The 72,089-nt window shown below is 43.4% G+C and overlaps 1 long non-coding RNA gene across 4 annotated transcripts; it reads left to right on the top strand.

Moving 5' to 3' along the window:
• The first annotated feature begins 27,683 nt into the window (after nt 1-27,683).
• On the top strand, nt 27,684-42,746 carry LOC131591507 (uncharacterized). Of its 4 annotated transcripts, none has more exons than XR_009280405.1 (5): nt 27,684-27,826; nt 29,252-29,356; nt 35,299-35,405; nt 36,028-40,155; nt 40,613-42,746. It is a non-coding gene; the product is annotated as an uncharacterized LOC131591507 (long non-coding RNA). The 4 variants fall into 4 exon arrangements; XR_009280404.1 differs by having other exon boundaries at nt 40,531-42,746; XR_009280403.1 differs by lacking the exon at nt 40,613-42,746 and having other exon boundaries at nt 29,283-29,356; nt 35,312-35,405; nt 36,028-40,405.
• Nucleotides 42,747-72,089: the final 29,343 nt, after the last annotated feature.

Here is a 72,089-nt window from a genome sequence, read left to right as displayed (position 1 = left end):
AGTTCCCACGGTCCGGGGGGCGGGCCCGGGACCGAGCAGGGAGATGAGGTTGCCTCACCACATTCCAAAGGCAGGTGTGGTTGTGCTAATGCAATCTGCCCTGATGGCCCCGGGGGATGCCTCAGGGGATGGAAGGGTGAATCCTCTCAGCCTGCTACCCCTGTATAGCCACATCGTGCCCCTGGGGGATGGGGGAATGCGAGCCTTCCCATTACCCGGGCAGGACAAGCCTCTCCCCCCTGCCGGTTCAATACAACTCCCGGGAATGGGGAACAAAATGATTGGGACTCAGCTTTTTTCCCCACTGCTGCTCCAGTAACTTTTACTGGAACAAGACCACAGAATCGGCATTACAAGCCGTTCTCATACCAAGACAAAAAGGAAATTTGCAAAGTACAAAGAGAATTTGGTCGTAATAGTGAAATATTTAAAAGCATTGTTAAAACAACATTAACCTCAAATGATTTAGTTCCTACAGATATTAAAGATCTTTTTAGGTGTTTGCTTACACCATCTGAATTTGATTTATGGGAAAACACATGGAAACGATTTCTAAAAAACATACTGGTGGAATTATTAAAAACTAATAACCAAAATGCAGATTTATTAAATAATCCTATTACTTTAGAGCATTTATGTGGTGAAGGAGTATGGGAAAAACCTGAGGACCAAACTAGGGCATTGCCAAAAGCTGTGATAGATAAAATCACTACAGCTGCAGAAAAGGCTTTTACCCAGCTCCCTACAGCTGACAGTAAGGGCAGTTATATTAATGTAAAACAAATGCCTTCAGAAGGATTCCTGCAATTCTTAGACCGATTAAGAGAACAAGTCTCCCGGCAGGCAGAAAACCCTGTGGTACAGGCAGAGTTAGTCAAGGAACTTGCTCAGAGAAATGCTAATGAATCTTGCCGTAGAATTATTCTAGGCTTGCCTATGGATCCCCCTCCAACCCTTGCACAGATGTCAGCAGCCTGTACAAGGAAAGCAGAGATGTTTTCGCAGGAAAAGAGACCTCCCTGGACCACCCCAAGACCTGTTTCTGCGGTTTCATCTGAGACAAGGAGTGAACAGATGACGTCTGACCAGCAACAGCGAATTTGTTTTCACTGCAGAAAACCGGGACATTTTGCTAAAAACTGTCCTTTAAAACAACAGAAACACAGGTCCTGTAGAATACGGTAGAATAGCTAGTGTCCGACCTTTTGTAATTGACTACAAGTGCCCCTTGTGGGGGAGAGATACCATGTCGCAGTGGGGGGTGAAATTAACAATTCCTGAGACACCTCAGGATTTTTGATAGAGGCCACTGTAGAGCGTCCAGTCCAAAAATTATCTTGGCTAGATAATGATCCAATTTGGGTGAACCAGTGGCCTCTCAGCAAACAAAAACTTGGGGCGCTAGAAAAATTAGTGGAAGAAGAATTGGCTAAAGGACACATAGTAGAAACAACCAGCCCTTGGAATTCCCCGGTGTTTGTAATAAAAAAGCCAGGGAAAGATAAATGGTGCCTCCTTCAAGATTTGAGAGAAATAAACAAAAGAATACAAGACATGGGATCTCTCCAACCAGGAAAGCCATCCCCAACCATGCTACCAGAAGATTGGCTACTAGCAGTAGTAGATATTAAAGATTGCTTTTTTCAAATTCCCCTGCATCCAGAGGATGCACCAAGGTTTGCCTTTTCCATTCCTACAATTAACAGGGAAGCTCCAATGAAATGGTACCACTGGACAGTATTACCTCAGGGGATGAAAGCCAGCCCCTTCATCTGCCAGTGGTATGTGGGGTCATTGCTGTCCTCAGTGCGTGCTGAAAAGAGAGATGCCATCATTTTGCATTACATGGACGATATTTTAATATGCTGTCCCAATAACAACATACTGAAAGATACCCTTGACCTAGTGGTTAAAGTTTTAAACTCTGCTGGATTCCAGTTGCAGGAAGACAAAGTTCAAAGGATGCCACCTTGGAAATACCTGGGCCTGGAAATTACTGGACGGACTGTTGTTCCACAAAAATTGGAAATTATTGGTAATCCTAAAACTCTAGCAGATCTTCATTCTCTATGCGGGTCACTAAACTGGGTCAGACCATGGCTAGGTCTCACAAATGAGGACCTGAGTCCCCTACTCAATTTATTGAAAGGGGAGAGAGAGTTACTGTCTCCCAGGGAGCTGACTCCAGAAGCAAAAACTGTAATTGAAAAGGCACAAAGGGCCTTGACAGAAAGACAGGCACACCGCTTCAAACCTGAGCTGCCTTTTAAATTTATTGTCCTGGGGAAGTTGCCACACCTACATGGGTTAATATTCCAATGGGCCGAGGGGCAGAGAGATGCACTCTTAATCATAGAGTGGGTCTTCCTCTCCCATCAAAGACCCAAAACTATCACCAAGCCACAAGAGCTGATGGCTCAGCTGATTCAAAAGGCCAGGGTAAGACTGCGGGAACTGGCAGGTTGCGACTTTATGTGTATTCACCTCCCAGTCAGGCTCTCTGGAGAAGGCAAAAACTCCCCTGAGAGACTGACCAAAGAGATGTTTGAGCATCTACTGCAGAGCAATGCTAACCTCCAGTTAGCTCTGGACAGCTATAGTGGGCAAATTTCAGTTCATGCACCATCACACAAATTGTTTCATGAGGAATTCCATCTCATTCCTCGTGAGAAAAGGAGCCGAAGGCCACTCAAAGCTCTCACAGTGTTCACTGATGCATCTGGGACATCCCACAAGTCGATGATGACTTGGAGAAATCCACAGACTCAGCATTGGGGAGCTGATGTTGAGTTTGTAGAGGGGTCACCCCAGATAGCTGAACTAGCTGCAGTCGTGAGAGCCTTTGAGAAGTTTTCAGAACCAATTAATTTGGTTACTGACTCAGCCTACGTAGCAGGAGTGGTGTCCAGAGTGGAAGAGGCAGTTCTCAAGGACATTGAGAACGAACATCTCTTTAGATTGCTTTCAAAACTGATTTACTTGGTCTCGAATAGAGAACAACCTTTCTATGTAATGCATATAAGGGCGCACACCCCGTTGCCAGGTGAAATCGCTGAGGGAAACCGGGAGGCTGATTCCCTTGCTGCCCCAGCCGAAAAGGTATGTCTCCCTGATGTGTTTCAGCAGGCAAAAATAAGTCACCAGCAATACCATCAAAATGTGCCAGGACTGATTCGTCAGTTCCAGCTGACACGGGATCAGGCTAAAGCCATCGTGGCTACCTGTCCCAATTGTCAGCTCCAGGCAGTGCCATCATTAGGCATCGGGGTTAATCCCCGATGCCTTAAGAGCTGTGAAGTGTGGCAAACAGATATCACTCACATTCCCAGTTTTGGTCGCCTTAAGTATGTACATGTGAGTATTGATACATACTCAGGAGCGGTGTATGCCTCTGCTCACGCAGGAGAAAAGTCTGTGCATGCTAAACAACATTTAGTACAGGCCTTTTCTGTATTGGGAATCCCTAAAGAAATTAAAACAGATAATGGCCCAGCATATAAATCCAAGGAGTTCCTGGAATTTGTCCAGCAGCGGGGAGTGGAACATAAAACTGGCATCCCCCACTCCCCCACAGGTCAGGCTGCAATCGAGCGTACACACCAGATGCTCAAACAAGTCCTAGCCAGGCAAGGTAGCGAGGCTGTGTGGATGTCTCCCCAACAGAAACTCTGTAAAGCTCTGTTTACCATTAACTTCCTAAACTGCTCATTTGAAAACATGAATCCTCCTGTAACTCGGCATTTTAACCGTGGTGATCAGTTTAAATTGTCACAACATCCACCGGTGTTAATCAGAGACCCTGAAACTTGGCAAACCAAGGGTCCCTATGAACTTGTCACCTGGGGGCGTGGTTATGCGTGTGTATCCACCCCCACAGGCCCCCGATGGATTCCTCAGAAATGGGTAAAACCTTTTGTTCCAAAGAATCCAGCACCAGCAAGAAGAGAAGAGAAGCAAGCGGCTGTTGCTTCCAAGAGAAGACGCCGCTGAAGAGAGCAAGAAGAAACCTCTCTAGCCTCTGACCTGCATACTGTAACTGTGAATATGTTTTAAAAATGTCTGTTTCCTTTTTTTTAGAAATAACCTACCTCTTACTCAAATCCATGATGAGCCTTAACCCTGCTGTCATCCTGCTCGCACTGAGCAGCCTGACAGCGGCCTGGATCGTCCCACAGCCACGCCAGAACATCTGGGTGACCCTGGCACAAACACTCCAACAGGAAAACATATGTCTGTCGACTGCAGCAGCAAAAAATCCTATGTCTACTTGCCTCGTAGGGATTCCTTTGCAGCATGATGAATTCACACACAGCTTTAGTACACTGACTCCCGAAGCAGATAAAACACTACACAGCCCTCATGTAGAAGCAGAGTTAAGAAACTCAGTAGAAGAGTGGCTACCCCATTTTCCTAAGGCAACCCAGGAACCCCAGGAGTTAGAGCTACTGGGTTCCTCCCCAGCATCCTACTGTGTGCACTTTAGGGTCAGTCCTCCAACTCATAAAGAAACATTCCACCATATAGTACAACATCGGGAAGAGTTCACAGCAAAAAGGTGGTGCCGTGTACTAAGCTACATCAAAGTGCACTCCTCAGCTCATACACAACCCAAAAGCCTCCCCAAAGGACTGTTCCTCATTTGTGGGGACCGTGCATGGGCAGGAATTCCATCCCGTCTTCTCGGAGGGCCGTGTACCATAGGGCGTCTATCACTGTTAGCGCCCAATCAAACATTAATTGGCGAGTGGACCCATAAAAACAATTTGACCAAAAAAATTCAAAAGAGAAGTGCTACAAAATTAGATGAAAATTGTGACTCAGAGATTTTCCATTGGTCAAAATCAAAAAGAATTGCCGCATCCATTTTCCTTCCTTGGGTGGCTGCAGCCAAAGCCCTAGGTGAATTGGGACACCTAGAGTGCTGGGTGGTAAAACAAGCGAATTTAACATCTAATGCCATAAGTGCCCTCCTAGAAGATGAAGAAATTACCAGGCAGGCGACACTTCAAAACCGTGCTGCAATAGACTTTCTCCTATTGCTCCACGGGCACGAGTGCCAGGAGTTCGAGGGTCTCTGCTGCATGGATCTGACATCGAAAGCTCCTAACATCCACGCCACGCTCCGAGAGATGAAAAGCATGATCGGACAAGTCAAGCAAGAAGCAGATGACTGGTTTAATGGACTGTTTAAAAACTGGGGACTCTCGGGGTGGTGGGCTTCAGTAGTGAAAACCATTCTGTCACTGCTAGTCATTGTTTTGCTAACAGTGTTAGTGTTTGGAGTGCTGAGCAAAATACTGTACAGAAGCATAGTTAAGCTAGTCTCAGCTACCTCAGATGTCAACCATATAGAGTTGGCAGACCGGAGTAACCCTTACCAGTTTGCAAATGGGGATTGGTGGGCCACTTCAGGTCAGTAAGACGTATAAACTCGTTACCTTTCATTTGATTACATATATCAAAGTAGGGGCAGATGTGGTGGTGCATATTTCTGGGAGTTACCTAGTTTCTGTGTGGACCTTCTAAGCAGCTGTGACGTGTTTTTCCCCTCCCCTCCCTGTCCCTGAAACGTTATCCCATTAGTTGGTGTTATATGTCCCCTCGCCCCTCTCCCGAGGTTTGAAAAAGCCCAGGAAGGAGAAACCCGGCCTCTTTTTCCCCTGGAATCCAGCCAGAATAAACATCCTCCGTTACTCCGGGGGGAGAAGCAGCACCTTTTGGTCTTTTTCTTGGTCTCAAAGGACCTCCCTGAACCCCTCCATCGACAGAGCTAGCTTGGATTACTTCGAGGGGCTAAGGAAGGATCTCTTCAGGGTGACAGGGAGATCGCAGCAATTGACTCTGTTGGAAGCCGAGGTGAGCCTGACTGGGAAGGAGTGGCAGAAACATCCCATTGTGACTGGCCCAGAGGCCCCGTGTATTCTGGGCATAGACTTCCTTTGGAATGGCTATTACAAAGACCCAAAGGGACTCAGATGGGCTTTTGGAATAGCTGCTGTGGAGGCAGAGGACATTAAGCAATTGAACACCTTGCCTGGACTATCAGATAACCGATCTGTAGTAGGACTCCTGAAGGTGGAGGAGCAACGAGTACCAATTGCCACCTCGATGGTGCACCTCCGGCAGTATCGGACAAATCGAGATGCTGTGATCCCCATCCACAAGATGATCCGTGAGCTGGAAAGCCAAGGGGTGGTCGACAAAACCCATTTACCCTTCAACAGTCTCATTTGGCCTGTGTGCAAGTCTGACAGAGAATGGAGATTTGCGGTGGCTGTGCCAGTTCCTTTGGTCTGACCTGGGATGCCACAACTTTCCTAGAGAGAGTGGTTCCACAAGACACAGCCTCTGGGGGGTCTCTGGCGATCCCTGGCCACTGGATAACCTCAACAAGGGGCAGCCTGTGGCTGCAAGTGATTTCAGCTCAGTGAATTCAGCTCTGCTTGCTAGGTTATCCTGGGCTGACTTGGAGATAGAGAGACAGGAGCATTGTGTGGCAATTCCACAGAGACAGCCTTTATTGTTCAGCAGCTCTGCGAAGGGTAGCCAGGGATGGTGGCTCCCTTCTGAACTGGGCAAAAGCTGGGGTTTTTATGGGGGAAAGCCATGGTGGTACTGCGGGGAAAACCAATTGGCTACAAAGGATCAGCATAGGCACCAAAGCATGGTGGGATAGCTCACCATGAGAAGAGAGGATGGTCCCATCTAAGGGGTATCTCTCCAGGAGAGAGTTGAGGTAAGCTTATCACAGCTCCCTCGGGGCACATTCCTCCAAGGGAAACCCTTGGCAGGCTCACCTACTGCCATGAAGATTGATGGTGGACTACCGTGCCTTGAATGAAGTGACTGAATCATTAAAAACCGATATGACCATGGACAAAGACCCTCTAACTAATTAAAGATAGAAAATGGTATGTTTATTCACCAGTGGGCAGCATGGCGTCCTCCCCAAAAAGCATGACTGCCTCAAACAAGGTTCTCTTCCCTCTATTTCTCAAAATCTTACATACAATACATATGCATAACCTCAGCACCTCCCATCCACATTCAGTATTAAAATGAGGTTATTAGTCCTTCACGCATGCGCAATTCTTCTCTTGATTTGGGTCGGTGGTCTCAAATTGGGTCAGTGGTCTTGAGAGATGAAGTCAGGAAGATCTTCATCAGGTCTCTGTGACCCTCTGGCACGATCCAAGGTGTTGGAGTCTGAGATACAGAGTGTGTGCCCTTGTTTCTGATACTTAACTCTAAGATCCAGAAAAACACTGAATTTCATATAACATGAAATTCATGAGCATGTTTTCATGGTGATAAATGAAAACAACTGTTAAAGTTAGATTGAAAAGGCTAAAAGTGTGTGTAGATTAGAGAGTTTTCTTAAGTCACTGGGTGAAAAAGTTAGTTTAGAGTTTAAGTTAGTTTAGAAAGCAGAAGGCAAGATGGAGGATTTAGAATGTTGTTTCTTTTCCTTCTTTCTTCTTCATGTTCTTCTCTTAGAGGTTTTTGGGTAATAGTAAGTGATTGGTTAGAAAATGCTGCAGTGCAGCACACAGGTGAAGGGTCATTGGGTCATTAAGAAAAATAATATACGTGTCTATTGTTAATTGGATAAGAATAAGTATAAAGATAAAAGAACTGCGTAGTTTGGGGCCATTTTGTGCTTTCAAACACAAAGTGAACCACAAGGCCATTCTGTAACATCAAGAAGAAAATTAGTCAGATTGCAGTGAATTAATCTTGTGCAGCCAGTCTGGAGAGACCTGCCAAGTTTTGTAATGACCTTCTAATAAACACGAGAAACAAGATTCTAATGTGCTCGAGAGTTTTCTTCAAACCTAGAGAACTGAGATAAGCGGGACTCCCCACGAAGAAGGATCCCAAAGGAGCTCAGCTCAGAGGAGACTGAGAAATCCAGGAGTAGAAAGAAAAAGTACAGAAGAAAAGCAACAGAATCAGAGAAAGAGAAAAAAGAAACGAAAAATAATTTTTTAAGAAAAAATTACACAAGGCCTCCTGCTTGGTGATTGATTGGTATAGAGTCCAGGTGCTGACTATTGTTTTCACTGGTTTCAAACTGTTCTTATAACGGTTCATTTACACCACTTTCTTTTATAAACAATCTCATAATAGCAAACAATATAATAATTAGCTCTGGCTTAAGTATCTAATAATCATTAACTTACCATTTGCATATCTGACTTACATCTTGATCATTATAAATTGTTTCTAACCCTTAGCTAAATCTTAACCCTTCAAAAATCATGATTCAACTCCAGCATTGAATGCTGCTGTGCCGGACATGCTGGAACTCCAGTACAAGATGGAGTCCACAGCAGCAAAGTGGTATGCCACTATTGACATTGCTAACGTGTTTTTCTCCATTCCCCTGGCAGCAGAATGCAGGCCTCAGTTTGCATTCACCTGGAGGGGCGTGCAGTACACTTGGAACCAACTTCCCCAGGGGTGGAAACACAGCCCCACCATCTGCCATAGACTGATCCAGGCTGCCCTGGAAAAGGGTGAAGCTCCAAAACATCTGCAGTACATCAATGACATCAGCGTGTGGGGGAACATGGCAATGGAAGTATTTGAGAAAGGAGAGAGGATCATCCAGATTCTGCTGGAAGCCAGCTTCACCATCAAGAACAAAGTCAAAGTGTTGCCATTTGATTCAATAAACTGTATTATTAAGATAGTAGCAAACGTTAACAGTTAGCATTAGTTGACATTAGTAGTAGTTATGCTAAGGCTTGGTAGGCCGCATGTAACCTGCAGATGAACTGTATAGCAGATGTTGCAATGTAAGCAGTGTAACTAGGAGATAATCTAAGGAATGTACCTGTTGGCAGAATTTAAAGGTTAAAGAGATAATCGTACCAAGTAGTGAAAGTTTGTGATGATGAAGAAATCATGTAGAAAATATATAAAAACCCTGTGATTTTTCTGTGAAATGGGGCTCTGTCTTTGGACGCTAGTCCACAGGCTCCCGGGCCCTCAATAAAGCACCGCATAAACGACTTCGGTTGTTTGTGTTTTCTTCGGATCGGGCAACAAAAGGACCTGCTCAAGAGATCCAGTTCCTGGGGGTAAAGTGGCAAGACGGACGGCATCAGATTCCTACTGAGGTCATCAATGAGATCACCGCGATGTCTCCACTAACCAGCAAGAAGGAAACGCAAGCCTTCCTAGGAGCCATAGGTTTTTGGAGGATGCACATTCCCTAGTACAGCCAGATCGTGAGCCCTCTCTACCTGGTTACCTGCAAGAAGAACAATTTCCAGTGGGGCCCTGAAGAGCAACAAGCCTTTGCCCAGATCAAGCAGGAGATCGCTCATGCAGTAGCTCTTGGCCCAGTCAGGACAGGACCAGATGTGAAGAATGTGCTCTACTCTGCAGCCGGGAACAATGGTCTGTCCCAGAGCCTTTGGCAGAAAGTGCCTGGGTGTTGGGGAAGGTGAAACAGGGAAACCTTATAAATGTGATTGTTTGGCAGAAGATTCTAAAAATATGAAGGCTAGAATCGAAGTAGCAATGAAAGCCTGCTTTGAGTCATAGGATACTGAGTACTGGTTAACCAAAGAACAATAGCTTAGCCAGCTAGAGGAGAATCCCTGTTGATAAAACAATGTCCTTCTGCTGATAGAGAATGCAAAGGTCAAGAAGCAAGGAAAGAACTTGTAAGGTTCTGTAGAATCTAAAATGCAACACTGTATGTTAATATAGGGAAGCGCATAGGCTGTATGTAAATTCTTTAGTGGGTGTGTCTCATGGTGATTGGTTACTAAGAATTAGAATATTCATGATAGAAAAAGATATATTGGATTGTAACAAGAACTTCGCTCTCTTAACTCTTATCTCTTACCTCTTACCTCTTAGCCCTTACCTCTTACCCCTTTACCCCTCTGCCCCACTCCTAACTCTCAGCCCCCTCTCCCTGCTCCTACCCGTCTCGTCTTCCCTGCTCTCTCCCTCTGCTTTTTCCCTCTTTCCCTCTGTTGCTCTTACTCCCTCCCTCCCCCTTCCAACCTCTCCTCCCCTGCTCTATCTGTGCTCTCTCCCCTCCCCCGGACCACGTGGACGCCGAGGCTGGTGGCGGACACGGGTCCCCCATCCTTTTACCCTTATAATAAATTGCTTATACTTGAACAGCTTGACCCTGGAGAAGTCTCTCACCGCAAGCGAGCGTTTTTACACTCCAATACCTGGGGAGACTCGAGGCCAACCACTGGGATTCTGGAGACGTAGTTACAGAGGGTCCAAAGCCAACCACACTCCCACAGAAAAAGAAATTTTAGCAGCCTATGAAAGAGTCCAAGCTGCCTCAGAGGTGATTGGCACAGAAGCACAACTCCTCCTGGCACCCCGACTGCCAGTGCTGGGGTGAATGTTCAAAGCAAAGGTTCCCTCTACCCACCATGCCACCGACGCTACATGGAGCAAGTGGATCGCCCTCATCACACAGCACACCTGTATTGGAAAGCCAAATCGCCCTGGGATTTTGGAAATAATTACAAACTGGTTAGAAGGTGAAAATTTCGGTCTCACTGATGAAGAGGAGCAGGAACAAGTGACAAGGGCTGAAAAAACTCCACCATACAACCAACTGCCAGCAGAAGAAACATGTTATGCTCTGTTCACTGATGGTTCCTGTTGCATCGTAGGGATGAACCGGAAGTGGAAAGCAGTTGTATGGAGCCCCACACGACAGGTCGCAGAGGCCACTGAAGGAAAAGATAGATCAAGCCAACTTGCTGAACTCAAAGCTGTTCAACTGGCCCTGGACATTGCTGAAAGAGAGAAGTGACCAAAGCTCTACCTCTACACTTATTTGTGGATGGTAGCCAATGCCCTGTGGGGATGGCTGGAGAAGTGGAAAAAGGCCAATTGGCAGCATAGAAGAAGACCAATCTGGGCTTCTGATGAGTGGAAAGACATTGCCACTCAGGTAGAGAAGTTACCTGTGAAAGTCCGTCATGTCCCCAAGCGTAGGGTTAATGAGGAGCATCGAAATAATGAACAGGTGGATCAGGCTACAGAAGTATAGGTGTCAAAGATAGACTTAGATTGGCAACACAGGGGAGAGTTATTCCTAGCTTGATGGGCCCATGATGCCTCAGGTCATCAGGGTAGAGATGCCACCTATAAGTGGGCACGAGACCGAGGGGTGGATTTAACCATGGACAGTATTTCTCAGGTTATCCATGACTGTGAGACGTGTGCCACGATCAAGCAGGCCAAGCGGTTGAAGCCCCTCTGGTATGGTGGGTGGTGGTCCAAATATAAGTATGGGGATGCCTGGCAGACTGATTACATCACACTGCCTCAAACCTGTCAAGGCAAGCGCTATGTGCTCACAATAGTAGAAGCCACCACGGGATGGTTGGAAACCTACCCTGTGCCTCACGCCACTGCCCAGAACACCATCCTGGGCCTTGAAAAGTGTTATAGATACATATTATATTGTTGGCTTTTTGCAAATATTAAAATTAATGTTATGTGTATAAGAATGGGAAATTTTGTTGTATTAATATAGTTTTCTTTATTTCTGTTATTGATGAAACTTAGAAATAATAGTATAATACATATATGTTAGGCTATGGCATAGTATTAAAATAAAAACTGCTTTTGTTTGTATCACCCAAAGACTGAGAAGGAAAAAAAAATAGGTAGAGAACTCCTGCATTTTTAAACTATCCTATCCAGATGAAGACAGCAGTGACCAGAACTCTGGGGGGAGGAATTTATTGCATTTCTGGTATCAGGGAATGTAAATCTTGATGGCGCCAAGAGGATTCATCTATTGGGAAGGGGGCAAGAGAAAACTAAACAGAAGAATGCTGCGGCGGCGGAAAGCCCGGAGCACCGCGACTTCTCCAGAAGCAGCCTTGAGAAAGGCTGGCCCGAAGCGCATGTGAGCAGCTTCGAGCAGTCGAGTGATTCCAGATCAGCTCAGTAATAGTATAGTGATTTCAGCTCAGCTCAGCTCAGCTCAGCTCGGCAGCGGCGGCAGCAGGCAACACAGGAAGCAGGGACGAGACAGCTGGTCCAGCGTTCCACCGAGGCACAAGCCTTTATTCAGGCAAAGCTTCGGCAAAGGGTGCCGGTAACAGCGAATCTCCCGAACAGAGGAAAACCCGGGATATTTATGGGGAAGGAGAGGGGCGGGGGGAAGCCCGAGATACCTGTATCGGGGTGGGACAGCAGGGGGGAACACCAATGGGGCACAACAGTTTAACATAACTAACTCAAAGACCCCTGGGAGCGACATTGTGTCGCTCTTACAGAGAAGTATCTCCTCTCCAGGGGAGGGCCAGTATCTCGGTCCCAGCGGGCTCCTCCGTACCCACAGAAGAACACCAAAGATCCTAAGAAGAATGCATGAATATGTATGAGAATTTATGGATATGTAGTAGGATTCTGTTTTTAAGGGACAATCCTTTGTTAGTAGTGATGTGCAGAATAAAGGGACTCTATAACTAGCAGAGTAGTTATAAGAGCAGGTATGAATTTATTCAGCGCTGAGGTGCATGGGGATATCTCCTCCAAAAAGCATGCACACCTTTTTGATTGGGTTTACCCTTTTTATCCTTTACAGACCAAGTTTACATGATAAGCCTAATACATATTAATTTCCTAACCCTGCCTGTCTTCATATTACAATTAGCCCCGTGCCCCTTTCAGTTCTTTGGCCGCTTTTTTTTTTTTTTTTTTTTTGGGACTTCAAATCCGTTTCTTCTGGCTTAGGGTCCGAGGAATCTCCTTTATCCTGTGGTGCCTTTGTCTTTGCATCTTGTTTTTGTATTCCAGCTCCTTATCTCATCTTGCAGTCTGACTCTTTTTCCTGTTCTTGTGGATTAGGGTGTCAGGGTCTGGTTTTTGTCAGACACCCCTTTTAGTCAAGCATTTCTTTCTAATTCTTAATTTCTCTGTTTCAGTAGTGTGTGCCCTCTTGACTGAATGCAGAGACACCCGGCTGTATCTGTATACTTTATTTTTTTCTCCTAATTGTTTTTTTATTACACTTTTAAATTCTATAAAAATTATGTGAACCTTGTTTTTCACAAAAAGCAGGTCCTTTGGAGGCATGGTACCCCTGAGAAGATTGAATCAAACACCGGGACTCATTTCAAGAACAGCCTTATTAACACCTGGGCTAGGGACCATGGCATTGAGTGGGTGTACCATATTTCATATCATGCAGCAGCTGCTGGAAAAGTTGAGTGATGCAACAGAGTGCTGAAAACCACCTCAAAAGCACTGGGTCGGGGGACTTTCAAAAATTGGGAGCTGCATTTAGCAAAGGCCACCTGGTTAGGTAACACCAGAGGCTCCACTAATTGAGCAGACCCTGCCCAATCTGAACTCTTGCAAACAACAGATGGAGGTAAAGTTCCTGTGGTACACATGAAAAGTATGCTAGGAAAAACTGTTTGGATTAATTTGGCTTCGAGCAAAGACAAACCTATCTGTGGGGTTATTTTTGCTCAGGGACCATGTTGCATCTGGTGGATGACAAAAGAATGGAGAGATATGATGCATACCTCAAGGGGACCTTGTTTTGGGGTAAACCATCCATCATACAGTGCTGGTATCTAGATCTAGATGTATGTATGCATACAATTAGGGTAATGCATGTATGCATATATGTCGGAGAAGGGAGACGCAGACACCAGGTGGTCGTCAAGCAAATCTCGTTTATTGATCCTTATACTCGTGTTTAAATACATGATTTAATTAGCTCATACATATTGCAAAAGTATAGCTCATCATTGGTTATTTTGCTATCTACGTTACTACGAAACATAGCTATCTGCCTTTGCATTCTTGCGATTACCAGACCGTCCCTGTTCCTTCTTTTTCGTTCTGTTTACCACATTCTTGTTCTCCTCCCCACATCTCAAGGGCAATCCGGCCTTGAGACTATCTCTGCACTAGTTATGTTTTATCTCTAGCAAGTTTGTACAGTCATGGCCTTTCTCGCCTAACCATTTTGCCACAAAAGTCTCCACACATAGTTATAGGTGTGGATATGTGTGTTTGCATTTGAAATGTATTAATTTAGGCATTAATAAAATAGTATGGGATAAGGGGTCGAATGTCTTGGGAATGGTTTTCACCCTGTATCTTTTTTTTGGTTTTTGTATTTGTTTTGTTTCCAGAAAGGGTCACACACACACTCTCCCCCCCAGCTCCAGGAGTATCACAATGGGTGAGAGCTGCCTAGGATTCCTGTGAGACTTGAGGGCAAGGGGCGGGTTCTTCCTTCCAGTGAGGCAATCATCTCAATGGCCACTTGGAGCGGTGTTTCTGGCTATAGATACTGTTGTGTTGTGCTTTTTTCCCGTTTCTTTTTTTCCTTCTCTTTTCTTTCAGTACTGTGACTGGAGCTTACTGGCTTGCTTCTCTGCTCCTTTGCTTGCTTGGGAGCCCAGAGCCAGCATGTGCTGCACTGGGAACCCACTGTCCCCACGCTGGGGCTAACCCCTCTGCACAGCCTGACCCCAGGACCAGCCACTGACGGTGAGCTATCCAGGGGAGTGACTGCCCACCCAGCCCTGCTGTTCTCTGCTGCTGCTTCAGGGATTTTTGCTACACTTTAACCCAACACCTGGACACCCCGCGGCTTCTGGCACATACCGGAGTTTCTGCTACATTTTGTTTGCCACCCCTGGTGTGCCTGCCTCTGCCATTCCAGCTTGCTGCTTGCAAGGTTTCATGCTGCAGTCCATTCTGTTTCCCAAGTGGAACTGAGACTGGCTGTTTCCCATGAGTTTGCAAAGGAAAGCCCCCTCTCTCTCTCTCGCCGGCTGGTCTGCCATTACCATGTGAAGAGTGACAGCCGAGGACATGCCACAGTGCCCCCTGCACCCATGGAGAATCATTGCACCTGCCCTGCCCAGCTGGGAACCAACAGCGCCCCTGCCAGTTGTGACCATAACTAGACCTATGGGGAAAGCACTTGACAGCTGAGAGAAGGCTGTTATTTGGTTTCTGGTTTTCTTCTTGGTGCTGTTTGTTTGCCTTGTTATATATATATTTATTCTAGTAAAGAACTGTTATTCCTTTTCCCATACCTTTGCCTGAAAGCCCCATAATTTCAAAGTTATAATAATTTGGAGGGGAGGAGGTCACATTTTCTATTCCAAGGGAGGTTCCCACCCTCCTTGGCAGATACCTGTCTTTCAAATTAAGACGATAATATGGAGGGTACACGGTGTAGGCCGTAGACAGTAAGCCTTAGCTTTTGCCTGGATCCATAGTCATCTCACACAAGCCAACAAAGGAAACCCTGTGGTTGATGTCTACTATAGGCCACCTGATCAAGGAGAGAAGGTCAACAAAGCATTCTTATTTAAACCACTGGAAGCATCCTGCTCACAGGCAAAAAGTAAAGTCAAGACCCTGAAATTTAGGACAGTTAATTTTCAGGTCTTTAAAGAACCAGTGGATGGCACCCTGTAGGGAACTGCCCTCAGGGATGATACAGGAGCAAAAGGGAGCTGGCAGTTCTTGAGGAGTGTTTTTCTTAGAGCAAAATAACTCTCAATTGCCATGCATAAGAAATCAGGCAGGAGAGGTAGGACACCAGCATGCATAAGTAAGGGCCTTCTCTTCTGGTTGAGCTGGAGCACAAGGAGGAAACACACAGGCAGCAAAAGAAGGGACATGCATTTTGGGAAGAATCTAGAGATGCCACCCAGGTGTGTAGGGATGAGATAAGGAAAGCTAAGTGTCCTGGGGTGACTTTATGATGCTTGTATTCCCAATCGCCCTGTTTATGGTACATATTAAGTTCTGCACCTTTAAGACTGGCTCTGAGAGCAAAGGGGGGAAAAAGAAGCGTGCAGTTTGTGTTGAGAAAAAACACTCACTCCCCTGCATCCTGCTCCTGGACTGTGTTGTCTGCAGCACAGACAGCGGGACAGATCTCTCTTTAGATTTTACTTAGTTTTTAGCTAGCTGAGGCAGAGAAGTTCCCTGGACTTTTTTTTTTTTCTTTTTTCTTGGATCTGTTCAAACCTGCTCTGGACTGAAAAAAACAGCCAAACCCCGGGAGCTCATGCCTGTGACGCACCTGGGCCTGGGCCTTGGCACTTTCCAGCACTAGAGGGACTGATAAGAGAGGTTTTATTGTTTAATATGAGAGGAATGATAGGTTTGTCTTTACAAACAAGCTGTGGGTCAGTTGATAAGGTGTACTATCAGTGAGAGACGACAGAAACAATGGGATGGATTCCAGCAGAAGATCAAAGGGGCACTAAAAGAACACTATGAATTCTATAAAAGTTAAGAAGAGATTATGCATGTGGGGGGGGGGGGGAAGGTATCACCGCCGGTATCAGGCGTTCCGGGAAGCCTGTACCTCTCAAGTACCTCAGCCTATGGGGAAAGAGAGAAGGGACAAGCGGCCAGGAATTAGGATAAAAAGGAGGCTGCGCCCTCCAAAAATTTGAGAGACCCCAGGGGAATGCCCCATGGCCTCTCCCTTTATTCGAATAAAGAAAAAGGACTCCTCTGTCTCCTTTTTGGACATAAACCTCTGGCGTTTGTGGATTTAATTTTCCTGACAATTTTTGGGGGCTCGTCCGGGATATTTCCACCGTCCGGGGCGGCAGGCAGTGAGCGGAGCTGAAGGCGCGCCTCACCCAGTTTCGGTGATCAGTTCCCCTTGGTGGCGGCCGGCACCGGGCGATCGATTGGGTTCCCGAGACTGTCCAGGAGACAGACGAGTGGCGGACCAGGGGGGTCCGTGAAGAGTCCACAGGGAAGGACCACTGAAAATCTCACCGGTGAGTAAAATGGGATCTTCGGGGAGTGTGGGGGTCCAAGCAAGGCTGGTACCCTGGCTGGAACCAGCACGGGCGGCTATCCTCAGCCGCGCGGTCCATATCCCACTGCATCAATGTGATGGATGGCAAATATGGCGATTTATTGCAGGGAAACTTAACATTTTATAGCCTGGGTTCACTGTGCTACTCCCATCTGCTTACATCACACTTAGGTGCTATTGGCTAATTGCAGGGGGGCCCTGCTATCCTAATAGAGAGGGGTGGGTTTCTAACTTTCTCGTTACATCCCGAGTTCTTCCGCAGCGCAAGGCCTTAACTACAACAGGGGAGCAAGCCTGGGAGGGCACCCAGGGAGGGTAGCACAGGCAAGCCTGGGAAGGCACCCATGGAGGGTAGCACAGGCTAAACAGGGCACCCATGGAGGGTTGCAAGGGTACAGCCGGGAAAGGGTCTCGGCAAAAGGGATGACGATCCCACAATACCCCCGGAGAGTCCCTTGGGGAGAATGCTGAGATCTTGGGACAGATTATGCATTCACACAGAAGTAACTATAGAGATGATGGTGAAATATTGTTATTATGTATGGCCAGAGTATAAGTTGCCAAATGGACTTATATGGCCACCTTAGAAAACAGAATTCATTTGTGTTGAGTTCTGTGAAGGTGTCTAGAGGAGAGCTGGAAAAGATGGATTGAAAGAGAATGTGGATTAATGTGGTTTGTACGGGCAGCAGGAGATGGATGGATTGTGTTAGTGTGCTGGAACAGAATTGGTTAATGAAGAGTGTGGAGAGATGTGGTTGAAGCAGGAACCAGGAGTGGAGGAGCGGGACCAGGAGCACTGGCTGGGGGCCTGTGAGGCTGCTGGGACTCAGCACTGGGCAGTGCCTGACCCCACCGGCCCCGGGCAGGGGCAGCAGCAGCTGCCGGCCCTTTGAGGCTGCGGGACGCCCTGGCCGCCTGTGGTGCTGCCGGCCGTGCCCACCGGGAACACTGGAGTGGGGAGGAGCTGTTTGGACAATGTGGCAGGACAGGAACTGGCTCTGGTATTTGGTGTGTGGTAAATAGAGTGAGCACAAGGAGGAAAGGCGAAGGTGATGGCCTTTTTCAGGCCAAAGAGGGAAAAACCGCAAGGTCCAAGGGGTCCCCCGGGACAGAGAGGACGGGATCAGGCACAAGGAAGTAGCAGAAGCTTTCTCTCCCCAGCAGGGGAGACCCAAGCCAAACAGCGGCTGGGAAAAGATCAGTGTGCTGTCTTCAGGGCGTAAGACACTGAAAACGGCAATGTCTGCAAAAAAGCCAAAAACAGCTGGATTGTCGAGAAAGTCCAGAAGATAAGATAAATGGATTGTTAAGAGTGTCAAAGGCTCTCATTATATCCACCAACCTAGAGCCGTTGTCAACTTTTAAAGTGAGTCTGGATCGAGGAGAGGTGTGTGTCTTAGTAAAAACAAAGACCTCTCGATTCACCTTAATTTTTATCCCCGAGGGGGAAAATTGTCTAAAGAATTTTTTTGATCGTTCAAAAGAGTTGTGAGAATTGTGGTTTCTTCTGTGTGCTCAGAAGTTTGAACACATCTTTCTCTGAAAGAATTGTAAAAATTGTAGTAAATTAATTTGAAGATTTAATTAATTTGTCTACATGAAGTTTTGTGCGGAATGGCTCCAGTTTGGAGGGGACCACACCCCTCTGCTTTTTGTATGTTTTGTTGTAAAAAGCCAGAATTGGCAAATTTCAGTTATGAAGCCAATGCGGCAAGTCATACCTTGTGGGGAACACGCCCACCACTCTGTAGTTTGTTGTAGCCTTAAAGCAAATTCTGTAGCTACAACCTTGTGAAAATAGTGTCCTATGGAAGGCCTGGGTATTTGTCATGCACTTCCTCTGTGGAAGTTATGGGAAAACTTTAAAGGAAAGTATCTTGTTTCTTTCCTTAATAAAAGTTTTAAATGTTAAAGGTTATAAAATGTTATAAATATTAAAGTTTCCTTAATAGAAGTTAATTTGTTAGTCACCTCCATACACCTAGGATGGACTTGATGCAAAAAATTGAGATGGAGAGTAGTTAGTTACTAAAAAATAGAGAAATGTAATGTAATTAGCTTGAAGCAGTAGCATTACTTGCTGCTGAACTAAATCATGTTTATACAAAGTCACCTGTTTTGTTTAAGCAAACTTCACAAAAGAAAAATGTTAAGAGAGTTTGCTCCACCCTCAGAAGTTAAGTTGTTGCAGTATGTGGATGATTTGCTGTTATCAAGAGAACAGGAGGAGAAGTCATGCAAAAGAAATTTTAGTTCAAGAGCATGGGAGAACACAGAGACCTGTTGACTATTTTCCTAAAATGTTAGACCTGGTAGCCAGAGGCTGGCCCCATTGTTTGCAAAACTGTGCAGCCACAGCTCTGATGGTGGCTAGGGCTCGAAAGCTGACAAGGGGGGGTTACCTGATTGTTAAAGTTTCACACCAGATTAAAGCTTTGTTAACTGAGAGAGCCTCTAAGTGGATGACCAGCTCTCGGTTGTTACAATATGAGATGTGTCTATTAGAACAGGAGGATTTAGAATTTAAAAGCAAGGAAGGTTTTAACCCAGCCTCCTGTTTGAATGGCCCCGAGGAGGAGAGCCAAGGCAAAGTCCATGATTGTATTCAAGTAATAGATCTGCAGACTAGGGCAAGGAATGATTTGTGAGACATTCCATGGCCTGAAGGAGAAAACGTGTTTATTGATGGGTCTTCAAGGGTAATAGAAGGAAGACGGTTTACAGGGTACTCTGTTGTGAATGAAAAGCAATTAAAAGAAGGGGGGAGGTTACCGCCCACCTGGTCAGCTCAGACAGCCGAGCTCTATGCACTCGTGAGAGCCTGTGAGTTATACCGAGACAAGACAGTAAATGTTTTTACTGATTCTAAATATGCGTATGGTGTGATACATGCATTTGAGAAACTGTGGGAAGAGAGAGGTTTATTAACCTGCAGAGGAAATACGTTAGCTCATAAGAACTTAATTTCCCGCCTATTGGAGGTGGTGAATTTACCAAAAAAAGGTAGCAATAATACACATCAAAGAACACCAGGCAGGGTGCTCGGAAGAGGCAATAGGAAACAGACTAGATGATGAAGAAGTTCGAAAAGCTGCACTGTTGCCAGAAATCTCTAAGTTACTTCCCTTGCTCCCAGTAATTGCCCCCTTGCCAGAGAAACTGTCTTTTCCACCAGAAAAACTTTAGTTAAAAAGAGTGGGGCAGAAGAAAGAAGGGGTAATTGGTTTACAAGGGATGGTAAGCAGTGAATACCGAAAGCTTTAGCCTTACAACTGCTAAAACAGCTCCACGAAGGGAGTCATTGGGGCTCCCGAGGGATAGCAGAAACCTTCCTCAAGATGTATGTTGCTGTGGGTCTTTTTGTTCTAGCAAAACGAGCTGTTGATGGTTGTTTAATTTGTGCTAAGACAAATAACAAAGCTACAAAGAAACTGGCCAGGGGTGGAAGGCCTTGGGCCCTACGTCCCTTCCAAAGATGCCAGGTAGATTTTACTGAGATGCCCCGGGTGGGGAAATTTAAATATCTTTTGGTAACAATATGTCAATTAACAGGATGGCCAGAAGCCTTCCCTGCTGTTTCAGCAACCACAGGGTCAGTTATTAAAGTATTCTTGGAACAAATAATTCCAAGATATGGGATGGTAGAAGCAATAGACTCAGAAAGAGGAACTCATTTTACTGGAAAAATTCTTAAAGGAGTAATGACTGCTTTAGGGATACAATGGAACCTCCACACTCCCTGGCATCCCCAAAGCTCAGGCCAAGTTGAAAGGATGAATGGAGACATAAAAAAACATCTTCTGAAGCTAGTGATAGAAACCAAAATGCCATGGCTGCGGCTCTTACCACTGGCTTTAGCAAGAATAAGAGCCAGACCCAAGGAAGATATTCAACTATCTCCCTTTGAATTGATGTTTGGAATTCCTTATCCTTGTAATTCTCAGCCTGGGGCGGGGGTAGAGATAAGTGATGTATATCTAAAACAGTATGTGGCTCCGATACTGTCTCTTGTGAAATCTCTTCAACAGGAAGCTCAGCTGACACAGACCCTGCCTTTGGACTTTGCTGTGCATAATATCCAGCCAGGAGACTGGATCCTAGTTAAGGAGTGGAAAGAAGCACCCCTAGTGGCTAAGTGGCATGGACCTTTCCAGGTGTTGCTGACTACAGAAACAGCCGTCAAGACAGCTGAACACGGGTGGACACATCACACTCGGGTCAAGGTCTCTAAAGCTCCAGAGATTTGGACATCTCAGCTGGAGGAGAAGGATGGGAAGCCGCGACTGACACTCCGCTGGAGTGGACTGGAGCAGTAGCTGGTGCATCGACATCGGGGGAAGCCCTGAGTGCCTACCCACAGACTGACTGCTGAAATAGTCTGTATGGGCATCCCTACTCTCAGATCTCCAGACACTAGGAGCCAATCCAGGCTGTCACTGCTTTCTTTATGCTAAACTGTTTCTGTGCTTTCACTTGCCACAGGTAGTGTAGAAGACAACGTGAAATTGAAAATTAGAAATTAGATTGTAACACTATTAGAATGTTTCTCTTAATAATTTTACCTTTATATTTTCAGTTAAGTTGGAGTCTAAAGTGGGAAAATAATTTTTTTACTTTAGGAGAACAAGTAGCAAAGACCTTTAACCTTAAGAACTGTTGGGTCTGCGGGGGGCCGGGGGGATCTGAAAGCTGGCCATGGGTGGCCAGCCCAGTCGAGCCTAAATGGTGGGTTAGCACGCTGAGTGAAGTCCATAATGAAACAGGATTTTGGGACAAAGAAGGAAGTCCATGGCAGCTTCATTCTTCTGAAAGAGGCATTTATTGCCTAAACAGAACAGGGAGCACATATGTGGGAAAGAGCGTTTGTGACTGGACTTTATCTTTGGGTTTAGATTGTTGGACCCCCAACTGCCCTCCTTATGACTGTTCCAGATATCAAGGCAGATGGAATCAAACACATGTTAAGCTCACTAATGGTAGCTGGGTAAGGTGTTCCTTCCATAATTACCAAAAAGATTTTGAAGGCTGTAAAGCAGTGGGGAAGGATAAGTTTTTTGACCCTTTATTTTTAAGCTGCCCCCGAGATAATTCCACAAGTCCGACACATGTTGTCCGAGACTCTCAGTGGAAATGGCAACACCGGAATGGAACTCGAACCCTTTTCAGTAAGTTCTGGTCCAGATCTAATAAAACAGATCTGGGATGTGATTGCAAGTGGAAACCTCATGTAGGAGCTTGGAAATGTAAATATTGTGATTCTTATGGCGAGGCAACTATTGTTGGTGGACCACTAGGCCCTGGAAGCAAGCTGTATTTTGACCCACCAGTTGATGATGAGAATTGGAAAGGTCCCTTTGCTAATGGGACCTGGGCTCTAAAGGGTCATTATTGGATTTGTGGCCAAAATGCTTACCGCAAGCTACCCCCAAACTGGTCAGGAATATGTTATGTAGGGTATATCAGACCATTGTTCTTTCTGCTACCACAAGTTCAGGGAAATCAGTTAGGAATCAAAGTATATGATGATCTAATTAGAGAAAAGCGGTCCATTGATACATCCCTGGTTGGAAAGAGCACCCAAAAGTGGGGAAAAGATGAATGGCCACCTGAACGAATCATACAACACTATGGACCAGCTACCTGGAACCCAAATGAATTAATATCAGGTGCCAGAGAACCCATTTATAATCTAAATCAGATAATTAGGTTGCAAGCTGTCTTTGAAATAATAATCAACCAGACAGCTACAGCTCTTGACCTTCTTGCTGACCAGTCTACTCAGATGAGAAATGCAATATTTCAACATCGGATGGTATTAGACTACTTATTAGCAGAAGAAGGGGGGGTGTGTGGAAAATTTAATGACTCAAACTGCTGTTTGCAAATAGATGACAATGGAAAAGTAGTGAAACAAATAACAAAAGGAATAAGAAAGTTAGCCCATGTACCGGTCCAAACATGGAAAAGATGGAAATGGGACATGTTTTCATAGTTACCTGGTGGCCTATGGGTCAAACAAATGCTTTTTTTCCTCTTATGTGTTGTAACAACTCTAATCTTTTTACCATGCATGATCCCTTGCTTCATACAACTCATTCAACATGTGATCAAAGAAATGCAGGTAGTAGCAGTGCCTACTGACCCAGAGATGGCTACAAAAGGGCACAGAGTGATGCCCCTGCAAATAATTGCAAAGCCAAAAAAAGACCCAAGAACAAGAAATTAAGTCAATGATAACTAAAGTTTGTAAAGACAATTATTAACAAAAATTAAAAGAGGAGGGATTGAGAGGAATGATAGGTTTGTCTTTACAAACAAGCTGTGGGTCAGTTGATAAGGTGTACTATCAGTGAGAGACGACAGAAACAATGGGATGGATTCCAGCAGAAGATCAAAGGGGCACTAAAAGAACACTATGAATTCTATAAAAGTTAAGAAGAGATTATGCATGTGGGGGGGGGGGGGGGGGGGGGAAGGTATCACCGCCGGTATCAGGCGTTCCGGGAAGCCTGTACCTCTCAAGTACCTCAGCCTATGGGGAAAGAGAGAAGGGACAAGCGGCCGGGAATTAGGATAAAAAGGAGGCTGCGCCCTCCAAAAATTTGAGAGACCCCAGGGGAATGCCCCATGGCCTCTCCCTTTATTCGAATAAAGAAAAAGGACTCCTCTGTCTCCTTTTTGGACATAAACCTCTGGCGTTTGTGGATTTAATTTTCCTGACAAATATTATTCAATTTCTGTTAAATAAACAGTTTTTTCCACTTTTCTCCAAGGAAATATTCTTTCCCAAATGTCCTGGTTTAGGGCAAATTTGGGAGAAAACCTCCAATGCCCCCCCCGCCCCGGGAAGCAAACCCACGTGGCCCCTTTCTCCCACCCCCCAACCGGTTCGGGAAGAGATTTCTCTGAGAGAAGTGGAAAAAACCTGTTTATTTCACAGGCACAGCACTACCCAGCACAAGAATTAACAATACCAAATTACAAAACCTCTCGCCGCTCTGAAGAGATGACAAATTCAGAGGGTCTCTCTCCTGTGGGTGTTCACTGTTATCAATCCCTCTGGCGCTGGATAATGCCGCTGCCCAGGCTAGGTTCCCGGTGCTCCCCTGAGTCCCCAGTCCAGAGCAGGTTCGATCCGTTCCAAGGAAAGGGAAAGAAAACAGTCCAGGAAGACCTCTCTGCTTCGGCTACTTGGAAAGCCAAAGCGATCTCTCGTCTGTTTGTGTTGTAGTCAAAACCCCGTCCCGGGATGCGGGGGGAGCAAGTACAGTCTCTGATAACAGACTCGGTGCTTCTTCTCCACTCACTTTTACTCTTAAATTAAGTTTTAAGGATACAAAACCTATTTCTGGGCTAGGTGGACAAATGGGGATACAATTTAACATCACAATCACCCCAGGACACCGAACCAGTTGGGGGAGAGGCCACTTGAATTTGATTTTCTGGCGGGACCCCCATTTGGAGGTTTTCTCACAAATTTGCCCTAAACCAGGACACTAAGGCACAGCTGGGGCTGAATTTGGCAAGGGATGTGAAGAATCATAAGATGGGCATCCAGAGGTTTGGTCAGAAAAGGAAGACTAAAGAAAGTGACTCCCATCCCTCTCACTTCCCTTGTTGATAAATAAGTCAGGACATCTAGTAACAAGCAACATGGAGAAAGCTGTTTTACTTGGCAAATTATTTTCTCCAATTTTCACTGGCAATCATTCTTCCCATAATCTCTCCAGACTGTTGTGGTTTTAAAGCAGTAACTAAAAAATTATTTACTTCTTGATGTGAGATATGGATTAGAACAAGAGCAAAACAAGCTTAAAACTTAAAAGGAATAAAGAAAGTTTATTGACAAACTACAAGAATAAGAACACCAGAATAAACTTCCAGAAAAACCTTTTATCCCCCACTACTCATCATTCCCTTGTTCACATGACAATATAGAGACAAAAAACTTTGGAACTTTGGTGTTTAAAACAGTCCCAATTCCTGCTAGAGTCATTTCATCAGTCTTTGTAGAGAAACAGAAGTCTTCTTCTGCTAATCTATGGAGTTTCTCACGAGAAAACTATTTCTGTTATAGTTTTCTATTTCTCTGATGCCAGCTGCCCGGAAATCTGCTATCAGTTCACTCTTCTCATTTCACATCACTCTGAGGTGTGTATGGGCCATGAGTCTAGGGATATAATTTTTTAAGGATGAGTTATTCAAAGTCAAAAGTCCTCTTCATCTGTCTCTGTGAGCTTCGCTGGAAAACAGTTTTCTCATTGCCCTCAAGGCCTCAAATCTTCGCTTCACTCTGTTTGAGCACCTCACTGTATCACAATTACTCTACTTTTTGCTCAAAATCTACACTTTGAACACTCCATTCTTCTCAATATACTCTGTCATGAATTAAAGGAGTTTTTTTCAGAACACTATTGTCCATCTCCATAGTTTTAACAGAAAAGTATTTCAGCTTATAAAGCATCTTCTTATTCTCTCTTCTCCATCTAAAACTTAACTCTTTTCTTCACCGTCTTCTTCATGTTGATTGTCTCTCTCTCTGTCTCTCTGGGAAAAAGGAGTAATCTGTACGTTTTATCCAGGTAGCAAAATAATTAAAGTCTTGGAAAAGCTGCAGATGTTCATAGTGTCAGGTTTCAGTCCAGCAGCAGAAACTACAAACTAAGCCAAGCTGGCTGGCTCCATTTCTCCCCCCCCCCACCCTCTGCAGCCTTGTCAGGCCTGGAGGGGTGGGGAAAGGCCGAGACAGAGCCTTGTTACCTTTTCAGAAGCTGGAAATCAAAAAGAGAGCAAGAGAACTCTGGCTTTACATCTTAAGGTGGTGTTCACAAGTTGATCTCACTTTTCAATGGTCAAAACTGCTGTCAATTCTTAGAAATGACCGATAATTGGTCAGAAGAAAAGACTCTCATCAGCCACCAGCAGCTTCAACTTCCTTAGCTCTCAAAACTATCTTAAAGGTAAAGTCACCCCATGACACAGACCCTGAACCTCAAGGCAGGGACTTGGAGAAAAATGTCCCTCCTATAATAGGAAACTATCTGTTTTGAAACCACCTGAGGAACCTGTATGTATAAATGTCCTGAATCTGGGGAAAAACAACCCCATGCACCAGTATATGCAGGAGGTCCATCAGGTGGAAAGCAGCTTTGCTAAATAGGGCAATGTGGTATTGCCACAAAGGCAGACAAGGATATCCTTAGCCCAATAAAGAGGAAAGCAAGATTTATATATGTTACAAGACAGTTGTGTAGACCACTCAAAGTGCTCACTGTCCCCGGGGGTGCAGGGAACCACAGACCACCCTTGGGGGCATTTCCTATTTTTCTAAAAGACAGCTTAGCATACATCTGAGAGGGTGAAAGGAAGAAATTAAGAATTAAAAAAAAAATAAAATGCTTAACTAAAAGGGGTGTCTGACAAAAACCAGACCCTGACACCCTAATCCACAAGAACAGGAAAAAGAGTCAGACTGCAAGATGAGATAAGGAGCTGGAATACAAAAACAAGATGCAAAGACAAAGGCACCACAGGATAAAGGAGATTCCTCGGACCCTAAGCCAGAAGAAACGGATTTGAAGTCCCAAAAAAAAAAAAAAAAAAAAAGCGGCCAAAGGACTGAAAGGGGCACGGGGCTAATTGTAATATGAAGACAGGCAGGGTTAGGAAATTAATATGTATTAGGCTTATCATGTAAACTTGGTCTGTAAAGGATAAAAAGGGTAAACCCAATCAAAAAGGTGTGCATGCTTTTTGGAGGAGATATCCCCATGCACCTCAGCGCTGAATAAATTCATACCTGCTCTTATAACTACTCTGCGAGTTATAGGGTTCCTTTTATTCCGCACTTCAAGGGATGACAGGTTTGTCTTTACAAACAAGCTGTGGGTCTGCTGATAAGATGAAACTAACACTGAGAGATAACAGAAACAATGGGATGGATTCCATTGAAGGATGAAAGGGGCACTGAGGAAGCACCACGAATTCCACAAGAGTTAAGAATTAAGAACGGATTATGCATGGGGGAGGGGGCGGGAGGTATTCCGGGTATCAGGCATTCCAGGAAGTCTGTACCTCTCAAGTACCTCAGCCTATGGGGAAAGAGAGAAGGGACAAGCGGCCGGGAATTAGGATAAAAAGGAGGCTGCGCCCTCCAAAAATTTGAGAGACCCCAGGGGAATGCCCCATGGACTATCCCTTTATTCGAATAAAGTAAAAGGACTCCTCTGTCTCCTTTTTGGACATAAACCTCTGGTGTTTGTGGATTAATTTTCCTGACACATCTGATTTTAAGTCCTGAAGACAGTGGTGCCAAACGCAAGCTCTGTATTGTATTTTCTTCCAGGAGTTGTGCAGCATAGAAATGTCTGCAACGGAAGTGGGGCTTTCAGCAAACAATAGAGAGCAACTTCTGTTGGTTCTGCGAAATGTCCTGAAAAGTTAGGGTCAGGCCTGCCCTGCCCAAAGCAGTCATTTGACTGGAGGGAACAGCACCAAAAAGGCACAGGCACCTTTGGGGTGGGCTTATAAGAAATAACAAAAAATAGTACTTGTAGCTACTGCAGCCTCTTCTGCGACCTCATAGCCCGCTCTTAGGATCGCAGCACTACACGGGGCAGAGCACTACACGGGGCAGATCCCTCCGCGGGCCAAGGTCGGATCCCTCCGCGCCCCGAGGGCACGCAAACTCCCTGAGCCCCGGTAAGCACCAGCTCGACGAGGGCGGACCGGCTAAGGGGGCGGAGACAAATTAAAACGACAGACGAGACAGCCAATCGAGATGAGGGATCGGCCGGCGGCGATTTGTCGGCCCAATGGGAGCCGCGGAGGGCCTGTCCGAGTAGAGGAAGTGCGGGGACGGCACTGGGCGTTGTCTTTGCCTGATGAGAGTATTGTAGTGTTGGGTTGTCCGGTCTAGTGGCGCCATTATTGTCTTCCTAAAGATCATCGGCAAAGCACTTCCCCGGTACCATTAGCGACGAGGACGAGGAGGTAGCCGCGGCTTTGCTCTGTCCGCGGTTCTTCTTCCCTTTCCCCTCCTCCCTCTCCCTGAGCCCAGGACACCCGGTGCGCGCTACCCGGGCGCGCGTCAGGGCGTGCGGCGGTGCTGCTGCTGCTGCTGCTGCTGCTGCTGCTGCGGGTGGGTGCAGGGACGCGGGACGGACGGGGCCTCTCTGGGTTGTGGCGCTCTCTACTGCACCATCCCCTAAGCTTGTTCTGTGCCGCACCCCCACCCCTCCGGCTGCCGCGGGCGTACTGGGTTGCTGGTGTTGTCCGGACTCGCCTCGCATCCCACCCCCACTGTGTCGTGCGCGCGCGTAGAGAAGGACCTCCGACAGTAGCGTACTTGGTGTCAGCCGCAGACGTTTTCTGCATGATATATCTTTGGCACTGCGAGTCGTGCAGTCTGTTACCTCATATAGGATGATAGTTTTGAAAGTTTATTTTAGGCACACTCAGTCTCCTCGGGGATTCCTTGTGTGTGTGTGAACAGTGAATATCTGAGTAATGACCGTAATGAGTTTGGTTTGCTTAGGAAAAATGCAGGTCTCGATGTGTCTCGTAATAGTATCAAAAAGGTTTCACAGCTCTGCTGTGTTGGGCTTTGGTTCTGAACCCTAAACTGGACTAGGCAAGGAATATCAGGTTTTTCTGGTTTCTCTTTTTAAGAAAACAATTGAGAAACGGGTCATCCTGCAGGCTTCAAAAGTTTCCCAGATCTTGTTTCTGTGGGGAAGTGGGACCGTGATAACGGCATGCTTGCAAAGTTCACGGGTGCTGGTGCTGGCAACGAGAGTGAGCTGCTCAGACTGGGGGGGGGGGGGGGGGGAACAATGCAGCCGTTGCCTACACGATGTTAACTTTAAGTTAGTATCTCATATAATTTAGTTATTAAAATGCTGAAGGTTAACAGGGATGCCTTCTGCTTTTGAAGGTAGGGTTTGCATGTAATATAGAACAGACTCATCCTATGCACTTGCAGGTTTCCTGTCATTATGCGTTTGTTCGATACTTGAGCTCCCTGTCCTGTGGGAAATAAATGACTACTGCTCTTCCACGTCACTAAACTCTTTGCTGATTCAGTTAAGTCATTTGTATCTTGCCTCTACGAGAACCACATCCAATAGAAAAACTTCTTAGGGTTAAAACATACTGGAGGTTGCTAATCAAAAGTAGTGGCTCATCTCTTGCCTCCATCATCTTGTATGCTGAATCCCATTTCTGGAATGGGCTCTGTAAATATATTGTATTTTGAGTATAGAAATCATTACTATCACACAAGAAAAATCAGTGTTTGGGCTTGTATTTAGGGTATCTGGTAATCTGCTTCTCTAGTTCAGTGGGGCAGGTTGATTTGCTTAAGCTGTTACCTTTCTCTGAAACCGGTTATGTTTCAACTGTTTACTCTTCCTCCAGTGACTCATGTTCCATGATCTTTCACCCCAAGCTGGGATGCTTTTCCTAGTCATGCCTAAGGAGCCAGTTACTGGGTTGTCTGAAGCAGAAGATTCTGGTGAATCTGTAAGTATTCTGGAAGCTTTCTTTATGCTAAACTGTACCTCTAGTTAGTTCCTCATTACCTAGACTCTTTCTCATCTCCCCTTTCCTTCTTGATAGGACACAATAGTGTACTTTGTTTTGTAGTGCTATAATCTTTTGCCTCTAGCTTGTAATGAAGTTGAGCTTTTTGACTAAAAGCTGTAATATAAAGCAGTGCTGGTCTCTGGGTATTTATTTCTGGTGCAAAATGCAGTGTTTTTTTGGAGTATGGTCTGTTGCCTATTGTCATGGTTTAGAGTAATAGTACTACTTCTAATGGGGAAGAGGGCTTGGGGTTTTTGGCTGGTCAAGGGTAAGGAAGGACAAAGCTGGTTGACAAGTGCTGGATGCTTTGCTTTTAGCTATGAAAGTCAAATTCAAAGACTTTGTAAACCCATGCAAAAGGCATCCTAAAGTTTATTTTCTACCAGGATTGCTTATGTTGCTTGAAGACACAACAGGGGCTTTAACCTGGAGACAAAGTCAGCTTCTGTCTGTTTTGTAGCTTGTTGCTGTCTGTCTTAAAAAAAATTGCCTAGCTTTTTTTTCCCCCTATAGTGTGTATAACTGGTCTTTGTAGCTTTGCTTGGAAAGTGTCGGTTGCAGGCAGTTGGACAGACATTAATTTGAAGTACAAGAGTTGAATTGCTAGGAATTTGTTAGATGCTTTCTCTGGGTGGTTCTCTGCTCACTCCTTCCCTTCCTGTCCTCTCCCCTACTTGTGTGTTCCTTTTTTCTTTCTATTTTATCTATTTATGAGTTTGTACTTCCTTCTCCAGCTTCTTGGGCATGTAATGATTGTTGGCGAGATGTGTGTTGCTCACCTGGGCCTCACCAATGGATTCCGGATGGTTGTGGATGAAGGGCCCAAGGGTGGGCAGCCTGTCTATCGCATACATCTACCCGTTCTGGGTGGCTGTCAGTTGGGCTGGCCGCCTGGCTAAGATTTTGGCACCACAGGAGTTGCTGCACGTGTACAAATTGCTACTGAATGGATTTCGTCTATTGCCCGTCAATCTAGCCGCTGTCGATGTTTAATTCTTTGTGCCATGTGTCTGTGGAAGGTAATAAAAGCTTTGAGCAGCAGTTGCACAATAAAGATTTGTCATGGGGATATCATCTCCGTCTTGCGAGTCTTACTGAGGGGAAGTAGTTCTGCAAGTTCAAATGGTGTCTCCCCAGAATGCAAGTATGTGGAATGTTTCAGCCTGTTAACAGCAGTCCACTGATAGTGATTTGCCTCTTCATTTGAAGCTTGTTGCTGGAAGTGCTTAGCAGTCTCTTAGGTCTGGTAGGAAGCAGTCTTAGGTCTTTGGCAGTTTTGGCAGTACATTTTACCTTTCATCCTACATTGCCAAAAATTTCCTTCAAACTGGAGAGCCAAGGGTTATGAAACCGTGTTTCATTGGAGGATCATAGAGCAGCCCATGTGTGAAGGGACCTCAAAAGATCATCTGGTGCAGACTTTTGTTGAAAAGGGATCCTAGATGAGATTATCTAGCACTCTTTCCAATAGTATCTTGAAAACTTCAGTGATGGGGACTGGTGCAACCTCTGCCCATTGTCCCTTGTCTTCTCTATGTGTCTCTGTGTGAAGAGTCTACATCTTCTGTAGCTTCCCTTGAAGTACTGGAATACTGTGATGAGGTTCCCCCTAAGCCTAGGCAGATTCCTAACAGTTTGCAACTAATTCCTTTGTCTTTGCTAGTCTTCATGCAGCCTCTCGTTTCTTTTAGATGTTCCTCCACAGATTTCCAATTGTGCCAGTTTTCCCAAGCACAGTTATCTGGCAACTTAGGACTTGGACTTCTTCCCTGCTTCTGTAAGTAGTCAGTGCTATTGCTTGCCATCCTGCTGACTAAACCAACTTGTTGAGAATGAGCATTTTAGGTCGCTTAAAGAATTGCTGGCAAAGGTATTGGCAAAAGCAGGTTTAATATAAAGGTGAAAGCGTAGCAAAGTTCCTTGGCAAGGTTTACTCTACTACTTACCAGATGGTTAAAGCACTCAGAGAGAAAGCAAACTAAAATCTAAAATCAATCTAAAACTAAAATCAACTCCAAAATTGTCTATGTTGAGGCTTGGTGGAGGGGATGGGAGGGTATGGATAAAAAGGAATAAGGAAGACCCTTTGGTTGAGTCTTCTCCGTGTTGCTTCTCGTGAAGAAGAGAGCCTCTGACCTCCTTGTAGCTGCCTTTTGAGAGCCAGAATATTGTCATGATGTTCTTCCTGAGCCATCTCTTTTCTAAGGGGGAAAAGACCCAACTCTTACAGCCTTTCCTCATATTCTCCAGCCTTTTGATCATCTTCCTTGCCCTCCTTGGGGCCTTCTCCCATCTGTCTGCATCTTTTTGTTGAATTCTGGGGACCAGAACTGGATACAGTGCTCCAGGTTCTGCCTGCAGGCATGGCCTCTGTGAGAAGAGGCCAGGGTCTACCCTATGCTGGACACAGCTACTTTCTGCCAGGTAGGCACCAGACTCCTCGAGGGCCAAAGCTGAGCAACTCAGCAAAGTTGGTGGCACCCCTGTGTAAGCATATTTAAGAAAGAGCAAAATGCTGTCTGAGGCAGGTATTTCCCTGTTGCCCTTAGATCTGGAAGGTGGCTTTGTCCTGAAGTAACTTTTTCTCCCTGTTTTTTCCCCCTGTTCTGTTGATGAAGGGCAGTGAGAGAACAGCTGGTTGCGCCCCTGGCAGCCAGCCAAGATCTGGCATCAGAAAGCCTAAAAGGCAGGTTCCTCCATGTAGAAGGAGGTTGGTGGTTTAGAAACTGATAGTGACCAGGGTAGGAACAGAACATTTTGGAAGAAGCATATTCCATCAATATCTGTGGATCCAGTCACTTTGAGAGGGGGAAGATTCAATGGAAAATGCCTTCCTTCTGAGCAATAAGAGGTTCTTGTAAGAGAATGAGTTTGGTCTCTATTTTTTCTCACTTGGTAATACAAGTGGCAAAGATCTGGAACTCCTGCATTACAAGGGATGCCACTTAACAGAGCCTGTTGGGTGCTCTGTGTGTGTGTTGGATACCCAGGCCCAGCTATAAAGAGGTCATGGCAGAAATGTGAGGTTGGTCTGGCTAAACTTGATTAAGACTGGGTCTTACATTAGGCAATGCCTTGATGTGAAGGGTAAAAGGATAAGTCAGGCTGGTGATGTTCCTGAGCCTTTTGTTTGGAAGGATTGGGACTGAATGTTGATTTGAGTGAAGGGCAGGTACAAATCTGTCTTCTATAACTGCAATTTCAGCAGCAAAGGACATCCAAAGCTGAGTATCAGGCCCCCAAATAATGCTGTTGCGGGTGTGGCTGAGATGAAGTTCATTACCCCACAGCAGTTCTCAGTGCTGTGCTTTGCATTGGTAGAAAGGTGTTGATAACACACCAGTGTTTTGGCTACTGCTTAGCAGTGTTGGCACAGCATCAGTGCTCTCTCCAGCAATTCCACCCCATCATCAGTAGGCTGGGGCTGGCAAGGTCTTGGAAGGAGATGCAACCAGGACAACTGACCCAAATTGGTCTGAGGGATTTTTTGTACTGTATGACATCAGCTGAGATATAAAAGCTAAGTACAGGAGGAGGAAGGGGAGGCATTTTTTATTTACAATGTTTGCTTTCTGTAGCAACTGCTATGCTTGCTGAAGGAAGCCCTGCTTTCCCAGCAAGTGGTCAGACAGCGCTTGCTGATGGGAACTAGACAATAATTTATTTTTTTTTCCACGTCTGCTTGTTTGCACACAAACTTTCAGTTTTGCTTTAGTAAACTGCCTTATCTCAACCTGTGAGTTGTTTTCCATCTTATTTTCTCTCTCCTGTCCAGCTGAGAAGGGGGAGTGATAAAATTGCTCAATAGGTACCTGGCATCCAGCCAAGGTCAACCCACCACAGATGTTTTTGATGCCATCCAGGTTTTGCAGGAGAAGAGTCAGAGATCACTTTGAAAGATCTGATGAAATAGCTGGTTTATTGAATTCCTGTCCTACTTGTTGAGCATTTGGCTGGACCAAATTTTATATAGTTCAAACAGGAGAAGCACATCTGTGACACCAGCTTTCCTCTAGCAGTTTCTCCAGAGCTCTGAAGGCAATACTCAAGGGCATGGAGGTCCAGGGGGTGTCCTCCTCAGTTCTGCCACTGAGAGGAAAGGGCAAGAGGAGGAGGGTGCTGATAATGTGCATCAATAATTGGCTGCAGAGCTGGTGCTGGCAACAGGGTTTTGGGTTCTATGAGCATGGGACCCTGTTTGTGGATCAACATCTGTTTGGGAGAGAGGGGCTCCTCCTCACTAAGCAAGGCAAAGGTATTTTTTGCCAGAAGGATATCTGACCTCATTAGGAGGGGTTTAAGAATGAGGGCAAGGGCAGGGAGACAGCGAGAGTAACCAGCTGCCCTGTGAGGGAGTGACAGACCGCATCAATGAGCAAAAGGGCAGGGTGAGAGCTCTAGTACCTTGAAGTCCCCCTTAGCACCCAAAGGCAGCAATGTCATAGCTGCAAGCATACCCAGCAGGAAGATCTCCTTAGACTTAACTGTGTTAAGAGGAGCTTGACAGGCAACATGGTGTAAGGCCCAAAAAAATGTTGTTGACAAGATTCTTAAAAGGCCTTATGGTTTTTCATGGACTCTGAGTTAGATGCATGGCAGAAATACCAACAAAATATTCTCAAGAGGTCAAAACAACAAAAATCTTTACTAGTGTCAGGAAAATTAATCTAGAAACACCAGAGGTTTATGTCCAAAAAGGAGACAGAGGAGTCCTTTTACTTTATTTGAATAAAGGGAGAGTCCATGGGGTATTCCCCTGGGGTCTCTCAATTTTGGAGGGCGCAGCCTCCTTTTTATCCTAATTCCCGGCCGCTTGTCCCTTCTCTCTTTCCGCATAGGCTGAGGTACTTGAGAGGTACAGACTTCCTGGAATGCCTGATACCTGGGATACCTTCTCCCCCCAATGCATAATCCTTTCTTAATTTCTAACTCTTGGGGAATTCATGGTGCTCTTTCAGTGCCTCTTTCATCTTTCAGTGGAATCTATCCTATTGTTTCTGTTGTCTCAGTGATAGTTGCATCTTATCAGCAGACACACTGCTTGTTTGTAAAGACAAACCCGTCTTCCCTCTCACTAGCAACTTCAGACAATCAGAGAACTTTGGAAAAATTTAAAGCAACATTCAGTCAACATAAAACATTTCACAAAGCATTAACTTAGCCCATTTAACTTAGAAAACTCCAAGCCCATCTGATTTTAAGTTAGTCAATACTCTGAGAACAGGGAATTAGAAGAAGATAAAGAGAAAAATATAAAAAAGAACAAATATAGCTACCACTCCTGGTTCCTATGGTGTCGCTGGTTGTTTGGAAACATACCCTGTAAATCATGCCACTGCTTGAAATACTATCTTAAGCCTTGAGAGGCACATTTTTTTTTGCAACATGGTACTCCAGAAAGAATGGAATCAGACATTGGGAATCATTTTCTAAATAACTTTATAAACTCTTAGGCAAAGAAACATGCCATGAGTGGATATATCACATTCCCTATCACCAACAAGCCTCTGGGAAGATTGAGAGGTTTAATGGACTGCTGAAGACTATGTTAAGAGCATTAGGCAATGGGGCATGGAAGCATTAGGATGCAAATTTAGCAGAAGGCACTTATCTGTTAAACACTGGAGGATCTGCTAAGTACCTTGGTCCTCCCCAAACAAAACCCATACATAATGTGGGAGGAGATAAGGTCCCAGTAAGGGAAGTGTCATGGGAAGTCATTGTGGATTTCTCCTCCCACTGGAAAGGCAAAGCCATTCCTTGGATTGTCTTTACCCTTGGACCTAGGTGTACTTGATGGGTAATGCAGAAGGATGGAGGGACCTGGTGTGTGCCTCAAGGAGATTTAACTTTGGGGGAAAAATAATCTGTGGTGTAAGTTGTATGTTGCAGGAATGACATGAACTGATGAAGACTGAATTTTGCAAGGAGCAACAAGAGTGTGATGATGACCTGAACCGGGCCAGCGTCAATGCCCAATGATCAGGTATACTGCTTATCCTGTCCTGACCACCTATCCTGATGGAATGGAGCCAAAGTCATGGGTCTGGAGGGGTGAAGGATGCCCATGAAATTGGAAAATAATAATCTATTTGTGAAAGGACGGGTGGATAGTAGTTAATTAAAATGTATGTTTGGTATAGAGATGGGTTAAGGATGTAATTTAAGTTGTATGTGTGGGTAAGAAGGGATTGCTGTAATGAGAAATAAATCCAATGGAACAGTTGGAAGATATATAAATTATGTGGGATCTGAGCATGATGCAAATGGTATGGAATAAGGGGTGGAGATTGTATTGAGTCTGACTGAACTGGAGTTCATTTCCTCATAGCACCCTCAATGCTGTGGTTTGCATTGGTAGCTGGACGAGTATTGATAATACCAGTGTTTTGGCTACTACTGACTCTTTAATATTCCCCTCCCCCATCAAGGGTCTGGGAGTGGGCAAGATCCTGGAAAGGGGACACAACTAGGCCAGCTGACCTAAAGTAACCAAAGGGATATTCCATACCATACAATGTCAGCTCAGATATAAAAGCTAAGCAAGTGAGGAAGAACAGTAGGCATTCATTATTCTACAATTTTGTCCTTTCCATATCAACCACTAGATGTGCTGAAGCCTTGCTTCCTGGGAAGTGGCTGGACATTGCTCACCAATGGGAAGTAGAGATTTTTTTTTTCCTGTTTGCTTATGCGCATGCAAACTTTTGTGCTTTTTTTCTTGCTTTAGTATACTGTTTTATCTCAACCTACTAGTTATTTTCCATCCTATTTTTCTCTCCTGTCTTGCTGGGGAGTGATAGGATGGCTTGCTGGGTACCTGGTTTCTAGCCAAGGTCAAGCCACTATGTACACTCCTTGTCAGAAAATATAAGCTTTAAGGATAGGCCAGTTTTCAATATTTAGGCTTCCTTTCCTTTTGGAGTCCATAACCTTAGAGGTTCAGGTATTGTCATAACCGAAAAAATATATGTCCCAGACAACCACACTTATTACTCCCACCATCCAGGTTTCAGAGGCATTCCCAAGACCCATACCCAGGGACAGAGGAAGAAGTCAGTGGGCACCATGGGATGATTACATTCAGTAAAAATTCTACGACATGATAGTCTAGATTGCCTCAGCGGTGGGGGTCAAAGATATGCCAAACACAAGTTATTCCAAACTCCTCAGCATATTGTTTCACTCAGGGTCCTGGGTTCAGACCAAATGCCTTTCCTACTTTACCAAACCCTTCATTGGTTCTCAAATTTGAAATCTTTCTTCTCTTTTGTGAGCTTAACAACTTATGCCGCCTTCATCCACAGCTTGAGAACTTTCGAGCTGCCACTTCAGCTCCTCTGACAGCCCATTTTCTCCCTCCTTCCAGGGGCCACCAACAGTTTGACAGCCCTTTCTTCTGTATAATTGGGCTTTACAGCTTTCTTACCTCTGTGTGCTTCCCTTGATATAGTAATTTTATACTTTTCTCTGAGGAAGGAAGAGGTACACAAATTTGATTCCATAATCATGAAATCCTATGTGAGCTCCCAAAACTGAGGGAGAAATCTTTTCCACATACTGTAGCAATCTGAGAGAAAATACAAACATGTAAAACATTGCTTGCGACAAACTTACATAAAACACATACAAACATAAATATCTCAAAACTTTCAAGATAAAAACATGTAAAAATTGATGCAGCAAAGAACAGCAACTCTTCAGTCCTGTTGTCACTTCACTCTCTCATGGAACACCTCTTGAAATATCTGCAAGAGGAGAAAAAAAAGAAAACTCAGTCCTGTTTGGACCAGTCTTAAAAGGAAAAAAACTGTCCATCTGATGGTATTTTGTGTTTTCTGCCAGAGGCATCTGTGGCCTTTAATTCCAGAATGACTTCAGCAATTCAGTTGCTTGCCTCTAGTGGCAGACAAGGCTCTATGTTCACTACCACCAGAAGGTGGCAGTGTAGGAGCATTTTGCAAACCTTCATTGCCAATCCAGGGAAACTGAATTTCCATTTATTTCCAGGGAGCCTTTTAGGATATCTGAATTCACCACCCTCTCCCAGCTCACTTTTTGGGGGCAGAGCTGAGAATTTATTTTCTTGGTGTTGATCCTTAAATTTTGCAATACACAACAACAACACAGGAGAAGGCTGACAGGACACCAGCTGTTTCTCATGCATTGGTTGGAAGCCAGATGCCTCCCACAGTCTCTTGGTGCTTTTAGCAAATTTTGGAGTGGGAAGAGGGCTGGATTCTCCCCCCTCCAACAGATCCACACTTTTTACACTAAAGGTTGTTCCCTGGGCAAGAGACCAGGGCTCTTTGCCAAATGCTTTTTCCTCAGAAAGCTTTGTTTCATTCCCCCTCATTACCGAAATTTTCAAAACATTCTCTATTTCATTTTCTTTGGGATGATTGCTACTTTTCTCTTGCTACATAACCAATTCTGTTGCAGAGTGAGATATAATTACCATGGGCTCTGCCTCCTGGTAAAGAATTCCATCTTTACAAGTGGGCAGATCTTGGGGTGGGTGAGGGAAGAGGGGGCTGGCTTTACAGAGTTCTCCTCCAGGGAGTGGAGGAAGGTAACATCATGCTCAGGGAGTCTCACCTCCCTCTCTGCCTCCTAATTTTTTACAGGTGGGCAGAGTTTAGGATGATGAAGGGGGTTTGGCTGTGCTACATCCAACTCCTTCCAAGGGCTGAGGGGGTTGACATCCTGCTCATGGAAGTTTGCCTCCTCGAGGCTGGAAAACCCTGGTTCATTCTCCACACCTCACCCATCAGTGTTAATTTGCAAATTGGAACATCTTTGGCTCTGGACAAGCTTGTTCAACTGGTTTTTCAGGTTTTGGGATAACTTTTCCACATACAATTCTGGATCCACCCTGAGTTTACCTATTGTTTCAGCCACCAAAGCAATTTGCAACTCAATTAGCTCTCTGTTGCTGCTCAGCAACATATTCCTCTTTGTGCAGCTATGAGCCCAGCTTCCACCCATATGGTTACCAAACAATTTTCCTTATTAGAGATTTTTTCAATTTCTTTACTCAAAGATCTGATTTTCTCTGCAACTAAATGTGGATTGTGCCAGATTTCCTCAACCCACATCTCTCTTATGGCCAGACAAGCTTTGTAAACTTTTAGCAGCTCTATCAGTGGAGGGAAGTCCAGGTCCATTTTTACCCTGGTGTTGGAAAAGATACCATGCTTAAAAAATTGTATATAACTTTAGTCAGGGATTTAGTTAGCCTTTGCTCTGAGGGAAAGGAATTTCAAGTTTATTTTCAGGGGACTGTTTCATCACTCAAGGCATGATGAGCTTAACATCACAGACTGGGAGTAGCACAGAAGAGACACAAAAGATAACAACCATTAACTACCATTAAAGACCAGCAACTCTGAATATCACCCCTGGCATGGTCAGAGACACCTGGTCCAGAAAGGACTGATAAGACAACCAAGGAATGAGGACCAAATTAGCATTGGAGATGAAGAAATCTGTAACCAATAGGAAGCCAAATACTAAGAACTGCGTAACTTGGGTCCAGTGAACATTTAACCAATTAATTTCTATGGGTTTTGACTGTATAAATTATGTGAAAAATCTAGTAAAAGTCGTATGTGATGGAAGGATTTTCTCTGAACAACCTGGCCAATGTGTGGATTAAATTATTTCTGTTGCACATCCTGGCCAGAACAGCATCCTGGCCCGAATAAAGTAATGCCTTGATTCTCTAACACTAAAAATGTTGCTGGAGAGTTTTTGTTTTTCCTGAAGTTTCGATCACACTGTTTTCCATGACCTTTCTGATGGAAAAGATTGTTTATGACCAAAATTCAGTTTCTCCTTTATTCTGCCACTAGCAGTTTTCTCTGTATAAAACACCTCTTCACCTCAAGAGTACCCTGCTTGCTGTGCCAATAAAATGCAAGGCCCCAAGACCCACTCAACGAGACACTTATAAGGCTTTATTTTTTATGTACCCTGAGTTAGACACAGCAGAAATACCAATAAGATGTTCTCAAGTGGTCAAAAGAACAAATACTTTACCAAAAACTTCAGAAAATCAGAGAACTTTGAAAGAAGTTTAAAGCAACATCCCATCAACATAAAACATTTCACAATCATTAACTTAGCCCATTCAACTTAGCAAACTCCAAGCCCATCCAATTTTGACTTACTCAAAATTGTGAGAAGAGGGAATTAGAACAAGAAGAAGAAAGACAGAAAATACATAGAAAAGAACAAATTTCGTTACCACTTGCTTCCAGCAGTGTCTCAGCTGATAGAAATTTGAAGAGGAGGTAGGGTCAAGACGTGCTTGCTTCATGTCCTTGCTTAACTATCTGTATTGAGTCTGGCTGAGCTGGAGTTCATTATCTCATAGCACCCTCACAGTGCTGTGCTTTGCATTGGTAGCTAGAAAGGTGTTGATAACACACCAGTGTTTCGGCTACTGCTGAGCAGCATTAGCACAGCATCAGTGCTGTCTTCTCTGACATTCCTCCCCCCCATCAAGGGTCTGGGAGTGGGAAAGATCCTGGGAGGGGACACAACCAGGCCAGCTGACCCAAATTAAACAACGGCATGTTCCATACCATATGATGTCAGCTGAGATATAAAAGCTAAGTGAAGGAGAAAGAATGGGGGCATTTGTTATTTTACAGTGTTTTCCTTCCTGTAGCAACTGCTATGTGTGGTAAAGCCCTGCTTCCCAGGAAATGTCTGAACATCACTTGCCAATGGTAAGTAGAGATTAATATTTTTTTTCCCTTTTGCTTATGCCCATATAAACTTTTTTGTTGTTTTCCATCTTATTTTTTCTCCCCTGTCCTGCTGGGAAGGGGCGTGATAGAGCAGCTTGGTGGGCAACTGGCTTCCAGCTGAGTTCAGCCCATTACAGTCCTTGTTAATGCCCAATGTGTGCAGCAAGAAAAAAGCAGTTTATATATATATATATATATATATATATAGTATACTATAGTTCTTGTGCAGGACATGTAGTTTATCAGCTGCACTGTTTATGCCTTTATTTTGTTGTGTTTGGGAACATGTTAATGGCTCTTTGCTTTGTCCTTACACTGATGGCCTTCTTATGCTGGGCTAACTATCTTCTGTAGATGATCATGAAATACACCTCCCTCTTTCTGCCTGTCCTGGGGTGAGTGTGATGTTAAATTGTATCCCCATTCGTCCACCTAGCCCAGAAATAGGTTTTGTATCCTTAAAACTTCATTTAAGAGTAAAAGTGAGTGGAGAAGAAGCACCGAGTCTGTTATCAGAGACTGTACTTGCTCCCCCCGCATCCCAGGATGGGGTTTTGACTACAGCACAGACAACAAGAAAGAGATCGCCTTGGCTTTCCAACTAGCTGAAGCAGAGAGGTCTTCCTGGACTGTTTTCTTTCCCTTTTCCTTGAAACGGATCGAACCTGCTCTGGACTGGGGACTTGGGGGAGCACCGGGAGCTTGCACCCTTGGACTACCAGGGGCCTAGCCTGGGCAGCGGCATTTTCCAGTGCCAGAGGGACTGATAACAGAGCGAGAACATCCACAGGAAAGAAACCCTCTGAATTTTGTCATCTCTTCAGAGCGGCGAGAGGTTTTGTAATTTGATATTGTTCATTCTTGTGCTGGGTAGTGCTGTGCCTGTGAAATAAACAGGTTTTTTCCACTTCTCTCAGAGAAATCTCTTCCCGAACCAGTTGGGGGGTGGGAGAAAGGGGCCATGTGGGTTTGCTTCCCGGGGCAGGGGGGGGCATTGGAGGTTTTCTCCCAAATTTGCCCTAAACCAGGACAGTGTCATTAATAACTGAATGTTCAAGTGTATCCTCATGAATGTAAAGATTGAGCATATATCCTAAAGTGGAATAAAGAGCTGCTTTAACAGAAGTGGAAAATACTTTTGATTACCCCCACACAACTGTGAGATCTACTGCCAGAGACTCCTAAATTACATTAATAAAATCGGCTCCAGGAAGAAGAACACAGACAAACTATACTGGACAACACAGTAAACAGTAAATCCATTTAAAACTGTAACAAAACACAAAATTCTAAAATGAAATGCATCAAATGGTTTATCCTTTTTGTATTTCCAGAGCAGTGTTTCTAGTATGCCAGCATGGTTGTTTCCAGATTGGTTAGTCAACCATCTTAAGAGAACCTTGTAATAACTGTAATAGCAAGTATAGCTTCAAATACTAGAGGAATAAGTAAGTAAGTAAAAGAGAGGAGTGTCCTTTTCACTAAGGACCACTCTAACATCACATTTATAATCAGTTATTTAACAAATTAAAAGTGAAAATATCTCAAAGAATGGCTGGCTACTCCAACTTGTTTACCTAATAATACTGAGAATACTCATCTGTGGAGGAGGCCTAGTTCTCTGACAGGCATCTGTGGCATCCTACCTGGAGATCAATCCCCTAAGATAAAACTGCCTAGTCACTGTGACTAAGCTGTGGACCCCCCTCTGCCTCAGGACCCCCTGTTAACTATTGGTCATCTTACCCCAGTCCCAGACTATTGGTCCCCTTCCTGATCCTCCCCTTGCCTATAAAAACCCCAGCTTTTATCTAGTTCGGGGTTAGACCATCACTGGCCCCCTTCGCTGAAGCCTGCATTAAAGACTCCTTGAGGAATGCCTTATGGTCTTCCTGTCTCTTGTCTGTGTCAGCAGGGGAACCCTGGAATGGAGCTGGCTGGGCTGAACAGAGCTGATCACAGAGCAAAAATTACTGCTAAAAGAGCTGATCACTTAAGGCCCTTGCCAGTGCTCCAAGGATTACCTCTGGCTTGAGGCTGCCTGCAGAACCCCAGACGGCAGCTCTGTTCCATGGGATAGCCTGTCTGGGCTCGTTGCCAGCAGAAGCTGGGGGTCTGACTGGCTCCCAGGATCCCAGCCTGCAAAACTCATCTGTATTGTTAAAGTACTAACTTCATTAGTAACTGTCACATTTCTAACTCTTGCTGTTACTATGTATGTTTATATAAATTTATGTTTTTATTACTGGTTGCCACAATGAGTGGAAAAGTTCCTCCTTCAATTTAGTTTTGGGAGCTCATATCCTTATGGAAGCTAATCTATATACCTCTTCCTATCTCCTCAAGGCAAAGTATAAAATTACCAAGAGAAGTGTATGTAGTAATGGTAAGAGATGTGTAATTTGTGCAGAAGTGGCAGCTGGAAAGTTCTTTCCAGCTGTAAAGGTGACTAAAAGAAAGATTTTGGATTTAATAACCACTGACAGTTTCAATTGCAGTGAAAAAAGGTATTTGTCCAAAATCATGACCCTCAAAATAATATGCTGAGGAGATCAAAATGTGTATTGTTGTACTCCCAAACCTAAGGCAATCCAGATAATTTTAAATAGTAAAATTATACTGTATGTTGTTCTTCATGATGTCCACTGACTTTTTCTCTTTCCCTGGGTAGAGGTTCTAGGATTTCCCCTGAAACCTGATTGGTAGGAACAAGTGTAGTTTACCAGTTTAGATTGAAAAGATGTCTTTTTCTGCCTGCCTCTGGCCCCCAACAGCCAAAAGCTTTTTGCTTTTGAGTGGGAAAATCCTGAAACAGGACAAAAATACCAACTAAGCCAGACCATGTTACCACAAGGATTCAAAAACAGCCCAATCCTCTTTGGAAATCAGCTAGCAAAAGACTTGAAGAAATGTACCTCACTGATGGAAACCAGAGTATTACTACAATACATGGATGATCTCTTGATTGCAGAAGAAACTGAAAAGGAGTGCAAGGAATGGACACTAAGTTTACTCAATTTCTTAGGACTTAACAGGTATAAAGTTTCTCAACAGAAAGCCCAGATCACAAGAAAGCAAGTAATATATATGATTTCAGGAGGGCAATGAAAGCTGTGACAAGACCAAAAGGAAGCCACTTGTCAAATGCCTCAACCACAGATGGTGAAAGAACTTCAAACCTTTTTAAGTATGACAGGATGGTGTCGACTGTGAATCTCTAACTGTGAACTGTTGGTAAGACCTTTATTTAATATACTAAAACCTAGAAGTAAACATTTGGTCTAGACTAGAGATGCCAAGAGAGCATTTACTCAACTTAAACATGAACTGATGAGAGCACCAGCTTTAGGCCTTCCAGATGTGACAAAGCCCTTCTGGTTGTTTTCCCATGAGCGCCAAGGCATACCTCTAGGGGTATTGGCCCAACAAATAGGGCCATACCAGAGAGCAGTAGCCTATTTCTCAAAACAACTGGTTGAGGTGAGCAAAGGTTGGCCTCTGGGAAGTTGCTGCTGTAGTACTCAACATACTGCAAGCCTGAAAGTTCATGATGGACCAGAAGGTAACTGTCTTAGTCTCACATATGGTATCAGTGGTGCTAGAGAAGAAAGGGGGACACTGGTTGTCTCCTTGGTTCCTGTGGTGTACCAAGCCATACTGGTGGAACAAGACAGTGTGAACATCATTACAAGTAACATTGTAAATCCAGCTTATTTTCTCAGCAAATATCAGCAACCTAAGACCTGGTGGTTCATGACTTCCTAGAGTGCTGGGGTAGTTTTCATCATGTGAGACAGGAACGACACAAACACCAATATGATGCAGAAGTTGTACAAAGTTTACTTGCAGCTGATGGTTATTTATACAATTATATTTCTGTGCACACGCCTAGCTGCTGTCATCTAGCTACATAATTGGTTGCATACATTGTTCATGCGCCATCCACACACAGTCATTCTCCTTCTTATTGGCTGATGTTAACAGCTTAATTTCCCCCACTCCAGGTGCACATCTTTTGCTGGCTAAAATCCCTAATTCTTTGCTACATCAGCAAAACTTCTTTACTGACCTCGTTCAAGTCCTTGATTTGTTTCCAACTATTCTAAAATAGCCCAGGCACCATCTCCCCCTCTTTTCTTAAAAAGCATATCTTCACTTTTTTCTGCTACTCTGCAAAAACAGTTTATAAAACAGGGTATGCAGAGTAAAATTAATAACATTGGCAAGTACAATACCAAAATATTCTTTACTATTCTTGCTAACCAAGACCCTAAGCCCCACGACTAACCAATCTGACAGTGGGTCAGAATGAATTCTGATTTTGTTCATGTTTTCTTTTAAAATGGCAAGTTGTTTATGTATTAAAACAGAATGATCTGACAAGTTAAAACAACACATCCCTTCAAACTCCTCACAACCATGACCTTGTGCCAATAACAAAAAATCTATGGCAGCTCTATTTTGTAAAGTTGCATGTCGAATACCCTCCATGTCAGCTAATACTTCAGATAACTTTTCTGATGTTTAATTGAATTGCTTTTCAGCCCAACATGCCAACGTTTTTATAGTTTTATAATTAGTTGCTGCCATTACTCCCGGCACAAAAATGATGCTGCAATGGCCTCTGCTTTACTAGGAATATTAACATTGTCATCATGAGTTTCATCAAGATTTTTTACTTCCCATCTTTGTCGCTTATCATTTTTTGATAGGATAGCATTTACCCACCATAACTTACTAGGTGAAAACATAGTTAATCTTCTTAGATAACACAGACCCCCTACTGGTCTGAAAGGAATGCCTTGCCAAGCCCTATTTCCACAAATCAAAAAAAAAACCATCTGGGAGTTCAAGTCCTCCTGTAACATTCACTGCAAAAGCTTCTGAATTACCAGTGTTCCAATTATAATTACTACTGACATTTTGATAACCAAAAAATTCTAAAGCAGTTTCTGCATCTCCCTGATGGGTCATCCAAGTCTTCAGTGGATTACTAAAATCGATGCCTCCAGATCCATTGAACATGGCCAAGTTCGGCATGGTACTACAGCTAAGATACGACAACACATTTTCATAAGAACCAGGGCGGACACTACCCAATAAATTTAATTATTGTGGAGGCAAAAGTAACGTCTTATTTAACGATTGAATAGTAGCATGTTGTGACAGTCCATGTCATTTGAATGGCCATTGATACTCAGTGGTGTTGAGACACATACAACCTCAGTTGTCCCTTCCCTGTGGTGTTGTAGTTAAGGCCTTGCGCTGCGGAAGAACTCGGGATGTAACGGAAAGATAGAAACCCACCCCTCTCTGTTAGGATAGCAGGGCCCCCCTGCAATTAGCCAATAGCACCTAACTGTGATGTAAGCAGATGGGAGTAACACAGTGACCCCCAGGCTATAAAATGTTAAGTTTCCCTGCAATAAATCGCCATATTCGCCATCCATCACATTGATGCAGTGGGATGTGGACCGCGCGGCTGAGGATAGCCGCCCGTGCTGGTTCCAGCCAGGGTACCAGCCTTGCTTGACCCCGACATATGGTGCCAGAAACCCGGGAGGAAGAAAAGTGGGACAAGAAGAAAGCAAGGATACCCTGAGTCAAGGAACAGCGGTCAAGATAGTGAGTCTATTCTTGACGGGAGAGCCTGGGCCCAGAAGGATGATGGAATCATCAAAAAAGGTTAGATTGTAAGTTGTAAATTAATTAAGTTGTAAACCTAATTCGCTTGTTATTACAAGGCTTTGGGTTGTTGAAGTCGTAAATGAGTTTGTAAGGTTTATCCACCCTAAGGTGTGGGACAGATGTACTAAAACGCTTGCCAAAGAGATCTGGGGAACAACAAGGAACTGTATGCTGGCTACCCTGAAATTTAGGGTTAGACCTTTACAGCCCCCAGACGGGAGAAGCTCAACTGAGCCGGGAGAGGGGCCGGGAGTCCCCTCAGTCCCTAAATTCTTATCTGCTCTCAGAGAAACAGCGAAGAGCAGAAGATTTTTGGAAAAAGTTAACAGAAATAGCCAGAGGTGTGGCAGAAAAAATAAGAAGAAAACATCCCTCCAAAGACATAAAGATGGCACAGAGAAAGAAGTTGTAGCGCGGGAAAAATATGTCTCTAACAAAGAAAGAGGAACGTGGTCGGGGGGGATGGGAAAGAAAAAGAATGTGAAGAAGAAAGATAAGGAATGTGAAAGAGATAAGACGCGGGAGGCACAGGGATTGGAATGCAGGAGAGGAGAGAGGGGGGAACAGAAGGTGGAAGGAAAGGTGGGATGGAGGCGGAGTGGAACCAGGGGGGAGGGAACAGCCTGCCCACGGGGGTGGTAGCGAGGCCGGGGCCCAAGAAAAGGCACGGCAAACAGGAAGTAACCGACCAGTTTTGACTTTGAGTGAGATACGAGCGGTTCGCACACCCCCCCCCCCCTCCCCCCCCACTCCCTCTCTGAGAAGCGGCGGGACAATACCGAGTTTGTTACAAAGTCATAATTTACTGAGTTTTTAAAAGGTGTTTATGTACCCTTTTGGAGTTAATTTTGTGTTTTAAATAATTATGAGTTTATGCAGTTGGAGTTTTCAGAGTTTTTCTCAGATTTAAAAAGTGGCCCGGCGCAGACGGCTTTAGAAAACACACGGCAGAACGCTGTTGCCATGGCAACCACCAGCGAAACACGTAACAGTTACTTCAATGGAACCGCGGAAAGTAAAGCAATAAAACAACAATAAACAACAGAAAGCTGGACATTTTTGAAAAGGATAAGAAAAAGAGAGAGTTTTAATCAGACAATTTAAAAATTAGAAGCTTTGTAAATTGTATTGTTTATAAATTAGCAAATTGTTGTAATTAAAATTGAGATTTAAAAATAAGTTTCTATTGAATTAAGTGCCTTTAAAAATCGATTAAAAGATTTAAATGTTGTATTTTTGCATCCCAAGAAACTTAAAAGATTCTTGTTTTGTTTCAGTAATTTCAAAGTTATGTTAATCATATATTACCCATTTGCTGAGTTTTTGATAATTTTAATAAGGAAATTTTAATGTGAATATTTTTGTTATACAAAACACATATAACTGCATATATACCAATTTGGATTTTGGATTTTAGTTTAAAAATTGGACTTGATATTTTTGAGAAGTGCTACAAAAGCTAAATGACAACTTGCCCAATCCTGTATTGTGGCTTTTTTCTTTGGAAAGGCTGCACTTTGGAGTCTTAGCTAATTTGAACATATACTAGGCAAATTCTTATTGTGAATGAGTGTTTTTAGTAACATTTGCAGTTATTATGGGTTATTCTCAAAGCTAGATGACATGGAATTGTGATGTATTTGTTAAATTTTTATAATTTTTATAGTGAATCCATGTTACCGTTGGCTTGCATGTTTTTAAGTTAAGCTGTATAACTTGGATATTCTTTTAAAGTTAGGTTTTGTTATTTCCTTTTGTTATAAATAATTATTGTTAAGTTTAAATTTTTGTTTAATTTGAATTGTTTTATGTTTTATTGAAGACACTTGTTTAAATTGCAAAGTATAGTTATTTTTCTAGAAATATGAAGACAGCTACAACTGAAGCAACTGTGATAAACCACTGATGAACACCTGCTTGTGGACAGAAATGAATGCAGACTGTGACACCCTAGACTTCATTGAGAGTTCTATTCAGTTGTTGCAATTTTTGCAGTTTCGTTTGCTATAACTTTTTTATTTTTTAGTGTTTCCAGAATTTTAAAAAGATGTACCATTGCTGAAAATCAGCTGCCATAAAAGAAGCTTCAAATTAAACCAACTGCTGAATGATTTAATTAGTCTGGTACCTAAGGTTTTTAATTATTTGCTTTGTACAAATGCATTTTAACAGTTTGCTGTACTGTAAGCATCTCATAGCTGTTGCTATTGAAAACCTTGTTTTAAAAATGAGTTAAGAGGCATCTTTCCAGTTTAAAGTCTAAGGCCCTGGCCAAGCCTTGACTTTACCTGGATAGAATGTTTGCTAGCAGATCCAGATGTTTTCTATCCTAAATCAGTATTTGAGTTGCTTTTTAACTCAACAATTTGACCCTATTAATATGACAGCTGGATAAATTTTAAAGTGAGCTTGGAGAATCATTTCCGGAGATGATGATCCAATCCTTCACTGATGATTTTTGGTTTTGTTTGTTTATTAACTATGGGATGCTGGTGCAGTGTTTTAATAATTAACAGTATTTTTATATTAATTGATTTTTAACTGTTACAGGTTCTTACTAATTGTATATAAGGTTTTGTGTTAATGTTGAACAGAAATACATCTCATTTTTATTTTTTAGAAAACGGGGGAAATTGATACCCTAAAAGCAATTTGATTAGTGTATTTCATTAACTTCAAGGAGAGAAGTGCCTGTGTTTTGTTGACAGATTCAGAAAGGTCACCTGTTCATCTGACCAGACTGTCTGCCTATGAACACATGAGATGCAGTGAACAGAGAGGTCATCACACAGCCTTGGTACTCCAGACATGGATCAGAAGTGGAGCTGTCAGGACACAGTTGTGTCTGAACACTATACAGACAGCTGCCAACAGAAATTTTATACTGTTATTATGATGATTATATGTGTTATTATGATTTTTCAGTTATCCTTTGTTTTAAGATTTAGAAGGGTCTGAAGAACAACTTGAACATCAAAGCCCTCAGTCACCGATCAGCTGCCAGCTGACATCATGGGAGCAGTGAACATTCCAGGACTAAATCGTGTTAGAGAAATTCTGTAAAAGATTTGAGAGGTGTAGAGACTCCATCTAACTATATACAAAGCAAATAGTAATTGTGTGTTTATCCTTTTAGCAAATTGTTTTTATGTTTAGACTATATATATACCAGAACACGTATGTTAAAAGTAGTTAAAGAATAGTTTAAGGTAAAGTGTTTAGCCTGTGTAGTAATTGTTATGTTATTATAAAATATAAGTATTTTCCTTTAAGAGGTAGTGTAAGTATCTTTGAAGGTTCATTTAACGTTAAAGTTTTAGCTGTAAGTTTGTAAGTATGGTGTCATTTACATGGTAAACTGCTTATAGTAATTGTGCTGTTTATAGTCATAACACCTGAAGCAGTGAGCCCCAACCTTGTGGTACAAGCTGAAAACCCATGATCTAATAGTCAAGCCCTTGCATTTACACCCAAAGCTTTAACTCCTCTGTTGACTTTTGTGTATTAGCTGTTATCATCCCCAGAGTCCTGTACCACCTGGATGAAGAGTGGAGCCTGCAAGTAGAGAGACTCACCCGACTTCAGAAAAGAGAAGTGGTGACAGGTGTAACCATAGCGATGCTGCTTAACCTGAGAGCAACTGGTGCTGCCACAGGTGTCTCTGCCATCGTGACCCAACAACAGAGGCTGTTTCAGCTACAGATGACTGTAAATGAAGATCTACAAAGAATTGAGAAATCCATATCCTTTCTAGAAAATCAGTCTCCTCACTCTCTGAAGTTGTTTTGCAGAACAGACGAAGTCTCGACCTTCTATTCATGCAGCAAGGAAGCCTCTGCATCGCCCTGAAAGAAGAGTGCTGTTTCTACGCTGACCACACCGGAATAGTGAGAGACACCATGGCAGAGCTACGAGACAGGCTGTCTCAACGAAAAGCAGAGAGAGAAGCCCAGCAAAGCTGGTTCCAATCCTGGTTCGATCAATCTCCATGGCTAACCACCCTAGTGTCTATCCTGATTAGACCAGTTGTGATGATTTTACTTGTGTTAATCTTTGAACTCAATTTTATATTATCCATTTTTAAAACTTTTATAATATAGATAAGTTAGACAAAGTGTTTAGAAATACGTATATAAAAAATAACATTAGAATTTTTTAAGACTAATATACCTTATATTTTAGCAAACTAGTTATTCATGGAGAGAGGGGATATGTTGTAGTTAAGGCCTTGCGCTGCGGAAGAACTCGGGATGTAACGGGAAAGCTAGAAACCCACCCCTCTCTGTTAGGATAGCAAGGCCCCCTGCAATTAGCCAATAGCACCTAACTGTGATGTAAGCAGATGGGAGTAACACAGTGACCCCCAGGCTATAAAATGTTAAGTTTCCCTGCAATAAATCGCCATATTCGCCATCCATCACATTGATGCAGTGGGATGTGGACCGCGCGGCTGAGGATAGCCGCCCGTGCTGGTTCCAGCCAGGGTACCAGCCTTGCTTGACCCCGACACTGTGGGCTACTATAATTGATGGATAATTCTTTCATATATCCCAAAAAGGTTTTGTTATTTGGATATACAGGGAATCCAATCAAACAAGTTCGAAAAGGATCTTCAGGAGTAGCTAAACTTAAACAAAAATCAGTTAACCCCAAGGCACTTGCCCATGTCACCCACAGATTTTGTCTGGCGGGCATGTGAATCATCCCATTCCCTGATAAAAACAGGCTACACAAAACTATCGGAAAGGTTGCTTTCAACTCCGCCATATTTTCTTTTGACACTCCCATTCGTTATCTGTCAAAAACCAACTTCAAGGAACCTTATTTCCTATTCCACATTCCACTGCAACAATTTTATTTTGCTTGATATTTTCTTCTCATGCAACTATTTTTAATATTGTTAAAAGCAACTGCACAACCACTCTTTGTCCTATATCTTTGATTAACTGCAAAGTGTTTAGAAAATTATGATGCTGTCTAATAAACAAAAGTCCCTCTCCCAAAGAGCCTTGCAATAAAGCTAAATCTTGCCCAACAATTTGTTGCAAAACTTGATAGTGATCAAAACGTATAATAGTATGATAACACTGCTCACACAACCAATGTGTCTCCTTGTCACGTAGTCACACTATGCTCCACTTATTAGTAAGACATGAATTATACCAAACTTTAATCCATGGCCTGCAAGCTGTGCCATGTGATATACAACAATGTTCTAAAAAATCCTTTTGCTCTGTAGTGAATTTCCTAATGTTGCAGGCACTATGAAATGTGTTTAAGTCAGGTAGCGCTGTTACTGCTGACACCGAGTCTGGGTGAATTTTCTTCAACCAGGGGTACAGCGTCTTCTTCAGGCAATGCAGCTGGCGTTGATATGTGGCCAGATCGACATTCAGAACTATCTACCGCTGGTCATACCCACTTCGCAGGGACCCACCGAGGTTGTGCTTCTTCACTTGAAATAACACAAGCATAACCTCTTCCCCACATAATTAAGGTCCACGGACCTTCCCATATCCCAAGAATTGGATTAAAAACCTGTACTATTACTTTTCAATCAAAATTTGCTTTTTCAATTTCTGTCAAATGTAATTTTGCCAGGACTTGTTGTTGTTCATTTCTAATATTCATCCAATTTACAACATACACTGTTTTGGCCACTATGTCATGGGGAGACAGTTCCCCCTGTTTTTGAAAAATAGGAAAATAGCGTTTCAACATTTGGTGAGCATGTTCTACAATTGCTTGTCCAGTACTATTGTAAGGAATACCTGTTGAATGTGATATTCCCCAGTCTTGCAAAAAAAGTTCAGTAGCTTTGTTAATATAGGCAGGACCATTATCTGTTTTTATAGATTCAGACTTGCCTAAGGCTGCAAAAGCAAGCAACCAATGTTGTTTGACAGCCTTCGATGAGGCCAACGTATGCACAGATGCCCACAAAACATGAGAGCATATGTCAATCGACACATGAACATGTTTCAACCAACCAAAATAATGATATTCAGTAATATCTGTCTGCCAAAAAACGCTGTCGTGGTTTTAAACCAGTAACTAAAAGAAATTACTTATTTCTTGCTGTGAGATATGGATTAGAACAAGAGCAAAACAGGCTTAAAACTTAAAAGGAATAAAGACAGTTTATCAACAAACTACAAGAATAAGAACACTAGAATAAACTTCCAGAAAACCCTTTTATCTCTCACCACTTGACCATTTCTTTGTACACATGACAATATAGAGACAAAAAAACTTTAGAACTTTGGTGGTTAAAAAACAGTCCCAATTCCTGTTAGAGTCTTTTCATCAGCCTTTGTAAAGAAACAGAAGTCTCTTTCTGCTAACTTATGGAGTTTCTCACAAGAAAACTATTTCTATTATAGTTTTCTATTACTCTGATGTCACCTGCCCGGAAATCTGTCATCAGTTCTTCTCCTCTCATTTCACATCACTCTGAGGTGTGTATGGGCCATGAGTTTAGGGATGTCATTTTAAGGATAAGTCATTCAAAGGCAAAAGTCCTCTTCATCTGTCTCTGTGAGCTTTCCTGGAAAACATTTTTCTCTTTGCCCTCAAGGCTTCAAAATCTTCACTCTACCCAATTCCAGCAACTCACAGTATCACAAGTACTCTCTCTTTTGCTCAAAATTTACACTTTTAATACTCTATTCCTCCCAATACTCTATCATGAATTAAAGGAGTCTTTTTAAACTACTATTGTCCATCTCCATAGCTTTAACAGAAAGATATTTCAGCTGTAAAGCATCTTCTTATTCTGTCTTTCTTATTTAAAACTTAACTCTTTTCCTCACTGTTTTTGGTGGTTCTATGATGTCTTCTTCATGTTGATTATCTCTCTTTCTCTGTCTTTCTGAGAAAAAGGAGTAATCTGTACATTTATCTAGGTAGTAAAAGAATTAAAAGCTTTAGAAAAGCTGCAAGAGTTCATGGTGTCAGGTTTCAGTCCAGCAGCAGAAACTGAAAAACTAAACCAGGCTGCCAGCTCTGCTTTCCTTTCCTCCCCCCCCTCCCTTTCGTCCTCTGCGGCCTTGTCCGGCCGAGGGAGAGGGAGGGGGAGGGGGGGGAATGGAGGAGGCCCAACAGAGCCTTGTTACCTTCTCAAAGGCCGGAAACAAAAGAGGACAAGAGAGCTCTGACTGTACTTCTTAAGGGAGTGTTCACAGGTTGAATTCACTTTCTAATGGTCAAAAAACTGCTGTCAATTTTAGAAATGACTGATAATTGGTCAGGAGAAAAAACTCCCATCAGCCACCAGCAGTTTCAACTTCCTTAGCTCTCAAAACTACCTTAAAGGTAAAGCTACCCCATGACAAACACACAGTTGTAAGCCTCGTGGGTTTACTCCTTCTTGGATAGGAGTTATTCGGGCACAATAGGGACAGGAGGCTACAATAGCCCTGGCATTATTTTTTGAGATATTAAACAACTTCTGCAATGCCCGTGCAGATTGATGATAAAACTGCTGTGATTTGGTTGTTTCTATAATCAAATCTGCTGTTGATTTCAATACTGGGTGGACACTAACTACTTGATCAATAAAGGCATTTCCTTTAACTAAACCTCCAGGTGATGATGTATGGCTCTTAATGTGAGTGATGAACAGAGGATATAAATGACTTTGTAAAATATCCCACAATTCAAGCATCTCATTAAATAACAACACATTGGTTATTTGGCCTATTAAAGCTCTGTGCATTCACTGAACGACTCCAACTATGTACAACGAATCACAGATGAAATTAATAGGATCATGTTGCCACTTATACAGGGCAGCTACCACTGCTTTTAATTCTAACACTTGCACTGAAGCTTGGGCTGTTAGTGTCTCATATTTTCATCCTGTTTCTTCTTTCCAGGCAAAACCAGCTTTGTTCATTCTACTGCTTGCATCAGTAAATACTGTAACTCCGCCAACTGGTGTTTGCTGTACAATGGGTTCAGGTTCCAACTGTAGATAATATTTTAACAGAAGGTGGACATGATATATTAGTAAGGGCCTGTCTGCACAAACCAGCCTCTGGAATAAGTCGTAATATTAAAGGCTAAAGTCCTTGGAACTTTCCTGCAGGAGAGAGAATAAGGCAAAACAATATCCTTGTGTACAAGAGAAAAAATGTAAACCTGTGTGAATTAGCCAATAGTAACTTGCTTAGCCTGCGGACCCTGTAAAACCCTATAAAAGGTGTGCTAAAGATAGAAATAAACGGCGTTCAGTTTCACGTTTACTTCTGTGAAGACTCGTGAATAAGCTGGCGGTCTCTCAATATCTGGCGTTCCGAACAGGAACCTCTCGCGGGCTGAGGGGATTTGGTGGTGGAGCCGGCGGAGCGGATCTGGGTGTGGGAAGCCGCAGACGCAGATCGGTACCAGATAGGCGACCTGAGCGTGGTGACACGCGGCGTGGTGAGATGTGGAATTAGAATTCAGGTTGCTGGGGGAGACCGAAGGCAGAGGAGTAAGTGAGGGGTCATGACCCTCCCCGCACCGTGCGCCGCCAGCATGGAGGTTGAATTTGCAGCGGCGAAAAAACTGCTTCTGAGTATTATCGTTAAACGAGGCGAAGCAGTCAAGGAAAAGGACCTGAAAAAGCTCATTCTATGGGCTAGAGATAATAGGCATGGGCGCCCGGAAGAATGGAAAGACATAGGAGATTTGTTGTGGAAGAACATGATTACAGGGAAAGGCAAGGACACTCTGTCTCTCAGTCCAACTTGGCAGATTGTAATTAATACCTTAAAAAACAGAAAAGCCAGATATGCTGAGGCTGTGAGCCCCGTAATTCTACCTGCATCACAGCAGCAGATGCCTTTACCTCCCATTGCTGGGCGAGCATTCCTATCTATGCTGCCCTTGGAGAGAGGGAGGGAGAGTCAAAGAGAAGAAAATGAGAAAGAAATTCCACAGCAAATGCTGAAACAACGAACAGAATCTGTTCAGCTACAGCAGGATGTGATACATCCTGAACTATTTGCTCCACTTTTTGAGGCACTTTTAACACTACAATCTTATTTAAGTTCCAAATGTACTACCCTGGAAGAAGAAAAGCCAGATTGGTTTCCACCCAAACCAGGGGGACATGGGGGAAAACACTGAGGTGTGTGCAGAGAACAAAGACACCCCCAGGGCAGAGGCAGTGCAGAAAAAGCTCCAAGGCCAAGCTGAACAATTACAGAAACAATTGAGCAGAAACAGGTGGCTCAGACAGCTTCAAAGAGAGACAAAATAGCCAAAAAATCGCTAACTATATGGCATCTAGTTCAAAATTCATCACTGTAATTAAGTTGATCTGCTGCAATGGTCACCATTGTTACCACCTGGCCCGGAGAGACTTTTCATGTAACATCGCCTGTTTTTCTAAAATTGTGCCCTTTTTCCTGTATCTGCGATAAACAAGAGAGATTGAGAGAAAGAACTTAATTTGTTAAAGTTAACTTCGCAAGTCTTTTTTTCTCTTTCTCTTCGTTTTTCCCCTCTGCGAGAGCATGTGGGGGATGTGAAGAAAGATAACAGCAGCAGAGAGCAGCAGCAAAGTGGGCAGTTAACTCCCCCTGCTCCCTCTCTAAGACAAAGTACTCAGTTTGTTAAAAAAGTCATGATTCATTGGTTTTTAAAAATGTTTTATATACCCTTTTAGAGTTAATTTTGTGTTTTAAGTAATTATAAGTTTATGCAGTTGCAGTTTTTAGAGTTTTACTAGAGAACTAATTGTGATGCTTTGAAATTTTAAAAAGCCCCTTTTTAAGAGTGTTTAAAGTGAATATTAACAGAAGTTACCTTGCAATAATTAGTTTTAAAATCTAATGTTAAAATACTGAATGATTTACAACTACTAAGAAAACAACCTTTCAATTAATGTTATCTACAAAAGAGGTTTAAAAAATAATTAGCTAAGAGATCTTTACTATACAAGACAAAGTTAAGTTAAAGCATATATTATCTATTTGCTTGTTTTTTCCACAATTTTAATAAGGTAATTTCAATGTGAGTCCTTTTGTTATACAAAACATATATAACAGCATATATACCTATTTGGACTTCAGACTTTTAATTAAGAATTAGACTTAATGTTTCTGAAAAGTGCTACAAAAGCTGAATGGCTACTTGCCAAATCATATGTTGTTGTGGTTTTTCTCTAGAAAAACTGCACTTTAAAATCCTAACCAATTTAAGCATATGCTAGGCAAATTCCTGTTATGAATAAGTATTTTTAGTAACATTTGCAGTTATGGTGAGTTATTTTCAAATCCAAATGACATAGAATTGTGATGTATTTGTTACATTTTTATAATCTTTATCGTGAATCCATGTTACTGTTATATTGTGTTCAAAAGGTATATATCAAACTTTTAGTTGCCTTTTTATAATAATAGAGTAAGATTAAGTTATGCTTTTATTTGATATAGTATAATGTGTTAATAGAGTTAAGCAAAGTTATGTTTTATTATGTTTAAGTTTGAATGTTTTTAAGTTAAGTTTTATAACTTTGATTTTCTTTTAAGGTTTTGTTATTTCCTTTTGTTATAATTAATTTTTATCAGGTTTAAATATTGTTTAATTTAAATTGTTTTATGTTTTATTGGAGACACTTGTCTAAACTGCAAAGTATAGGTATTTTTTTTAGAGAGATGAAGATGACTACAACTGAAACAGCTGTGATAGAACACTGATGAACACCTGTTTGTGGATAAAAGTGAATGCAGTCTGTGACACCCTTGATTTCATCAGGTGTTCTATTGTTTGTTGCAATCTCTGCAGTTTTTGTTTGTTATAGCTTTCTTATTTTTTAGTGTTTCCAGAATTCCAAGAAAATGTACCATTGCTGAGGGTCAGCTGCCATGGGAGAGGCTTCAGATTAAACCAACTGCTGCATGGTTTGACTGGTCTGTTACCTAAGGCTTCTGATCATTTGCTTTGTACAAATGCATTTTAACAGTTTGCTGTGCTGTAAGCATCTCATAGCTGCTGCTATTGAGAACCTTGTTTTAGAAATATGTTAAGAGGCATCTTTCCAGTTTAAAGCCTAGGCCCTGGCCAAGCCTTGACTTTACCTGGACAGAATGTTTGCCAACAGATCCAGATGTTTTCTGTACCAAATCAGTATTTGAGTCACTTTTTAACTTGGCAATTTGACCCTATTAATATGAGAGCTGGATCAATTTTGAAGTGGGTTTGGAGAATCATTTCCAGAGGTGGTCATCCAATCTTTCACTAATTATTTTTGTTTGCAAACTATGGCTTGCTGGTGCAATGTTTTAGTGGTTAGTGGTAGTTTTATATTACATATGTTATTAATAATGTTTATTATTTGATTGATTTTTAACTGCTATAAGTTTTTTCTTATTCATTGTGTATATGGTGTTGTGTAGATATTGATGTTTATGACAGAAGTACATCTCATTTTTATTTTTTTTTAAAAAACGGGGGAAATTGATGCCCTAAAAGCATTTGATTAGTGTAATTCACTAGCTTCAAGGGGAGATGTGCCTGTGTTTTGTTGACAGGTTCAAAAAGGTCACCTGTTCATCTGACCAGACTGTCTGCCTCTGAAAACATGAGATCCAGTGAACAGACATCACCACACAACGTTGGTACTCCAGACAAGATCAGAAGTGGACCTGTCAGGACACAGTTGTGTCGGAAAACTACACAGCCAGTTTGCCAACAGAACTTTTATGTTGTTATTATGATGCTGTGTCTCTACCAATTGTTTCAGTTATTTTCTGTTTTAAGATTTAGAAGGATGTGAAGAACAACCTAAACATCAAAGCCCTCAGTCACCGATCAGCTGCCAGCTGACATCATGAGAACAGCAGATGTTTCAATACTGAATCACTTTAAATCATAGTCTGCTTGTGAGGGAAATTCAGTAGAAGATCTAAAAGAGTGTAGAGACTCCATCTAAATGTATATAAATGAAATTGTTGTGTGTTTACCCTTTCAGCAAATTGCTTTCACGCTTAGACGACATATATACCAGAGCATGTGTGTTAAAAGTAGTTAGATAATAGTTTAAGATAAAGAGTTTAGCCTGCGTAGTAATTGTTATATTAGTATAAAGTATAAGCATTACCCCTTCAAGAGTTAGTGTAAGCATATTGAAAATTCATTTAACATTAAAGCCTTAACTGTGATTCTGCAAGCATGGTGTAATTTGCATGGAACAAACTGCTTATGGTAATTGTGCTGTGTATAGTCCCAGTCAACTGTCTGCTAAACTAACATCCAAAAGTGACAGAACATATGGGTCACTCTAGCACACTTGACAGGCCAAAAATCAATGTGTCTAAGCCTAGCCACACCTGGAGATCCTTTTCGCACCTGTCTCATAGGAGTCCCTGAATGGGATCCTCCAGCATTTAAAAGTTTAGTTAGTAATGAGACTTGACTGAATCGATTAGCAGTGTTGCAAGAGTGCAATCACACTATTGGCCTCACATCAAGACAACTTAAAGCCTGCTGGCAAGCAAAAATTACCAAAGTTCTCAATGTTACCATAGGGCCCCCAGAAGAATTGGATTTGTTAGGCTCCACCAATACCTCAGGTGGATGGATAATGTTTGAACTCCTGACAAAAAGCCATTCTAACAAAGTGATGCAACACTGTGTTACAGTCAACCCTATAGTTGATCTCATTACTAAGACTGAAAGTAAATATTTTTATTCATGGTGCAATATCACGGGACGATTACCAAGGTGATTTCCTAGTTCCATATTCCTAATCTGTGGAGATAGAGCATGGAATGGAGTTCCTACTAGTCCACATGGAGGACCCTGTTATCTTGGGAAACTTACTTTGTTCCATCCAAGCTTACATCAATTGCTAAATGTAGCTAACAAAATAAAAAACATCAAACGGTCAAAGCGAAGCCTGAATGAATTACAATGTAATGATGTTAGAGACCCAGACTTTTGGAATAGTGGTATAATATGGGCAGACTCCTTCTTCATTCCAGGAGCAACTGCTGCTAAAGGATTAGTAACTCTAAAAAGGCTTGCTTGCTGGACTAGGAGAGAATTGAACTTAACATCCACAATGTTAAGTGAACTTTCAGCTGATGTGAGTAGTGTACGTCATGCAGTATTGCAAAATCGAGCTGCAATTGACTTCTTGCTCTTAGCACAAGGACATGGTTGTGAGAAGTTTCAAGGCATGTGCTGTTTAAATCTTACTGATCATTCAGTTTCCATCCACAAGCAACTACAACAGCTACAGGATGGGTTACATGCCCTGAGAGAAGATAGTGACCCCATTGGAAGTTGGTTGGCCAGCTGGGGTATCACTGGATGGTTAAGATCTTTTGTGCTCGAAGGGGGACAGATTTTCCTTATGGTGTTAATTGGGATGATGCTTTTAAGTTGTATGTTATCTTGTCTTCGCAAAAATGTAGAACGAGTCGCATCCAAAGCCTGGTTTGTGCAAAAAGAGAAAGGGGGAATTGTAGATAATATTTTAACAGAAGGTGGACATGATATATTAGTAAGGGCCTGTCTGCACAAACCAGCCTCTGGAATAAGTCGTGATATTAAAGACTAAAGTCCTTGGAACTTTCCTGCAGGAGAGAGAATAAGGCAAAACAATATCCTTGTGTACAGGAGAAAAAATGTAAACCTGTGTGAATTAGTGTCCTGGGGTGACTTTATGATACTGGTATCCCAAATCCTCTGGTTTATGTTATATATTAAGTTCTGCACCTTTAAGACTGGCTTTGAGAGCTAGAGAGGAGGAAGAAGAAGCGTGCAGTTTGTGTTAAAGAAAAACATCACTCCCACACATCCTGCTCCTGGACTGTGGTGTCTGCAGCACGGACAGACAGCGGGACAGAGCTTCTCTCTGGCTTTTAGTTAGTTTTAGCTAGCTGAGGCAGAAGAGTTCCCTGGACCTTTGTTTTTTTCCCTTTTTTCTTGGATCTGTGCAAGCCTGCTCTGGACTGAACACCCAGCCAAACCCTGGGAGCTCACGCCTGTGGCCCACCGGGGCCTGGGCCTCGGCACTTTCCAGTGCCAGAGGGACTGATAAGAACCTGAGCGAGCCGAGCTACTCCACATGAAAAGGACTTTTCTTCCTAGATTTGCCACCCCATCAAGCAGCAAGAGGTTTTATTATTTAATATTATTCAATTTCTGTTAAATAAACAGCTTTTTCCACTTCTCTCCGAAGAATTTTTTTTTTTCCTTTTCCCGGACCAGTTGGTGGGGAGGGGGCATTTCCCTGGGGAAATCCCCATTTGGAGTTTTCCTCCCTAATTTGCCCTAAACTAAGACAATTAGCCAATAGTAACTTGCTTAGCCTGCGGACCCTGTAAAACCCTATAAAAGGTGTGCTAAAGATAGAAATAAACGGCGTTCACGTTTACTTCTGTGAAGACTCGTGAATAAGCTGGCCGTCTCTCGATATCCAATGGAAAATGTGTCTTGAACAAAGGATGTGCCGGATAATGATTGTCAACTTGACTGTCTTGAATAGCTAATGCTAAGGAAACATTTGCCAAACATAAGTCTGGGAGGAGTTCCAAGGATAATGGTAGCACAATGTAGTCAGCCCTCCTTCCTGACATTGTTATTAATCAATTCTTTGCCTTTAGCAACTTGCTTCCAAAAGCATCATAACGGGTAGTAAGGGTTCCATGTCCTTTTCGGGACAAGAAGACCCATTCCAAAATCCATAGTGGATCAATCTGTTCTGGAATCTGCTCTCCTATAATGGCTGCAACTTCTTTGTCTGTGTTTTGCACATAAATGGTAAAAGGGTTGCTCAAACACCAGTCCATAAGCACAGGTTGTAGAAATCTTAACCTCAATGTTTGCTAAGCCTTTTTTGCCACTGGGGTCATTACTCGAGGGTCTTGTTGGCCATCTTGCAACAATTCAAAAAGAGGAGCGAGGTCAGCATTAGTAATGCCACATAAGTTTCAAATCCACTGAATATCTCCCATGATTTTTTGTACATCATTAAGGCACACAATTTCTTTCCGAATCGTCAATTTCTATGGGTGAATTTCTGAGTTAGAAACAGTCATACCAAGGTATTTCCATGGTCCTTGCTTCTGAATCTTTTCAGGGGCTATCACAAGCCCCCAAGCTTGCAATTGACACATTAATTCTTTTAATTCATCTTCCTGAATTGGCGTGGACTTGCATAGTAATAAGTCATGCATATAATGATATAGAATGATAGGGTGTTGTTTTCTCCATGGCTCCAAAGCAAGGTCCACATACCACTGACAAATAGTGGGTGAATTCTTCATCCCTTGAGGCAGTACCACCCATTGATACCTTTTCGCTGGTGCAGCACGATTTATGGTGGGCACAGTAAACACAAATTTTTCTCAATCTTCAGGATGCAAAGATGTCATGGAGTTACTTTACCTTTAAGGAAAGTTGGAGTTGCTGGGGACTGCCTGGAGTCTTTCTCATGACCAATTATCAGTCATTGCTGAGAATTGACAGCAGTTTTAGCCATTGAAAAGTGGGATCAACTTGTGAACTCCACCTTAAAGTAAAAAACCAGAACTCTCTTGTTCTCTTTGTTGCTTGGCTGTGAAAAGTAGCAGACCTCTGGCTGGCCTCCGGTTCCCTGCCCAGGCCATGCGGCCGGGGGGGGGGCCGGGCTGGGCCTGCCGTTCTCCCGGCCGGGAGATGGGGCCTACGGGGGCTTGCCCCGGGCCAAGCCGGGCCAGGCCGGTTCCTGGCTTGGCTGCAGGTTTTGCTGTGATGGAATTTATCAGAAACTGCCGAGTAAAGAAGGAGAAGAGCTCTAAGCCTGCTGCAAGCAGAGACGGTGACCATGCTCTCCAGAGCAGCTATGAGGAACTTTTCATCGCAGACAGCTCCAGCTCCTGTTCAGCAGAGATCACCGAACCATCTACAAAAGCTTGGGCAAGATTTTAACTCTTTCTTATCCAGATGAGACTTGCGGATTAATCTTTTTATCCAGAGAGAGAAAAAGAGAGTGATCAACATGAAAAGAGACTTTATAAACTACTAGTGGCAAGAAAGAAAAGAAGCTTCAAGAAAGGTAGAGAATTAAGAAGATGCTTTAATTAAGCTGAAATATCTTTCTGTTAAAACTATGGGGATGGACAATGAAGTCCTGAAAAGAACTCCTTTAATTCATGACAGAGTATGGGGAGGAATAGAGTGTTCAAAGTAAAATTTGAGTAAAAAGTAGAGTAATTATGGTATAGTGAAGTGCTGGGAGATTTGAAGCCTTGAGAGGCAATGAGAAAACTGTTTTCTAGTGAAGCTCACAGAAACAGATGAAGAATACTTTTTGCCTTTGAATAACTTATCCTTAAAAATGCTATCCCTAAACATCATGACCCATAACACATTTCAGAGTGATGTGGAATGGGAGGGGTGGGCTCTAATAACAGCAGCTCTAGGCAGCTGATATCAGAGAAACGGAAAACTATAACAAAAATAGTTTTCTTGTGAGAAACTCCATAAATTAACAGAAAAGAACTTCTGTTTCTCTACAGAAACTGATGAAAAGACTGTAGAAGGAATTGAGACTGTTTAAACCATCAAAGTTCTAAAGTTTCTGTCTCTGTTGTCATGTGAACAAAAGAATAGTGGGCAGTAAGAAATTAAAAGGTTTTTCTGGAAGTTTATTTTGGTGTTCTTATTATTGTAGTTTGTCAATAAACTTTCTTTATTCCTTTTAAAATTTTATGCCTGGTTTGCTCTTGTTTTAATCCATATCTCACAGCAAGAAATAAGTAATTCTTTTTCCCCCTTTTTGTTAATTACTGGTTTAAAACCACGACAAAAGGTATAGTAAAAAAGCGATCTTTGAGATCAATTACTGTTATGTCCCAGTTTTCTGGCAACATAGACGGGGAAGGCAAGCCCGGTTTCAGACTTCCCATATCTTGTATAACTGCATTCACTGCTCGTAAGTCTTGTAATAGATGCCACTTGCCAGATTTCTTCTGTATGGTAAAAACAGGAGTGTTCCAAGGACTCGTGGATGACACTAAATGACCAGCTTTAAGTTGTTTATCTACTGGTCGCTGCAGATGTACAAGCTTCTCTTGTGGTAGCGGCCACTGATCAATCTAAACAGGTTGATTTGTAGTCCAGGTTAATTTCAGCACAGGTTGGGCAAAGCTCGCATCAGCAGCCGCTATTAAAAAGGCGTCACCAACTGACAGCCCCATTGGGAAAGAACATCTCGGCCCAGAATCCAAATGGTAGTATTGAGTACATAAGGTTTTACTGAAGCATGCAGTCCTTCTTTGAAATCTGCAATAACTACAAAATGTTCACTAATATGAGTCGGTGTTGTTCCACCAATTTTGGTGACAGTGCCCGAGGCATTAATCAATGGCCAATAAGGAGGCCAATCCTTTCGTGGAATAATTGTAACATCTGTTCCAGAATCCAACAGCATTCGTTTATTTTTTAAGGCAATTTGTCCTGGTCCAGTGATATCCACAGCATGCAATGGTTTTTCCATTGTCAAATTTTGAGCAGATGCTACCAAGGGACTTCCTGTCAAACCAAATCCTTCTTCTCCCCTTATTCAGGATTGTGCCCTGGGCATGGCTGCTGTGAATGGAACCAATTGGGCAATAACACTTCCTATTGGTAATGTGTCAGGGGGATTATGCACTTGTACCATTATTCCAATAGGCCCAGTATAACTGTGTCTATGACTCCGGGGAGTACAAATATCCCTTGCTTTGTTGCAGAGGATCTTCCCAATAACAATGCTGACAGTCCATATCCTAAAGGTCCTGTTGCTGTTGAAGGTACAATGTGCACTTGTTTGTCATTGATTATTGTGAATTTTCCCACAGCCAAATTGACCCCTGCACTTCCTCTTGTTGCTGCAGTGAGTTCACTGAGACAGCTGCTGCTGTGGGGTATTGGTGTACAAAATGCTCACTCGCGGTGAAAGACTTCTCCAGGGTTAAGCTGTTCAGGTATAAGCAATTTATTATAAGGGCAAAGAGAGGGAGAGACCCATGTCCGCCGCCAGCCTTGGCATCCACATGGTCCTGGGGGCAGGGGAGAGACTGCGGTAAGAGAGGGAGAAAAGAGGTTGGAGATGGGGAGGGAGGAAACGAGCAACAGAGGGAGAGCGGGGAAAACCAGGGAGGCTTAAGAGAGAAGGGGAGGATGTCATAGAATTACTTTACCTTTAAGAAGGTTAAAGTTGCTGGGGGCTGCCGGGAGTCTTCTCTCCTGACCAATTATCGGTCATTGCTGAGAATTGACAGCAGTTTTAGCCATTGAAAAGTAGAATCAACTTGTGAACCCCACCTTAAAGTGTACAACCAGAAGTCTGTGGCTCTCTTTGTTTTCTGGCTGTGAAAGGTAGCAGAGCTTCGGCCTCTTGGGCTCTGCCCGGCCACGTGGCTGGGCGGGGGCCGGGCCGGGCCTTCCGCGTCTCCCGGCCGGGAGATGGGGCCTGCGGGAGCTTGCTCCGATCCAAGCCGGGCCAGGCCGGTTCCTGGCTTGGCTGCAGGTTTTGCTGTGATGGAATTTATCAGAAACTGCCGAGTAAAGAAGGAGAAGAGCTCTAAGCCTGCTGCAAGCAGAGACGGTGACCATGCTCTCCAGAGCAGCTATGAGGAACTTTTCATCGCAGACAGCTCCAGCTCCTGTTCAGCAGAGATCACTGAACCATCTACAAAAGCTTGGGCAAGATTTTAACTCTTTCTTATCCAGATGAGACTTGCGGATTAATCTTTTTATCCAGAGAGAGAAAAAGAGAGTGATCAACATGAAAAGAGACTTTATAAACTACTAGTGGCAAGAAAGAAAAGAAACTTCAAGAAAGGTAAAGAATTAAGAAGATGCTTTAATTAAGCTGAAATATCTTTCTGTTAAAACTATGGGGATAGACAATGAAGTCCTGAAAAGAACTCCTTTAATTCATGATGGAGTATGGAGAGGAATAAAGTGTTCAAAGTGTAAATTTGAGTAAAAAGTAGAGTAATTGTGGTATAGTGAAGTGCTGGGAGATTTGAAGCCTTGAGAGGCAATGAGAAAACTGTTTTCTAGTGAAGCTCACAAAAACAGATGAAGAATACTTTTTGCCTTTGACTAACTTATCCTTAAAAATACTATCCCTAAACATCATGACCCATAACACATTTCAGAGTGATGTGGAATGGGAAGAGTGGGCTTTGATAACAGCAGCTCTGGGCAGCTGATATCAAGGAAACAGAAAACTATAACAAAAATAGTTTTCTTGTGAGAAACTCCATAAATTAACAGAAAGGAACTTCTGTTTCTTTACAGAAACTGATGAAAAGACTGTAGAAAGAATTGAGATTGTTTAAACCATCAAAATTCTAAAGTTTTTGTCTCTGTTGTCATGTGAACAAAAGAATGATGGGCAGTGAGAAATGAAAAGGTTTTTCTAAAAGTTTATTCTGGTGTTCTTATTTTTGTAGTTTGTCAATAAACTTTCTTTATTCCTTTTAAGTTTTATGCTTGGTTTGCTCTTATTTTAATCCATATCTCACAGCAAGAAATAAATAATTCTTTTTTCCCCTTTTTGTTAATTACTGGTTCAATACCACGACAGAGGACAAGAGAAGGGTGAGAGGGGAAAAACCAAGAGGGTAAGAGTAAGAGAGGGAAAGAGGGAAAAACCAGAGGGAGAGAGCAGGGAAAACTAGAAAGGGGTAAGAGCTAAGAGGTGAGAGCTAAGAGAGAGGGAGGAGCAGGAAAAGCAAGAGAGCGAAGTTCTTGTTACAATACAATATATCTTTTTCTATAGTGAATATTCTAATTCCCAGGAACCAATCACTACAAGATACACCCACTAAAGATTTTACATACAGCCTATGAGCATTCCCATATTAACATACAGTGTTGCATTTTAAACTCTAAAAGCTTTACAAATTCTTCCCTTGCTTCCTGACCTTTGGATTCTCTATCAGCAGAAGGACATTGTTTCATCATCAGGGATTCTCCTTTAGTGTTGCAGTCAGCAACCTCAGGATCTCGTCCAGAGAAGCAGCAGGATTCTGGGGACCAGCATGAAACACCAACGAGACGGGCTCCTGGTTCACGAAACCATTTATTCAGCATGGGAACAAAGTCAGGTCCAGAACAGAGAGCTCTGAACAGAGGCACAGCAGGGGTTTTTGAGGGACAGAACCCCCGAGCGTCTCCACCCTTGAGGGTGGAGTTCAGGGTCAGGGACCAGTAGAAGCACACCAAGGGAGAACCCCCCAGGGACTCAAACCCAATCAGAACTCCTGGGCCGCCCTTCACAAGGGGTTTGGGGTGGGACAATGTAACTCTTTGTCTCCCCTGAGGCCACCGCCACACTTTAGCTGGCTAGGCTATTGTTCTTTGGTTATATAGTAACTAGTACTCAGCATCATGACTCAAAGCAGGCTTTCATTTCTACTTCGATTCTAGGCTTCATATTTTCAGAATCTTCTGCCAAACAATCACATTCATAAGGTTTCCCTGTTTCATCCTCCCCAACAGTGGGGTATTTGAATGTCGTTGATCCCCCCATCTTGGTGCTCATTTTGTCATTTCCCGAAATAGGGGTACTGTCCTTTTTAAAGCAAGATTGACATTCTGCAGCTTGGTGACCAAACTTATCGCATTTGTGACATACACCTCCAAAAGAGGAAGCCTTGACTTCCTTAGGTGTCTCACGCACCCTTTGTGGGCACTGTAGTTTAAAATTATCTTTACTACCACAGATGTAACATCCTTGTTGGCTTGCACTGCGGTCTCCTTTTCCCTGTATATTTGCTGAGCAATCGGCAACAGCCATGGCTTGAGCATGAATCTTTTTGCTTTTTCTCGTTCTTCTTCTAGCCATGGCAATCGAGAGCAAGCTTTGACCATTTTTTGCTAGGGAAGCTCCTGCTGGGAGTGATGCAATTATTTGTTGACACTTAGGGTTGGCATTTTGAAAAGCTAAGTCCTTGCCAAACACTGCTTTTGCATCTTGAACCAGGTTTGGTGCACCCTCTAGAGCTTCTTTGAGGTGGTCCACAAAGGACATAAAAGATTCAGTAGGACCTTGCACCACCTTGGTATAGGGGAGAACAGGTTTTCCTATTTGTGGAAGCTCTTGTAATGCTGCCAGTGCAAGAGCCTGTGATTGCTGTGTAATTCGTGGGTGAAGAGCAGCTTGAGCAGTGCCGTCAAGGTATGATCCAGTCCCTAAGAGCTGATTGAGAGTAGCTAACCACAATGGGTCACCAGGAGCAAGTTGAACATTGAGCTCAATTGAGCTAATTCAAATTTTTCTCTCTACTTGTCTTTAAACATCATAAATGCAATAGGAGGCAAAACTAACTCCATCAAAGCCCAAATATCAGCTGGAACTAATATCTGATTCTTAAAAAAGGATGATACAAGGGTCATGACTTGTTTGTTATCATAACTGTAATCAATTACAGTCCGCTGCAGGTGACTGACAGTTTTCCAATAAAAGGGTTGCCATTGTCCTTGACCCCCAGTCGTATATACTGGCATAGTCGTAATACTTCCTGGGAGCATTGCTCCTTCAATCACAGCATTTTCAATTACTCCTTTCCACCTTTGACCTTGGTTGTAATCAAGATCTTTCAAGGGTGGATTGTCCACGGGAGCTGAGCCAGTGAGAAGCGATCTGTTTAATGGGGGTTCTTTGGTCTTATCGCTTTTCCCTCTTAGCCAGGTGGGGAACTGTTGCATTGAGTTAAGAGGCATGGTACATTCTTGGAGGGGCTCTCCCCTTGATCCATAGCTTTTTGTTCCTTCCCCCTCCAACTCCTCCCTTGCAATTTTCTCCTATTGGTTGCAACATGTATCCCTACCCCCTTCTCCCTCGGTTCAAAAGCCAACACAGGACATGATTCTTTCTCTTTTCCTCTTCTCCTGCCATGGACATCTTCTAATTAAAGCCAGGACTCAAGAAAAGAGCCTTGTTTACCTCTAGTCCTTGCTATATATATAACTTCCCCCTCCTCTGGGCCGCAAATGGGAGGACCACAGCCTATGGGGAGTTGGGGGATTTTAAAATAGCAGTTGGCAGCGAAAGGTGGGGCTTTCAGAGCCTCCCCATGAATGGCTGGAAGCGCATGCATGGGTTTCACAAGCCTTGAGGAAGTCAACTACCTTGGGAGCTACACGCTGTTTTCTGCACAGCCAAAGCGCACAAGGGAGAGACTGGCAGCTTTCTTAGGCCCTGAGAAAGTCGGTCTCAGGAACAGATGTCTTCTTACACTGCCCGAGACACCCGGGGACACAAGAAGCGGTAAGTGCGGTGGCTGGGGCGGCATGGCCAGAGCGTGTGGGGTGTGCGACTGGGGTGGCGTGGCTGGAGCGCGTGGGTATTGAGAGACCACCAGCTTATTCACGACCCTTCACAGAAGTAAAACTGAACGCCGTTTATTTCTATCTTTAGCACACCTTTTATAGGGTTCTACAGGGTCTGCGGGCTAAGCAAATTACTATTGGCTAATACACACAGGTTTACATTCTTTCTCTTATACACAAGGATATTGTTTTGCTTTACTCTCTCTTCTGCAGGAAGGTTTCAAGGACTTTAGCCTTTAATATCACGATGTATTTCAAAGGCTGGTTTGTGCAGACAGGCCTTTACTAATATATAAAATATATCAACACATGGGGCATGTTGCTGGGGCGGTGCGGCACCGCACGGTGTGGGGCCAGCGGCGTGTGCGTCAGCGAGTGTGCAGCCAGCGTCAGCGTGGTGCAGGCGAGCGGCTCAGCAACGCGGGGGGGGGGGGCCCTGCATGGCGGCAGGGTGGCCCCAAGCATGCAGATTTGAGCAATGGCTGTCTGCACGGGGTGGTCCACGCGGGCAGCAGCAGCATCGGCGGCGGTGAGTGCCGCAGGATTCAGTGGCTGTGGCCCAGACGTCCTGGGAGCTGCGGGTGGCCTGGCACGGTGTGGGGGAGGAGTGGGTCCTCCCCCCTCCCATGCGGCTGACGGTTGAAATTTAAAGAGACCGCGAGTTCCTAGCAGGCAGCTAAGCCTGCCACTGCTGGCTGTCCTCCTTTTTCGCGGTGAAAGGAGATAAAAGAGTTGTGCTGACAGCTTTTTAACATCAATAATGGGATCACAACTGTCAGCACCCTACAAAGATCTTGAATACAAATTTCAGGATCTTTTGAGCACTACAAATGTTAAGATTTCTAGAAATAAGTTGAAACAGTTTATTTTGTGGCTGTCTCATCATCTACCACAGCTTGATCTCCCGGATGGAAATTCTGTCCCTGCTTGGGAGAGAATCGGAAACGTTTCAACCCTTAAAGTAGAACAGGGAGACAAATCTGCTTCAAAGTATCTCCTGTTGTTCCTCTTAATTCAGAAAGAACGGGTTAACAAGGAAAAGAAGGTAAAGAGACAGCCACCGCAGTTTCCATTGGTTTCCCCTAACCCTCCCTCCAAAGCCTCTGCTCCTGAGCTGAAAAAGATGCATAGAACAGCCCAAGAAATGCAGGAAATGCAGCCTGACAATGCCATTCCTGGTCCCATGTGTCTTCTTCAGCCCCCATCTCGGATAGTGCTGCACAGGCTATCAGAGATCTTTCCCTGTACCCATTTACCCCAGTTGTTAAAGGTAATGACACCCCCATCCCCATGTGGCTGGAGTCCAAGATGGCTACGTGCCAGCTGGCCACACGGTGGGACATCCATCATACTCCCCTTCTCTTCCCAATAACCCCTTCCGCCCACCTGTTCCCACCCACAACCCTTACCCCACCCACAACCCCTTCCTTCCCTCAGACTTTCCTCCTACCTCCCCATGCTCCTGCCCTGCATGACATCACCCTGTGGCCCCACCTCCATATGTTGCACTCCTGATTCCCATGCCCCCTCTCCCTGTCCCCACAGGAGGGGTGGGGGTGGGAGATATGGCTCTTCCCCCTGCTCCCACGGGGTGACCCGGCGCTGCCCCCCAGGTGGGAGGGAATGGGTCCCTGCCCAGCTCCTGCAAGGGTGGGGCTGGGCCCCTCCCCAAACCCAGTGGTGGGGCGGGGCCCCCTGGCCCCTGCAGGGGTGGGGGTGGGTGGGGAAACCCAGGAGATACAGGCCTGGGGGAGGATGAAGATATGATTTCAGCTGCTCCTGTAATATATACTGGTAGAAAAAGAATTAATATACATTCCCAACTCTTCTCCTACCAAAATATAAAAGAAATTTGCAAAGCACAAAGAGAATTCGGTAGAGATAGTGAAGTACTGTAAGGAATGGTAAGGGGTACATTAAAATCTCATGAGTTAGTTCCTGATGATCTCAAAGAGCTCTTCCAGTGTGTCTTAACTCCCTCTGAGTTTGATCTTTGGGAAAGCTCATGGAAAAAGTGCTTAAAAAACCTCCTAGTGGAGCTTAAGCAGAGCACCCAGGATGCAAAAGATACAGAAAATAATGAAATCACTTTGGAACATCTATGCAGGGAGGGAGTGTGGGCTAAACATGAAGACCAAGTGCAGGTACTAACAAAATCTATTTTAGATAATATCTGTGGTTTAGACATGGCTCAAAGAAATGCCAATGAGGCCTGTCGCAGAGTGATCCTGGGACTGCACATTAATCCTCCACTCAATATAGCAGAGATGATAGAGGCGTGTGCCAAGAAGGCAGATCTGTATAGTGCACAAGACAGGAAGCCAGGACTGACAAACCCAATGACTGTGGTAGTAGTAACACCAGGAATGAAAGGGCCACAGATGTCATCAGAGCAGCTCCAGTATATCATCTGCTTCCAGTGCAACAGGCCAAGACACTTTGCCAGAGACTGTCCTCAAAGTCAGCACCAAAAGAAATACCAAAAAGAAGCAGTAGTCAACCAACAAAAAAACTGCGAATAGAGAGCAGCCCCACCCAGTGCAAGGATATAAATGCAGCAGGCTTTTGACAAAAAAAAGACTCTCTTTTAATTGAAAAAGGTTAGAAAAGGAAGTGTTAGCATTAAGGAACACACATAATCACGAATGATTATATGAAGGTGCTTTATTGAAGAGCTCTGGGTGTCACGGGTACACATAGCCAAGTCTGACCCATCTTGGTTTTGAGTTGAACACATTTTTATACTCTATCATTATATAACTTACATATAAATTATTAAACTTACATTGATCTATTGTATGCATTGTTTTTACCCAAGCATGGATTTCTCATGATCCCCCTCAACCCCCTAACATTGTTCCTCATGTTCTTTAAACAATAATTATATCTAATCACATCTAACAATTGTATAATTTACCATATACTGATTACACAGGTGCAGTTTCACCTGATCTTTAGCAAGCACAAGGCCTAACATTTCCCAGGGCCTACTTTTCCCAGGGCTTTCCAAGCTTAACTTTCTAAGTCCCCAAATTTTCTATGATTTTAAAACCTTTTACTATCAGAAGCAGGGTGTGGGACTGTAGAAAATTAACTGTGGGGAATGTGTGCCTAACAAAGTCTGGCAGCCTCAAAAGCAATCCAGACTTTTAACTGCTGAAGCTTTTCTTTTCAGGTCTACTCATTGGACAGTCATTGGAGTGGACCTGCAGGACAATTCACAAGACATGGCAGGACTGGATAGTAGGAATTTTGTTACTGGAGACACAGAACACACACCCATGGAGATTGAGGTGGCTCCCATCACAATTAAAGGTGGCCTAACACATCTCACTCTTTTGGCACGTTGCTCTCAGCCTCCCTTCTATTTGACCAAGGGGCAAATCATAGCCCAGGTGATCCCTGTTCCAGCAGAGGTTCCAGTAGATGACAAAGCATCAGAAGTCTACTGGGCAAAGTGGTTGGCGAGTATAAACCCATCATGGGATGCAACCTAACCCACGGATCAGATGACCTCCATGTGGAAGGATTGATTGACATGGGGACAGATGTGACTAACATATCTGAAAGGGTGTGGCCTTCACATTGGGACTTGCAACCTGTAGAGAAACATTTTAATAGAGTAAAAGCATGATATTTTAGTAAAAGCCTCTCTGCTCAAGGCAGGTTTTAATCCAGGCAACAATATTAAAGGCAGTGTTCTTGAAACTCTCTTGGAGCAGTGAGAATAAAGAAAAACAATGGCTTTGTGTCCTGAGAAAAGAATGTAAATGATATGTATTAACCAATAGTAACTTGCTAAGCCCGCGGACCCTGTCGGACCCTATAGAAGTGTGATAAAGACAGAAATAAACTATGTTCGCCATACTTCTGTGAAGACTCAGTGAATAGTCTGAGCGGATTTTCAGTAACAA

Source organism: Poecile atricapillus, chromosome W, assembly GCF_030490865.1.
Source record: "Poecile atricapillus isolate bPoeAtr1 chromosome W, bPoeAtr1.hap1, whole genome shotgun sequence".
Lineage (NCBI taxonomy): Eukaryota > Metazoa > Chordata > Aves > Passeriformes > Paridae > Poecile > Poecile atricapillus.
Note: the sequence above shows the minus strand (reverse complement) of the source record. Positions and strands in the feature narration are given on the sequence as shown.